The following is a 72,089-nucleotide window of genomic DNA, read 5'->3' on the forward strand; positions in this document are numbered from 1 at the left end:
GGTCGTGAAGATCTTTTTTGTACAGTTCTTCTGTGTATTCTTGCCATCTCTTCTTAATATCTTCTGCTTCTGTTAGGTCCATACAATTTCTGTCCTTTATCGAGCTCATCTTTGCATGAAATGTTCCTTTGGTATCTCTGATTTTCTTGAAGAGATCCCTAGATCTGCATACCTAGATCCCTAGGAATGCAGTTGTATACCTCATCTCAAAAAACCTTAACCTCAGGAATCATTTCAAATTTTTACAGTGGCCTTCCACAAGAACAGATGTTAGTTTAGCTGGATCCTCAGAAGTTTTTTTTGCTGTTTTTTAGTCTCTTTATGTCCAAGAGATTTCAAAAATAACTTTGTTACCAACTCAGATATTCTCTTACAGAACATTTGCTCACAAGACTATTCTTTTTTTTTTTTTTTTTTGAGCTCATATATATTTCCCTGTAATTTCTACACAAATGGAAGTCCTGAGACTTTCAAATGGACAAGCAATTAGGTCTACTTTGGTGATTCTTTATTTTTTTTTAATTGGAGGATAATTGTTTTACAGTGTTGTGGTAGTCTCTGCCATACATCAACTGGAATCAGTCATACTTTTATATATATATCTCTCTCCTCCCTCTTGAGCCTCCCTCCTCCTCCCATCCAGCCCCTCGAGGTCATCACAGAGTGTGAGGCTGAGCTCCCTGTGCTATATAGCAGCTTCCTGCTCCTTATCTATCTTACACTTGGTAGTGTATATATGTCAGTGGCACTCTCTCAATCCAGCCTGCCCTTGCCTTCCCCTGCCGTGCCCACAGGTCATTTCTCTATGTCTTTGCCTCCATTTCTTCTCTGTAAATAGGTGCATCAGTACTATTTTTCTAGATTCCATATATATGTGTTAATATATGATATTTGTTTTTCTCTTTCATACTTCACTCTGCATAACAGGCTCTAGGTCCATCCACCTCCAATGACTCAAATCCATTCCTTTTTATGGCTGAGCAATACTCCATTGTATATGCTGCAGCTGCTGCTGCTGAGTCGCTTCAGTTGTGTCTGACTGTGCGACCCCATAGACAGCAGTCCACCAGGCTCCCCCATCCCTGGGATTCTCCAGGCAAGAACACTGGAGCGGGTTGCCATTTCCTTCTCCAGTGCATGCAAGTGAAAAGTGAAAGTGAAGCCGCTCAGTCATTTCCGACTCTTCTCGACCCCATTGTATATATGTACCATAATTTCTTTATCCATTCATCTATTGATGGAGATCTAGGTTACTTCTACATCCTGGTTATTGTAACTAGTGCTGCAATCGACATTTGCATACATGTGTCTTTTTGAATTGTGGTTTTCTCAGAGTATATGCCCAGTAGTGAAATTGATTGGTCATATGGTAGTTTTGTTCCTAGTTTGTTAAGGAATATCCATACTGTTCTCCAAAGTGACTGTATCAATTTACGTTCCCTATACTGGTGGTTCTTAACTTCAGCTTTGTGGTGAAGACCAGAGTGATCTATAGATCTTTGTGCAAAACATGTTCACACATCCTCTTGGGAGGTTCTGATTCAGTCAACCTGAACATGCTGAGGCAACTGTTTTTTGCACTCTTAACAGATGATGTGGATGTTCAGTTGGGTTTGAGAAGCATGCCTACACCTTCTACCTGCCAGCCCTTCCCTTCCACACATGGGGACAGGGTCATCTGTGCACTGTCCTCTCCAAGCCACACAGCCCTGGTTTCTTCACCTGTTCTTGGGTAGGCCTTGGTTTGTACATTTCTCATCACTTAGATCATCGCCCTGAACTTAAGTTTCATAATGTGCTTTTTAAATGTGGCAACCAAGCATTGAACTCCAAGCTTAGATTTGGTCCCACTAGAGTGGAATTGACTTGTTCTCTCCCTTTGTTTAGATTCTGGGCTTCACTTGTTGCAGTCTAATGATAAGCTTGCTTGAGTCACATTATAATGTTGTCTAATACTGACATTATAGCCAGTTGTAAGACATAGGACTTTTTACCTGATTTTTCCTTCATTCCTTTCTGCCTCTTTGCCTACCAGCATTTCCTCTCTCTTTCATCAGTAATATTTGAGTGTTACTTGGGTTTCAGCCCTGAGGATTAAGAAAGAATCAAGACAGACACAGTTCCTGCCTTGCCAGAGTCAGGATTCAGACAAACAAAGCGTCATTTATGTCTTAGACTAGTTCTCACCTCTACTGTGCTGGTGAAACTGATTTATGAGCACCTCAAACTTGAGCCAGAAAGGATAAAGGGCTGTTGACAGAACTCTTGAGGGAGTCTGTCATCTTGCTCACATGGAGGGCCAGGATCTCTCTTGAGTGAGTCACGTAGGTTTTGGCATCTGTATTTAACAACACCTGGAAGGGCTCTTTAAGTCAAAACTTTATGGGCACAGCCAGAACATTTGACAAGAATGATGGGACTGGGATTGTGTAGTAAGAACTATAAACATTTTATCACATAGTCTTATATTCTCCAATCATGATTGCCAGGCTGGTAGGGGTAACCATCTCAGTTTTGGTTTCCCAGAATCCCCTTTTCTTTGTCCCCCGATGACCGTAATGAGGGGTCTGGACCATGATTGATTCAGGACATATCACTGTTCTCAGCCATAATTTTGCTTGCAGAATGTTTTTGCAGTACCTAGGCTTGTATTCCTCTCAGACTCTGGTTGCCTGTTTTGCCACGTGGTACGAAGGGCTGTGGGCTGCTGCTGCTCTTTGGTTTTCAGTCCTGAAGGCTCTGTGTGTGCTTTGTGTGCTCCTTTTGCTGACCCTCTCTGAGGGTCAACTGTTCTATGTGTTCCTGCGACTGAGGGAGCGTTTTCAATTCCCTTTGAATGCAAGAGCCTCTTGTTCATCAGTGACCCAAAGCCAGACCAACTCACTGTGCCCTCTTGGGCACCTCCTGAAACACTTCTTGGCAGCAGGAGCCCTGAAACCTTCTCTGCTCACACCCGGCAGCCGATGTTTAGTGTGTGATGCCTACACTGTCCCTGGAACATTTCCTCTTCTAGGTTGGGACTACAATTACAAGTCTGTCAAGATTATTTTGAATCTTGATTCTATCATCTATCTCAGTGTTCTGCTTCTGAAAATGTCATAGCCATGGCTCCTTCAGTGTTAGATAAATTTGGAACCAAACTGCTGGCAGTTTGGGATAGAGAACTGAGAACACAACCAGATACCTCTAAATGGATATCCATGTTCTATTTTGTTATGGCCATTCAGCCAGTTCTCACATTTTGGCTGGAGCTTTATGCTGTGAACATAATATATCATAAAATATAAAACACATGCTGAAAATTACTGCAAACAAAAACACACAGTTTAATGAGCTACCACAAAGTAAACTGTGTCATTTCTTCTCACATCAAGAATAGAAACTTTGCTCCCAGGCACTACCCAATCCTTATACTTTTCTCCTACTCTAGAGTGGTTACCACTGTCCTGATTTTTCTGACAGGCTACTACCACCAGGGCACCACATAGACAGAAGATTGATACACACTCCAGTCTTTCCGTGAAAAAGCCTACTTACTCGTCCTGGAGCTTCAGCCTGAGAGGCAGGTTTCAGGTCTGTCGTGTATCCAGAGGCTGCAGTACTGCTCTCAGGAAACGTAGGCTGGGGATCACCATCTTTATGCTCCTCTTCGGCCTCACTACTGAGGACCGAGAGAGCAGCTCTATGGTACTTTACAGAAAGGAGCTTATACACTCAGTTGGAGACCTGATTTTTACAATAGTTGCCCAGAGGATACCTCAAGATCATCTGGTCTAGAGGCCAGCAAGTATTATGATTGTGGTCCTATAGGACTGTATATATTTGCATACATTAAAAGCCGCTGCCTGAGGCTCAATGACCCACCTTGTGGAATAAAGGAAATAAAAATAAAAATAAACAAGCAGGACCTAATTAAACTTAAAAAGCTTTTGCACAGCAAAGGAAACTATAAACAAGGTGAAAAGACAACTCTCAGAATGGGATAAAATAATAGCAAATAAAACAACTGACAAAGGATTAATTTACAAAATATACAAGCAGCTCATACAACTTAATACCAGAAAAACAAACAACTCAGTCAAAAAGTGGGCAAAAGACCTTTCTCCAAAGAAGACATACAGATGGCTAGTAAACACATGAAAAGATGCTCAACATCACTCATTAGTAGAGAAATGCAAATCAAAACCACAATGAGATATCATCTCACTCTAGTCAGAAAGACCATCATCAAAAAATCCACAAACAAGTGCTGGAGAAGGTTGGAGAAAGGGAACACTTTTGTAATGCTGGTGAGAATGCAAGCTGATACAGCCACCATGGAAGACAGTATAGTATGAAGATTCCTTAAAAAACTAGGAATAAAGCCCCCATAGAACCCTGCAATACCACTTCTAGGCGTATACTCTGAGGAAACCAAAACTGAAAAAGACAAATACCCCAATGTTCACTGCAGCACAATTTACAATAGACAGGATATGGAAGCAACCTATATGCCCATCAACAGATAAATGCATAAAGAAGCTGTGGTACATATATACAATGGAACACTACTCAGCCATGAAAAGGAACACACTTTAATCAGTTCTAATGAGGTGGATGAACCTAGAGCCTATTATACAGAGTGAAGTGAGTCAGAAAGAGGGAAACAAATAATATATATTAATGCATATATGTGGAATCTAGAAAGATGGTACTGATGAACTGTTTGCAGGGCAGTAATGGAGACACAGACATAGAGAACAGACCTAGGGACAAGTGTGTGGGGAAGGAAGAAGAGGGTGAGATGAACAGAGAGAATAGTGTGGAAGCATATACACTACCATCTGTAAAACAGATAGCCGATAGAAATTTGCTGTATGACTCAGGAAACTCAAACTGGGACTCTATAACAACCTAGAGGGATGGGAAAGGGTGGGAGATGGGAGGGAGGTTCAAGAGGGAGGGGAGATATGTACACCTATGGCCAATTCATGTTGATTTATGACAGGTATCAAACCAATGCTATGCTATGCTAAGTCACTTCAGTCGTTTCCGACTCTGTGCGACCCCATAGACGGCAGCCCACCAGGCTCCCCTGTCCCTGGGATTCTCCAGGCAAGAACACTGGAGTGGGTTGCCATTTCCTTCTCCAGTGCATGAAAGTGAAAAGTGAATGTGAAGTCACTCAGTAGTGTCCGACTCTTAGCAACCCCATGGATTGCAGCCTAACAGGCTCCTCCGTCCATGGGATTTTCCAAGCAAGAGTACTGGAGTGGGGTGTCATTGCCTTCTCCGATCAAACCAATATTGTATAGCAGTTATCTTTCAATTAAAAATAAATACATTTTAAAAAGTCTACAGATAACATATGTTGGAGAGGGTGTGGAAAAAGTTACCCTTGTGCACTGTTGAGGGGAATGTGCATTGGTACAGCCACTGTGGAAAACAATATGGAGGTTTTTCAAAAAACTAAAAACAGAACTGCCACGGGATCCAGCAATTCGACTTCTGGGTATTTATAATTTTAATTTATTTATTTGCTTTTGGCTCTGCTGGGTCTTCGTTGCTGCATGGGCTTGTCTCAAGTTGTGGCAAGTAGGGCTACTCTCCAGTTGCACAGGCTTCTCACTGAGGTAGCTTTCCTTGTTGCAGAGCACAGGTTCTAGGGTGCATGGACTTCAGTAGCTGCAATACATGGGCTCCGTAGTTTCAGCTCCCAGGCGCTAGAGGCAGATTCTTTACCACTGAGCCACCAGAGAAGCCTGACTTCTGGGCATTTAACCAAAGAAAATGCAAACACTAATTTGAAAAGATAGGTGTACATTATTCATTAAGCATTATTTACAGTGGCCAAGATATGAAAACAACCTAACCATCCACTTATGGATAAATGGATAAAGAAGATGCAGTATATATATAATCAAATACTACGCAGCCATAACAGTGAATGAAATCTTGCCATTGGAGACATGAACGGACCTTGGGGATATTATGCTAAGTGAAATAAGTCAGACACAGAAAGACAAATATTGTAGGATTTCACTTATATGGGGAATCTAAAAAGCAAAACAAATGAACAGATGAAACAAACAAAATAAAACCTATAGAGAACAGAATGGGATTTCCAGGTGGGGCATGAGTGGTAAAGAACCCGCCTGCCAATGCAGGAGACGTTAAGAGATGCAGGTTCAATCCCTGGGTAGAGAAGATCCCCTGGAAGACGGCATGGCAACCCACTCCAGTACCCTTGCCTAGAGAATCCCTTGGATAGAGGAGGCTGGCAGGCTATAGTCATAGGGTCACAAAGAGTCCGAAACAACTAAAGCGACTTAGCTTGCACACACACACACACACACACACACACACACACAGAGAACAGAATGGGGTTTGCCAGAGGGGAGGGGAGTTGAAGGGTGTTCCACATGGGTGAAAGTGGTTATGTGGTGCAAACTTTCAATTATGAAGTGAACTTTTATAACTTTACAGTCTCTGTAAAAGTTCATTCATGTAGCTTGTGAGACACGCTAACATTTTTTGTATGGCAAACAAGTTTCAACCCATAGTGGAATGGCAGCCTCTCCCAGCTGTGTGTAGGACACAGACCTTCATGCAGCTTGGAGGATGGTATATATAGAATGCTGACTATATTTTATAATATTGTAGTGTATATTTGAGGCAATGGCACCCCACTCCAGTACTTTTGCCTAGAAAATCCCATGGATGGAGGAGCCTGGTAGGCTGCAGTTCATGGGGTCTCTAGAGCTGGACACAACTAAGCGACTTCACTTTGACTTTTCACTTTCATGCATTGGAGAAGGAAATGGCAACCCACTCCAGTGTTCTTGCCTGGAAAATCCTGGGGACGGCGGAGCCTGGTGGGCTGTCGTCTATGGGGTCTCACAGAGTCGGACACGACTAAAGTGACTTAGCAGCAGCAGCAGAGTATATTTGAAAGAAGCCAGGAGAGTTCATCTTAAAAATTCTTATCAAAAGAAAAAAACTGTAGTTTTCTGTGGTGACTGACATTGTTGTTTTTGTTTAGTCACTCAGTCATGTCCAACTCTTTGTGACCCCATGGACTGCAGCATGCCAGACTTCCCTGTCCTTCACCGTCTCCCAGAGTTTGCTCCAACTCATGTCCATTGAATCGATGATGCCATCCAACCATCTCATCCTCTGTCATCCCCTTCTCCTCCTGTCTTCAATCTTTCCCAGCATCAGGGTCTTTTCCAACCTGGGTCTCCTGCATTGCAGGCAGATTCTTTACCATCTGAGCCACTAGGGAAGCCCCTTGGAAAAGACTGACAGTAAACTAGACTTAGTGGGGATCATTTCCCAGGGTATATACATATCAAATCATTATGTTGGACAACTAAAATTTATATAAAGTCATATGCTAATTATACCTCAATTAAAAACTAACAAAAAATAAACAAGGAAGTAAACAAGTTCTTAAATGGCTTTAAAAAGGATTTTATTCCATGTCCTTCATGTATATAGCATTTCTATTGAGTGGTCAACTGTCAATCAAATTTTCTCTCTTTAAAAGTTTTGCTTTGGTTTTATTACTCTTATGACTTTTTCACTGCTTTTGATTTTTAGCAGACTTGTTTTGATATGTACATGTAGTTTTTTTTTTTTAATAGTTTATCTCACTTTGAAGTTTAACAGATTTCTTAATGTATCCCATCAATTTGGGGAAGTTACTATTCATTATTCTTCAATTGCTACTTCTATCCTATTTTCTCTCTTCTCTCTTATGGGACTTTAATACACATATATTACATCTTCTCACTATACCTCTATGTCTCATACTCACTACAGGTATCCCTGCTTTGAGAAAGCTTGCTTTATACACCTTTGCTTTGTGTATAGGACTTTGGGAAAGTCCTGTTTTAGCACCTGTTTTCATTAACCAAAAGAACTCTGAAGAGGATTTTCAGCTTTTACTAAAAAAGTGAATTGCTAAAAAAAAAAAAAGTGAATTGCTTCTTCATTTCACACCATTCTGGCATATGAAAGTTTTAGTAGGAACATTCTACTTTCAGATACCAGTAGACCTTATATTCTATTTTCCATCTTTTTAACACTATGTGCTTCAGTCTAGAATTTTTCTCTCACTCTAATTTCTGCTTCACTAGTTCTACAGCTGAGTCTAGTCTAATCTATTATTAACCCCATTTATTTAAACTTTTCTCATTATTATATTTTTCAGTGTTACAATTATAATCAGGTTTCTTTTATACCTTCCAATCTCTGTTGAAGTTTTAATTTGTCTTTTATATCTCTTAATATAGTAAGAATAATTGTTTTAGAGACTGTATCTGATGGCTTCATTATCTGAAGCCCCTGCGTTTCTGTGGTTCTGCTTCTTTTTGTTGTTTCCATTGGTGTCTACTCATGTTGACTTGTCTCCTTTTATGTCTGGTTACTTTGATATGTTCCCTTTAATTTTACTAGTAAAAATTGTTTGCAAAAATAATTTGAAGCCAGATGATATATTGCATCTTGCTAGGAATAAAATTTCAGGCTCTAGAGTGATTCAAAACTGTACTATGGTCCTCAATGCAATCTGTCTACTTGCAATTATCTTTATTCCTAGAGTCTCGCCATTCATGATTCTAACTATATGCAAAAGGTTTTCACCAAGGCTCCCAAATGTGAGAATTCTAATTCCTATCTCACTAGCTCAGTGAGATAGTCAAAAGCACCATTAATTCTTTTTTCCCCAACTTTGATATATAGTTGACATATTGTGCATGTTTAAGACATACAGTGATTACCATCATAGAATTAGTTACCATCTCCATCCAGTCACATAGTTGCCATTTCTTTTTTTGTGGTAAGAATATTCTAGATCTACTTTCTCAGCAACTTTCAAGTATATAATACAGTATTTATTGACTATAATCACCTTGTTGTACACTAGATTCTTAGAATTTATTCATCTTAAAACTGGCTGTTTATACCCCTGGCCAATGTCTCCTCTATTCCCCCATCTTCCAGTCCCTGGTAACCACCATTCTAGTCTCTGATTGTATTGAATTTCTTTTTTTTTTTTAGATTAAAATGTAAGTGATATCAAACAGTATTTGTCATTCTTTGTCTGATTCATTTCATTTAGCGTTACACCCTTAAGGTCCATCCACATTGTCACAAAGGATTCTCAGCTCCTCCTACTGAAATCACCAAGTGTGCCTAGGAGGAAAAACAACCCCAGAATTCTGGCTTCACTTCCATGGGCATCAGTTTCCTTCCAGATCTTATCCAGTAATTCTTTCCTATTTTGTTACTGCCCAATGTCATCAAAGAGATTTTAAAAATACTTTATTCAGCTTTGCAAGTAGTCTTTAGCCAGAGTGTTGGTTGAATTAGCTACTCTATTATTACCAGAAGTAGAAGCCTTCCAATTTACTTGGTTTTCCTTATCCATAACTATAGTCATCCATAGGTATTCTTGGAGACTGATTCCAGGACTTCCCATAGATACCAAAATCTGAATATGCTCAGATTTTATACTGAGCATAGGTACTGAGTACTGTACAAGAAGTTTATGAAAATGGAAGAGATACAGTAAGTGAAGGCACTTTGAACATTGCAAACCTGTGTACTACATAAGCCAATATTTTATAACAGTGCACAAAGATATAATAGAACTCTTTTAATTGGATATTTTCACTAATATTTAAATGTTACCAGAAGCTTCTGTGAAATGATTTAGTATTATTTCTTCACTTCTCAGGGTATATCTCTTTCTAAGTCTACTTCATTCCTATTCTAAAAGTAAAATACACAGAAATTCTTGTTATCCACATTCATCTCTTTAGGAAATACATTAAAGGTTACATATCACCCGTTTAGTATTTTATTTTATACTAAATAAAGAAAAAAATACAAAACAAACAAAATACTCTCAGTTCCACTCTATTTTCAGTTTTGTTTAATAGACTTGAAGTTAAATGACACCGATTCAATCATGATTAGCCATCCAAGATGAGACACAGGTCTTTGGCATTTTTATGTGATTGAATTTTAATCTTTTGTCATTTTAATTTAATATGTTGATTAAGAAATGATTTCATTTTCCCTACAGTATTTTAATGTTATATTTGTGAGTTTATTCATATGAACATTATTTTTTTTTAGTCTATTTGTATGAATATTATTTTCTCTGTACAGTTTTTGTTGCTAGGGAAATAACATTTAATGGAAAAATTTGACAAGAAAATAGGTATATGCAATTGAAGTTATATAACCAAAGTAAAAATGGAGAGAAAGCAAGTAAAACACATCAAAGTTTTGTTATTCTCTAAATTTTGAAGTAGGTATAAAGCTGCCACTAAAATACAAAAAAGTCACTACTGATTTTATACAACATACCACTTGCGTAGTCAATCAAAGGTGTGTGGGAAGTTTGGAAGTTCTTTAGAAGGAGACGTTCAGAAAACAGTCTCTCTTTCTCTCTCTTTTTTTTTTTTTTTGAGTTTGTTTAAAGAGGATCATCATAGTAGTTTTAGAATATCACCGTTTTTGCAAATAAAATTTCTATGTTTGCATTTATATTTATATTCATATATTTCTCCCAAATCTACTCATTGCAACAACCAAGGCTGTCATTTTGGTTCGAGTATTATTTTTTTCAGTGATTTCTTTGCCAGTTTTCCTCCTGAAAAATTTCCTTAAAAACAAAAAACAAACCCACAACAGATGTATTCTGAGTAATCAAATTTCCTACTTAATGTCTAGAGTAGCTTCTTATCATGGAACAGAATTATTCCAACATCTACAGTATTTGACAAAGTTTTGTCCCACACATTTAGGGAAACTTGCCCAATACTTGCAATTATAGTACTTTTTTATCTCTATTGAAACTCTTGGTTAACTTATCAAATAGAAGTGTGAATATGACTTTGGTTTAGTAGAAAAACAAACTCTTGTTAAAATTAATTCTAAAGAGCACTCCTGCTGAAGTAGTTTGTATTTGATCCCATATAAAAGTCCTTAACATGAGCAATCATTACAAAAGAGTCTGGCACTTAATGTAAAATTCAAGGGCTTCCCTTATGGCTAAGCTGGTAAAGAATCCGCCTGCAATGTGGGAGACCTGGGATCGATCCCTGGGTTGGGAAGATCCCCGGAGAAGGGAAAGGCTACCCACTCCAGTATTCTGGCCTGGAGAATTCCATGAACTGTATAGTCCATGGGGTTGCAAAGAGTAGGACATGACTGAGCAAGTTTCACTTTCAAGTGGTCATTAATAATTGTGGATATCACAAAGGAGAGGGAATCTATTTTACTATTTATTTTTAATAGTCAGAAATTGCATTGCATTTTTAAATTTATTATTTATTTGGTTGCACTGTTTCTTCACTGTGGCATGCAGGATCTTTAGTCCGGCATGTGGGATTTTTTTTTTTTTTTTTTTTAGTTGATGCATGTGAGATCTAGTTCCCTGATCCGGGATTGAACTGGGGCCCCCTGCATTGGCAGCTTGGAATCTTCACCACTGGACCACTTGGGAAGTCCCAATCTATCTTACTTTTTAAACATTACCTTTCTGATTGGAAAGGAACTCCATCAACATTAAGAGGTACATATTCACTGGGGAAAGATGAGATATGCAGCAAAACCATTGGAGATTCTGGTTTCCATTCTGTCATGTTCAAATTCTGTATTTTGGGACATACAATAACTCTTCAAACATTTATTTCCTCATCGACAAACCAAGAAGGTTAAAGTTGGTCAGATTTTAAGGTAGCTTAGTTATTTCTCAGTGGAAAAAGAGACGAGGTATTAGGAAAGGTATAGTGTTACTAGTGAGTGTTGGTCGCTCAGTGTCTGACTCTTTGCGACCCCATGGACTGTAATCTGCCAGGATCCTCTGTCCATGTAATTCTCCAGGCAAGAATACTGGAGTGGGCAAGCATTCCCTTCTCCAGGGGATCTTCTCAACCCAGGGCTAGAACCCAAGTCTTCTGCATTACAAGCAGATTCTTTACCATCTGAGTCACCAACGAAGCCCAGGAAAGGTATAAAGGCATATCAAAGCCTTTCCTCTCATTAGCGTTGAGCAGTTGACATACCAGCTCTCTGTTGGCTGTGTAAGCTAGCAATCTAAAAGGCTTTTGATGACAAAAATGGCTGTAAGCCACATGCTTGTGGAGCCAAATATGCCCTTAGAAGAAACATTTGACTTTGTTATTTAAGAGAAATGGTTAAGTTGAAAAGGAATATGCTAAACAAGAATTTTAAATGTTAAGCGTTGGCACAAGTTCAAAATATTTAAGAATTAGAGAGAAAGGCATTTCCTTTGAAATATTCTCTAGAGCCATTTATGTTTTAAACACACTATTGTGTAATATTGAGTAATATTTAAGCTTAACTGATGGTATAAGGAAATTCATTTTTGTAAAGGATCTTGTTTTACTTCTCTGCTTCCTTTTACCAGCCAAACTTCTTTTAAGTGCTGCTTATACGTATTGTTGCCATTTCCTCATCTCCTACACTTTGTCCCTTGCCATTGGATTTTATTACCACTACTTCACTGAGCCTGCAGTCACAGTATGATCTGATTTCTCTGCATTACTGAATGCTCTCTCCTTGAAATGCTCCCATATCTTAATTCCTGTCTTCTTCATCACCTCAGATTTTTCTTCCACTTTTCTGATCTGTCCTTTTCAGCCTCTTTTTTTTTTTAAGTAAAATAGTTTATTAATGTTTGTAGTGCACATCACCCTGGAGAAAACTGAGTAAGAAATAACTCAAAATGGTACTCAAAATTCCAGCTTTTATAGCCTGTTCAACAGAGGACAATGAAGTTGTAGAGAAATGACGGGACAAAGAAGATTGGTTCTAGGCTTCCAAGGTGGGCAAGTGATGAGACAGTAAATCTATGGGAGGAAATTAATAGAATAAGGTTTGTCTGCAGATTCCTCTGGTATCACCTCTGGACTAATAAGAATGTCTTCTTCTCTCCTGAACAGCGAGGGTACTTTTCACATGGGAGTTTATCTTCACTGGGGTCAACCTATTTCTGCAGACATACAGTCTGGCTTCCCAGTCTGGAACACTTTCTCTGTCCACCCTGTAAAAGTCTGGTCTCTGAATCACACTGTTAGGATGAACTCCATTTTTTTCCAAGGGTCTGTGCTGAAGATTGCCAGTTCTACAACTTTTCACAGATTTGCCTCCTGAATTCGAGATAGTCCTCTGGATATTTCCATTTGGATTTCCAACTAGTACGTGAAACACAACATTCCCACCATGGGATTCATCAACTTTCTCCCTGATCGGAGTCATCTTTCCATGAGCCAACCAGGAACTCGGGTTTCAGACCCACCACAGTCACTCTTCATCTAAGGAATAGATAATTCTGTACTATACACTTCTAAAAATCTTTTACTCCTTTTTGTTATCACTGCCATGATTGCCTCCATCAGCTCTCACTTTGACTGCTGTTAACTGTCTCCTAACTAACTCACCTACCACTGTTCTGCTCTCTCTATCCAAGGCATTGAAAAATGCTTAAAACACAAAAATAATATTGTCTTCTTTCCTAAAACTCTTCAGTACCTTCCCATTACTCTTAGAATAATGTCTGAATTCACTGAGTAATTTCCCAAATGATCTGCTTTGGACCCTGTCTTCCTCTCTAGCGTCATCACTCACCGTTTTTCCCTCCCTTGTGCTTATGTTCACCACACTGAATGACTCTCATTTCCTGGACTTCCCTGCTCCCTGTAGGCTCAGCACCTTTAAAAGAAGAATGATTTCTCTTCCTAGGACTGCCATTTCATCCCCCAGCCTCTCATGTTTGGCTATTACAGACTCTTTACGTCTCTAATCTTTATGTCTCTTATCAACTATACGTTGGCACGTATAGACTTAACTGCTGAGAGAGAAGGGTCATTCAGCCCAAGCAGGGGCCTAATCTGGGGTCATATAGAACATGGCAAGCTGGGCTTTTATATAATGATATTGTTGATGATGATAATGATGGCCATAGTAAAATAAATGTCCTCACAGCACCAAACCCTGGACACAAATTATTATTTCAAACTTAGCAATCAGCAACACTCAGAATACATGATTTTCAGAATGTAATACTCACACCATGAGACAGACTCATTATCCTAATCAAATAACAAATATTCAGAAGCATTTAAAAAATCAAGTTTGTGGATTCCTTTCAGCACATTCAGCTGCTGATTCCTCTCTGCGCTACTTATTTCAGTGGCCAGCAGCTATGAACAGAAATTAAAGAAAATGAAATTCATAACTTCTAACCTTGCTTAAGGCAGTTCTACTATTTTTAAAATGATTAAGTTGGGGGTGGGAAAGGATAACATGATCAATAAATGAGTTTTGGTGACATTCTGTAGAATTCAATTATGTTCTTCTTGGCCCCCATAAGGCTGACTAATCATAATTAAGTTATAAGTTAAATTTGCCTATGTGTGCAGGGAGCCCTGACTCACAAAACCAAATATAAATACACAATATGAGTGTTTTTCCCAAGAAATCTAGCATCCTCTCTGAAAAATAAAACATAAATTTTTGCTCTCTCTCACATTCTTATTTACAATGGAGATTTGTAAACTTGCAGGGCTTCCCTGGTGGCTCAGACAGTAAAGAATCTGCCTGCAATGCAGGACACCTGGGTTTAATCCCTGGGTCAAGAAGATCCCTTGGAGGAGGGCATGGCAACCCACTCCAGTACTGTTGCCTGGAGAACTGCATGGACAGAGGAGCCTGGTGGGCTAATAGTCCATGGGTCGCAAAGAGTGGGACACAACTAAGTGACTAACACTTTCACTTTTCAGCATTTTACATGAAGATTTTGCCATTATGAACACCAAATGGAACACTGTCTTGCTACGTGAAAGAAAACATATAGGCAAGTTCTTGGTATTTTTTAAAAAGGCAAGTCCATCCCAGAAAAGCATAATCTGGATCCTTAAGTATTCCTGTACAGGGAGTGGTCCAAATATTATATAATACTAGAATATTAGCACGTCACAAACAAAACTCTTTTGATTTACTATATGCATCAAAATCTTGATGAGAAAGGTGGGATCAAGTCCTTGCTTTTCCTTTTTTGCCTAAATTATATAATAGTACACAGATGCTTCAACAAAACTCATGGAAGAGGCAAACCATTGCAATATGAGCTGAATATTTCTTCCTGGGAAACTAGTGTTAAGATACTCACACACAACCTCTTAGAGAAGCCACTCGATGTGTACATCTCTCTTCCTCCATAGCATCCTTATCCTAACTTTAGAACAACATGAGCTAAAAGCTAAAAATAAATGCAGCCCTAAAAAAATGCTTTAGAACTTGGCTCTCAGTTTCTCATTTCTGCAACTTGGAGCTGAGTATGGCTAAGTCTTTGGATTATGAACTACCATAAGAGAATGATAATTACTTGTTATTTTAAAGCACCAGATTTATTGACTGAACAACAACACATTCTTATATATACAACTTTCAAAAGACCTCTGATTACATTCCTAATTGAGTTAACATACAAGACTGAAAATTGATTTCTGAGAGATAACATTAAATAAGAATTTCTTAGAATTAAACTGCAGTTTAATTCTCCTCCCCTATAATACTACCATGATTAACTTCAATTCATTATAATAACAAAAATGTGCATCATATGTGTTCTGGATAGAAAAGTCACCTCTCACTGTCTAAATGCACGACCATGCCTTTGTATTTTTATGTTAGAATTCTTGTTCTGTCAACCACTCTCAGATTTACTAGAATGCTAAGAAGATTCCAGGAAATCTGATATTTTGACACAACACTTAAATGAAAATGTGGCATTAATATTCATCTTCCTAGCTATTGGGAACAATTTATCTTACTAAGACATTTCAGGTCATTTATATATGTATTTTTTAAATATTCCTTGTAACAGAGAATGGTGTGTGCCTATCACAGATGGGGTAAGTACCTCAGGACAGAGTTAGGAGGAAGACTTTCTAGAGAACTTTTGTATGTCTGATATTTGAACAATGTGCCTATTATCAACATAAAAGAAATATTAAGTAGTTTTTAAAAATGCAACACAATTTCTTTGATACAAGTTACACATGTGTTCTTATGGCTCAAAACCACTTTCTGAAAGAGAAAGTCATTGCCAGTCAAAAGTTATTAGGAATTCAGATCTACTTCCCCTCTCCTATAAGACCTATAAAGACCATAAAAGTTGTTCATGTGGCATCAAAATTAAAGATGTTTGCTTCAGATTAAAACTTGTAGTTTGATTGGGACATGAAAATTACTCTATGACCTTGAACCTAGAATCCCAGGAAGTGGTGAGGATTACTGTGCATAATCCATGAGATAAAAGGATTTCAGTCCTCCTCCAGGACACATTCCAGTGTGCTTGCCCAACCCGCTGGCCTTTCACACGTGATCTGCATTATCACTCCAGGGCCTGGAAGCCATAGAGAAGAGTAATATATACAGGAAATGGTTGTAAAGAGATAAGAAAAAAGTGGCTTAACAAAGGAAAATTGAGGCTCCTGTTCATCATTATCATTTAGGGAAGGAAAGAAAAGAGAAACATAGAAAATATTAATAGAGTCTACAAGAGAGGTTTACCAACTCCTGATTGAAAATTCTTTTGTGTCTTTAGTGAACACTGCTAGAGAGGATGTTTGAGAATTTCTGGACCTCTCATTAGGTAATTAACCTATGCAAGTTTGTACTAAGTTGCTTCAGTCATATCCGACTCTGTGTGACACAATGGACAGTAGCCCACCAGGTTCCTCTGTCCATGGGGATTCTCCAGGCAAGAATACTGGAGTGGGTAGCCATGCACTTCTCGAGGGGATCATCCCCACAAAGGGATCGAACCTGCGTCTCTATGTCTTCTGCATTGGCAGGAGAGTTCTTTATCACTAGTGCCTCCTGGGAAGCCCATATGCAACTTTGGATGACCAACCCAAATATACATGACATTTCCATGTGGATTGTGCTTTTGGAGAAGAGATACAATGAGTTTTGTCTGACAAGCCTGGATTAAGGGTTTAAGAGCAAGTTCCCAGACCAAATTCAGTTCTACCATTTATTAGGTGTATGACCTTGGACACAGTAGATAACCTCCTAGAGCCTCAGCTTCCTCTTTTGGTAAAATGGTATAACAGTAGTATGTACCCAGAGAGTAGTGTGAATCTGATGCCTGTAATCCTTTGACTTGGCTGAAAATTCTCTTTAATGATCTCACTGAGCACTCCCAGGTTGAGAATGTGGTATATTTATATCCCTATGGTATATTTATATCCCTATGGTACATTTATATAAATTTCAGATTATAGGTGATCACACTAAGCCAAGAGAAAGGGGCACTACCTAAAGTTGGTTTTTATTCTGACTTAAAAAATAACTATCTCGGGAATTAAATTGCTTTCTTTGCTGGATTTTGAGCATTAATCCGACTTTTTATGACCCCATAGACAATACAGTCCATGGAATTCTCCAGGCCAGAATACTGGAGTGAGTAGCCATTTCCTTCTCCAGGGGATCTTCCCAACCCATGGATTAAACCCAGGTTTCCCACATTACAGCCAGATTCTTTACCAGCTAAGCCACAAGGGAAGCCCAAGAATACTGGAGTGGGTAGCCTATCCCTTCTGCAGCAGATCTTCCTGACCCAGGAATTGAACCAGGGTCTCCTGCATTCTAGGTGGATTCTTTACCAACTGAGCTATCAGGGAAGCCTATGAAATAAAATGATATTTGTAAAGTACTTTAGGAACAGTGACTGGCACATAGTAAGTGTTACATCAGTGTCTGTTAAAGGAAAATACATGTGAGTAAAACAGTAGAAGTTCGCTTTAGTAAATTTGACTCAGTTAATTAATGTCCAGTTGCCTCTGAAAGCATCAGTTGAAGCCTGAGGACTCAGAAATGTTCATGATTAATATGTACTCTGTTGTCTAACCCTGCTTCTACCAGTTGAATTCTTTGCTTATAAATACTTGATTGGGCTTATTCCCAGACCAAAGGAAAAAAGGAAGGATATACCCATATGGATGCAAATTTCCAAAGAATAGAAAGGAGAAACAAGAAAGCCTTCCTCAGTGATCACTGCAAAGAAACAGAGGAAAACAATAGAATGGGAAAGACTAGAGATCTCTTCAAGAAAATTAGAGATACCAAGGGAACATTTCATGCAAAGATGGGCTCAATAAAGGACAGAAATGGTATGGACCTAACAGAAGCAAAAGATATTAAGAAGAAGTGGCAAGAATACACAGAAGAACTATACAAAAAAAGATCTTCAGGACCTAGATAATCATGATGCTGTGATCACTCACCTGGAGCCAGACATCCTGGAATGTGAAGTCAAGTGGGCCTTGTGAAGCATCACTACGAACAAAGCTAGCGGAGGTGATGGAATTCCAGTTGAGCTATTTCAAATCCTAAAAGGTGATGCTATGAAAGTGCTGCCCTCAATATGCCAGCAAATTTGGAAAACTCAGCAGTGGCCACAGGACTGGAAAAGGTAAGTTTTCATTCCAATCCCAAAGAAAGGCAATGCCAATGAATGCTCAAACTACTGCACGATTGCACTCATCTCACACACTAGTAAAGTAATACTCAAAATTCTCCAACCAGGTTTCAACAATACATGAACTGTGAACTTCCACATGTTCAAACTGGTTTTAGAAAAGGCAGAGGAACCAGAGATCGAATTGCTAACATCCAGTGGATCATCAACATTCAGAAAACGAAGATCATGGCATCTGGTCCCATCACTTCATGGCAAATAGGTGGGGAAACAGTGGAAACAGTGTCAGACTTTATTTTTTTGGGCTCCAAAATCACTGCAGATGGTGACTGCAGCCATGAAATTAAAAGACACTTACTCCTTGGAAGAAAAGTTATGACCAACCTAGATAGCATATTCAAAAGCAGAGACATTACTTTGCCAACAAAGGTCCGTCTAGTCAAGGCTATGGTTTTTCCAGTGGTCATGTATGGATGTGAGAATTGGACTGTGAAGAAAGCTGAGCACTGAGGAATTGATGCTTTTGAACTGTGGTGTTGGAGAAGACTCTTGAGAGTCCCTTGGACTGCAAGGAGATCCAACCAGTCCATTCTGAAGGAGCTCAGCCCTGGGATTTCTTTGGAAGGAATGATGCTAAAGCTGAAACTCCAGTATTTTGGCCACCTCATGCGAAGAGTTGACTCATTGGAAAAGACTCTGATGCTGGGAGGGATTGGGGGCAGGAGGACAAGGGGACAACAGAGGATGAGATGGCTGGATGGCATCACTGACTCGATGGACATGAGTCTGAGTGAACTCTGGGAGTTGGTGATGGACAGGGAGGCCTGGCGTGCTGTGATTCATGGGGTCACAAAGAGTTGGACATGACTGAGTGACTGAACTGAACTGAACTGATTGGATCATTGAAAAAACAAGAGAGTTCCAGAGAGACAACTATTTGCTGTACTATGCCAAAGCCTTTGACTGTGTGGATCACCACAAACTGTGGAAAATCCTTAAAGAGCTGGGAATACCAGACCACCTGACCTGCCTCTTGAGCAATCTGTATGCAGGTCAGGAAGCAACAGTTAGAACTGGACATGGAACAACAGACTGGTTCCAAATAGGAAAAGGAGTGTGTCAAGGCTGTATACTGTCACCCTGCTTATTTAACTTATATACAGAGTACACCATAAGAAATGCTGGGCTGGATGAAGCACAAGCTGGAATCAAGATTGCTGGGAGAAATATCAATAACCTCAGATATGCAGATGACACCACCCTTATGGCAGAAAGTGAGGAAGAACTAAAGAGCCTCTTGATAAAAGTGAAAGAGGAGAGTGAAAAAGTTGGCTTAAAACTCAACATTCAGAATACTAAGACCATGGCATCCAGTCCCATCACTTCCTGGCAAATAGATGGAGAAACAGTGGAAACAGTGGCAGACTTCATTTTTGGGGGGCTGCAAAATCACTGCAGATGGTGACTACAGCCATGAAATTAAAAGATGTTTACTTCTTGGAAGAAAAGTTATGACCAACCCAGACAGCATATTAAAAAGCAGAGACATTACTTTGCCAACAAAGGTCCATCTAGTCAAAGCTATGGTTTTTCCAGTAGTCATGTATGGATATGAGAGATGGACTATAAAGAAAGCTGAGCGCTGAAGAATTGGTGCTTTTTAACTGTGGTGCTGGAGAAGACTCTTGAGAGTCCCTTGGACTGCAAGGAGATCCAACAAGTCCATCCTAAAGGAAATCAGTCCTGAATATTCATTGGAAGGACTGATGTTGAAGCTGAAACTCCAATTCTTTGGCCACCTGATGTGAAGAAATGACTCATTTGAAAAGACCCTGATTCTGGGAAAGATTAAAGGCGGGAGGAGAAGGGGATGACAGAGGATGAGATGGTTGGATGCCATCACTGACTCAATGGACATGAGTTTGAGTAAACTCCGGGAGTTGGTGACAGACAGGGAGGCCGGGGGTGCTGCAGTCCATGGGGTCACAAAGAGTCAGGCACGACTGAGTGACTGCACTGATACTGATTCCCAGAGCAATTTATGACAGTAATTTTTATTTTTTTAATTAAACAATTGAATTTTTGAGTAAACATGCTAAATATGCAAAAAAGGGTGTTGTATGAAAATTAGGTTGAAGACTTTGGAGAAATTTAATAAAGAGATGTTGTTTTAGAAAATGCTCTTGGACTTGGTGTTTTTTAAGCAACTGAACAGACAGAAAAAATCATAGAAATCTGGAATGAGTTTATATTGAAAATTGTTTTTCACATGTCCTTAAATTCTGAGTCCATTTAATAGAAACTGAAAGTGGAAACTGTAGACAATGTACTGTGGATGTGGTTTGTACAAGAAAGACAACTTAGGATTCCCAAGGGAAGGGTCGAGACGCAATAGGAAAGCTTCTTTCCAGCCGAAAATTAAAGAAAAAATGAATTCATGTGAGTTTATATATTTTAAGCTAACAGAAAGCATATTTTGTTATTATGGATCATTGTTTGACAATTCTCTGAATAAATCGAATTTTCAATGCCAGGTAAGGATTTCTACCACAAGTAAGTCTATTAATTTTAGAAACCTGGCCTAGGTTTGAATCCAGTTTCTGCCCCTTAATAGCTTTGGAAAATGGGGACATATTTTGTTTACCTTCTTTAGAAGTCAGTTTCCCCATCTCTTAACATTGAAGGATCAACAGTGTCCTTAAGGTTTGGCACATAAAATTAAAAGACGCTTTCTCCTTGGAAGAAAAGCTATGACAAACATAGACAGCATATTAAAAAACAGAGACATCACTTTGCTGACAAAGGTCTATGTAGTCAAAGCTATGCTTTTTCCAATATCATGTATGGATGTGAGAGTTGGACCATAAAGAAAGTGGAATGCCAAAGAACTAATGCTTCGAATTGTAGTGCTGGAGAAGAATCTTGAGAGTCCTTTGGACAGCAAGAAGAGCAAAACAGTCAATCCTAAAGGAAATCAACCCTAAATATTCATTGGAAGAACTGGTGCTGAAGCTCCAATACTTTGGCCACTTGATACGAAGAGCCGACTCTTTGGGGAAGCCCCTGATGCTGGGAAAAATTGAAGACAAAAAGATAAAGTGGTAGTGGAGGATGAGATGGTTAGATAGCATCCCTGAATCAGTGGACATGAATTTGAGCAAACCCCAGGAGATGGTGAAGGACGGAGAAGCCCGGCATGCTGCAGTCCATGAGGTCACAAAGAGTTGGACACAACTGAGCAACTGAACAGCAACAACATGAGGTTTGAAGGAGGACCCAGTGCAGTGCTACATGGAAAGGAGGTACCCAGCACAGTGCCCAGCCTGTGGTTAAGCTATGTGCACAACTGATACGCTTTCCTGAACTCTATTTATCACCTAACTTAGTTCCTACACGCAGTTTTCACAGGATAAAAGTTTATTATCTCTTTAAGTCATGATGATGATTAAACAATTCAACAAATAATTATTGAACATACTATTTATGAGACACTAAAATAAGAAGCTGAGAACACAGGTCTGAATTAAGATTTAGCTCTCTGCCTCCTATGAGAAGATGTCTTATTAGCCAGAAGTTGCCTTAGAAATTGCAATGAACCTAACTATTATTGATTTTGTCTTGTGGCCAAACACTAAATAGAAAAAGAAAATTTTGATAGTGATAATGATGGTAAGGACTAGCTATTAATATTTTGGGAAATATTCATTTATTTATCAGGGCATATCTGAGAGGAGGAAAACAAGTCATGTTGGGTGATAAAAACATAAAATGTAATATAAAAATGAAATACACTTTTAGGAGAGCACAGAGAAGGAACAGAAATGAGAGCAAATCCATGTAAAGATGTGTCATGCTTCTAAATGCTTCTAGCTACTTTGCCCATACATAAATCTAAAGAGCCTGCCTGTAAAAAAATCAGACATGTCGAGTAGGATAAGCTCCTAAGACTGATGAAGATATGTGCTGTGGGTATGAGCATGGATTTCCAGTAAGACCAAATTGGAATCCTAATTCTGCCACTTTTTAGCTGTTGGACACTGGGAACTAAACCTATTTATTAAATTTAATTACTAAACCTAATTAATATCAATTTGACTATGTAAATTTTCTCATCTGTAAGATAGAGTTAAGACTAACTACCTACGTGTGTTGTTGAGAAGATTCCAAGAGAAAATATGTCAAAGTTGTCTAGAGTGACTTGCACAGGATCACTTCAGAAGGCAGCTGTTATTATGACATGCAGGAATCAACCCTGTCCTCAGGATGCATGGCAGACTGCCCCAAAAGGTCCCTTAGACCATATGCAGGGCACATGCTTCTTGAAAACCCCTGACATAGACTTTCATGGTGTTTATTGCATAGCTCGGTGAATGCGCCAACATTCACCCACTGAATCAGCCTCCTACAGGGCAGCTGCTTTTTTTTTTCCCCCTACCTGTTCTATGTTTTAGTCAGAGCATGTATGTACAGTATTCAAGAGCTGAACTTGTTCAAAGTCATCCACCCTGTATTTCTAAAGAAAGTCTTTTGATATATTTGTGTGTTTCTTGGGTTTGTTTTATTTGCGGGATGCAGTGGGACTCCTGGTGCTTGACTGCAAGTTTCTTTAGACTTTATGTTTACTGCTCTCCAAAACAAACCCAATTTTACACAGACCTTTTCATAACACAGTCTGCTTCTCTGAATATCTCCTCAATAATTAAATACAATTTATAAATATTAAAAATTTTTGACTTTAAATTCTTTCTCTGTGGATTAGTAATCTATCTAAATCTCAACTCTAGATACCTTGTTCTACCAACAAAGTTGATGTCCAATAGGTATTTGTTGATGGATTGATTTTGCTGAGCGACTGAACTCCCAGGCCTCTTACAGTGTCTTATGCACAGCTGTGTAAACTCTGTTGAATGAAACTGAAGCTCGTCACATTCCAGCAGTAATAAGGAATGAGTTAGCCAAGTATCTCTTCTCTGACATGTCGTCCATCAAACAGCCTTAATATCTCGCTGGCCTAAAAGGAGCTTCAGGAGAATAAGAACACTAAGGCAAAAACCAAAATCACTTACTCAAAGGGTTAAACAATGAAAGTACCCAATGTATGTGTCTATTGATAAGGGGAAGAGAGAGAGAGGAGATCACTTTCAAACTGCAAGTGAAAACTAGACACAGTTTTGTGAAGTTCCCATGGTTTCAGTTTCATCAGTGTATAATTCCAAATCAACAATGCTAGGAGGCTGATGGCCTTACATTAGATCCTCGATACGCTCCCGAGTTTAACAAGCAACCTTACACGGCTAGACAGACATGCTGGGAGAAGGAGGAATGGCTCCACAGCAGCTAGTGCAGGGCAACTTGAACTGACTTTGCTCCAATTGATGACAGCAGATCCATCTTGGGAGAAAAGCTGAACATTAAGAATTTCATCCTGTTAATCTTTGTTTGTCATGGTCCAAAAAATAATTTTTAAGAAATTAGCTTGCATTTTAGGGTTCTCAGAAAATCCATTGCTTTTCATTTCTGATTTGGAGATGATTGCATAATAAATTGATTGATTGACTTTCCCTACCTTTCCCTATTCTAAACACTTTGCAATTTAGGTTGAAACAACTCATTCCTTGTAGCTACCTCAGACAGAAAGAAACAGAATTGACATTATACATACACTCTCTTGCCAATATCCAAATAAGATGAAGTAACAGAGGAAGATACACACAAATTCATTGTGAGCTTGCTGAAGTGCTATTTCCTGCAGAGATATTTGTGTATGTGTCAGGGGGCAGGGGGACGGTTCCCCAAAGGCTCTTATGTTCTCTGTCCAATTTTCTAACTTTCCCACTGTTTCCTTCAATTTGTGTCCAGCCAAATCCTTCAAACTCCTCTGTCGCTTATCTAAAGGGAGAAATTAATTTGCAAAGGAAAGGAAAGAGGTTAGAGACAGAAAAGAGAAAGAAGCTATGTCCTACAGCTTCCAAATGCCACATTTTCACAGAAGTTGTCCAGGACCAAGAAAAGGTCCTACTGACATCAATGAAGAGGGGAACTCCATTCCTTGTGATTGTCAAAGACCTAAGGCCTTGCTTTATGGAAATTATACCCGGGATAATTTTGTATGGCTTGGAATGTAACGTGGAGGAGGAACATACCTTTGAGGTTAGAAAGCACTGCTCTTCCTACCCTCTCAAGCTCAACTCAGCACAAAGGAAGAAGGTGACATTTTGGACTTCAATTCACACTCTGGTGTCTGTGTTCCCCACATCTTACAAGTACGTACTTAATTCACAGTGAACTCTACCCCCCATGACCTTCAGGGAAGCACAGAGTTATTTCCAGTTTATCCATTTCTATATCCCTGTCCTGCAGTCCATGGGGGAACAGATCTGAGGACCAGGTATCTTGGCTGAGTAATCCAAAGACTTGACTGGGAAAATATTTCAGCTGTAAAACTAAGGTTTAAAGATTTGTATTTCTCTTTAGTGGATGGTAACTGAAGTAAGTACACAACAGAAGTGAAGGAGATTTCTTCTTTCAAACAAACACACACACCCCCAATGAAGCGGAGCATCTAGACTTTTTCCTTATTCCCCTCTGAATTTCCAACTTTCTTACATGCTTACCTTATTAACCATGCATTACTTTCACAGACTCTTATTTGAGTTTGTTTGATGAGCTAGACATTCTAACAACATTCAGCTGACAGCTCCTACATGCTGTAGCTAAAGAGACTATTGTCATGAAAATAAGATAAAACCATGTTAAGGTCTCACTGTTTTGTATGGAAATTCCCTTACATGTCTTTAATATTTTGAAGATAATTAATTATTACAGGATAATGTAAACGATAGAAAAAGTTCTGATTTCAGATGTATTAATCTTATTATACCCTTAAATATTGTCATATGCTTTACAGCATGTGTCTTGATTTGGGGTTAGGAAATTGTTTGCCATGCTCCGAGCTTCCATTTCATATATTGATACAAGGAACATTAAGACATATTGTTTACAAACTTAAATTCTTATAAATTAAACGTGTTTTTATGGGCAACCAGAAGCAGTCAGGAACAAGATGGATGCTGACTGGTATCCAGGACTCACTCTGCATTTGACAGTCCTCCACTCAGAGTCCACATTTGTCTCCATCTCAAGTTGCAAACACTTTTCCTCCAGCCAATTCAAGAACTACCTAAACTAACAACAAATAAGGCACTAATTTTGAAATATGCCTTTAAGGCGTAGCTCTGCTATAACAGGTTGGGTGATACTGAATCACCACTTAACCTTTCTGGTCCTCAGTTATTACATCTGCAAAATGAAGGTGCTGTAATATGTAATTTTTCAGGAAATGTCCAAGCTCTACCATTCTGTTTGTCATATTGGTGCTTCAGCTACTTAGGATTGTCTGTTCCCATTACCTTTTTACAAGAATTTTATACTTTGCAAAGAATAAATTTTACATAGGCCTGACTAATCATAACTGGGAAAGAGTTCTCTAAAAACATGGCTATAGACTAAGCATATTATTTTTCAAATAAGAGTTTTGCCTAACAAATTCAGACTTCCATTATAAGAACTATTACACTGATCTTAGAGAAAACTCAGCAAGGACCAGATACCCTCACTGCATTGATCCAGATACATATTGAACTTCAGTGTCCCTGCTTCAATTTTAAAACGATACAGAAACACACCTGGCAAATGCATCATTACTTTACATGGTGCTTACACTGATTCCTTTTTTCTAATTTTTTTTTTAACTAATACTACCAAAGTAACAAAGTTTGCAGGTCAGGAAGCAATAGTTAGAACTGGACATGGAACAACAGACTGGTTCCAAATAGGTAAAGGAGTACGTCAAGTCTGTATATTGTCACCCTGCTTCTTTAACTTATATGTGAAGTACATCATGAGAAATGCTGGGCTGGAAGAAGCACAAACTGGAATCAAGATTGCCAGGAGAAATATCAATAACCTCAGATATGCAGATGACACCACCCTTATGGCAGAAAATGAAGAGGAACTAAAAAGCCTCTTGATGAAAGTGAAAGAGGAGAGTGAAAAAGTTGGCTTAAAGCTCAATGCTCAGAAAACGAAGATCATGGCATCCGGTCCCATCACTTCATGGCAAATAGATGGGGAACAGTGGAAATAGTGTCAGACTTTATTTTTTTGGGCTCCAAAATCACTGCAGATGGTGATTGCAGCCATGAAATTAAAAGACGCTTGTTCCTTGGAAGGAAAGTTAAGACCAACCTAGATAGCATATTGAAAAGCAGAGACATTACTTTGCCAACAAAGGTTCATCTAGTCAAGGCTATGGTCTTTCAAGTGGTCATGTATGGATGTGAGAGTTGGATGGTGAAGAAAGCTGAGCACCGAAGAACTGATGCTTTTGAACTGTGGTGTTGGAGAAGACTCTTGAGAGTCTCTTGGACTGCAAGGAGACCCAGCCAGTCCATCCTAAAGGAGATCAGTCCTGGGTGTTCACTGGAAGGACTGATGCTAAAGCTGAAACTCCAGTACTTTGGCCACCTCATGCGAAGAGCTGACTCATTGGAAAAGACTCTGATTCTGGAAGGGATTGGGGGCAGGAGGAGAAGGGGATGACAGAGGATGAGATGGCTGGATGGCATCACTGACTCGATGGACGTGAGTCTGAGTGAACTCCAGGAGTTGGTGATGCACAGGGAGGCCTGGTGTGCTGCGATTCATGGGGTCGCAAAGAGTCAGACACGACTGAGCAACTGAACTAAACTGAACTGAACAAAGTTTGCTTTTAGAATTCTTCCCATTTCTAACACCAATAATTCTATGGTTCTGCAAAGGGTAATTGAAACTTCAAAACTACAGTCACACTGAAACTTAATCTCTTGCTAAATTATTTTGTCAAAACAAAAACCATCAGGACATGCACTGGGGCACAATTGATGCCCGAGACTGTATTAAATTCATGCTGTTGGCAATAGAAAACTACTCTTGTTGGTGAGTGGCTGTTGCTTGCAGACTTGTAATGCAAACACATCATCAGTGCTTTATTTCTGGTCTCAGAAGAAGGACTTTTACTTTTTTCCTAAGTCAAACAGTAAGACATACAGTGCCATATTAAAATTTAAAAAGAGTGGTAGCTGGTGGAATTTTATTTAGACTATGTATTTGGAAGTAAAAGATCTTGATGCTCCAAGGTCAGTCCCAAGAGCAGTCCTTAGGGCTTAGCATTCTTTTCAAAGTATAGCAGTAGATGTTCACTCCACATTTCTAATTACTTAGCTTAGGCTCCCTGAGTCCTCTGAGGGAAAGATTGTCAAGGAGCAGAGAAACAGCAAAGGCAACGAGGCATGCATTAAAAAATCATCACTTCCTTGAGCTGAGCTCAGTTTCTCTTAGGTCTGAGTGATGTGGCTGTGTATAGAAGGAAACAGATGCAGGTACAGGTATACAAATGTCTCAAGTGTGTTATTCTTTTTCACATTTATAAGAGCTCTTTACTTAACAGCAACTTTGTTGGCACATTACAGTCCAAAGGGAATGTGGCTGTGTATAAAATCTGTCACATTAAATCCTGGGAACTAGAAGATACGCTTATTAATTTCCTGGAGTGACTTTTCCAAAAACCTTCCCAAGAAATTAAACTTCCCAAAGCTGACCCTCTTCCTCCCATGTCAGTGAGAGGATAGCTGATTAGGAAATGTCATCCTAACACAATGTGAAGAAAGTCTCAGGCTGACTACCTGAAATCTACAAGCAGGTGAAACCTTGCTTGTTAATTTCATCACGTGCAGTGGTGCTATCATGTGATGATATGAAGAGGTTCCCTCTTCTCCTTTCCCTTAATTTTTTATTTGAATCCATAAACATTGGATAGAAATATAAACCATGCTATTCAAAAATACTTGTGACTAAAAACTGTTAGAATAACCAGAACTTCCACTGCCTGAATTGTTAGTAATGGAGAGCTCTGCTGAATTCCGGACTGTTTTAATCAAAGTCCAACTATCTTTTCTTTTTTTTGTCCCCTTTGACCACACCTCACAGCATGTGGAACTTCCCTGACCAGGCATCAAACCCTGCCCCCTGCAGTGGAAGCGCAGGGTCTTAACCACTGGACCACCAGGGAAGCCCCCAACCACCTTTTCAAAATCCAAGAATATAAAGTGATGAGACCTGCTTCTCATTTGATTTTGGAAATTTATGTACTAAGGGGACTGCCAGCTATTCATATGCCAAGTCAACTTGCTAGGATTTTTATCAAGCATCAGTATGATTTTCTCAGATGAAAGAGAGGTCTCTAATTTGGACATCAGCTTGTACTGCACAATTTGGGTCAAGTAAACATACCTGGACTTCCCTGGTGGCTCAGATGGTAAAGTGTCTGCCTACAATGCAGGAGACCCAGGTTCAATCCCTGGGTCGGGAAGATGCTCTGGAGAAGGAAATGGCAACCCACTCCAGTATTCTTGCCTGGAAAATCCCATGGACGGAAGAGTCTGGTAGGCTACATTCCATGGGGTCACAAAGAGTCGGACATAACTGAATGACTTTCTTTCTTTCTTTAAACATACCTTATCCTGTGTTATCATCTATAAGATAAGGACAATAATATTTACTTGTAAGTTATTGTGAGTAGAAACAGTACACATTAAATAAAAGTTAGTGACCTTCCCTTACACTAAATCATTCCTTTGAGCTGATGCTGTCACTTAAAGATATATCGCATCATCTCAAAGCGGAAATGTAATGTTACTAAGAGGAAATGTAATGTTACTAATGTACTAATGTTAGTATATCAGTCATGGTCCAGTCAGGAAAGCATAAGTGCTCTGAAAATTTCAAACAAAGGTGAATTAAATTAAAAAAAAAAATCGTTGCAAAAATTTTGGTTGAGTAGTAGAGTGGAGGGGAGAACGGGGGCACTTCACAGAGTCTAGAAATAGTGCATTTACTGCTGAGGCTGCCACCAACACGCTGGAGCCCGTGGTCATCTGTCCTCCCCACTACTGTCTCCTGCTGGTCCCAGATCCACCAAGGCTGCTGGAGGTCATGGTGACCCACAGTTCACCTGGACTTTTTGACCGCAGCTCCTCCTGGAATCAGAAGCAGAAAGACTACCCTCTGGGCTGTCCTTGCACTCTCACTGAAATGCTTTCTACTGGCATAACTTAAAAGAATCCTGTCAGAAAAAGAGTTTGGGGAGCACATTTTCTAGGCATCCAGACCCTGAAATGCAGCGGAGAGCACAAAAAGGAAGAACAGACCGAACATGAGCAGACATTATCCAGGAGAACAAATATTCATGCTAGTTACCATTCTAGCACCAGGAAGCAAGCAGTGATTCTGGTTCAAAAAGATGGACTGTGTTTATCTCTCCCCCTAAATCTCAAAAAATGTCACAAAAGACATAAAGGAACTGAAGACGAGGAAGGGATCTGTGATGTGAACTTTATGTGTCAACTTGACTGGGCCAAAAGGTGCCCAGATATTTAGTTCAACATTATTCTGGGTGTGTCTGTGAGTACGTTTTGGGGTGAGATTAACATGTGAATTGGTATATCATGTAAAGAAGATCGATTATCCTTCCTGATAAGAGGTAGCCCCTCTTCCAAGTCACTGAGCATCAGCAGAACAAAAGTCTAAGAGAGAATTCTCTCTTTGCCTGTTTCTAAGCTGAGTCACTGGTCTTCTCTTGCCTTTGGACTTGCATTGGCACTTACACCATTGGTTCTCCTGGTTTTCTTGGACCTTTGGGTCCAAGCCAGAGCTTACATCATTGGTTCTTCTGGGTCTCCAGATTGCTGACTGTAGATCTTAGGACTTCTCAACCTCCAAAATCCAGTGAGCCAGTTCCTCATAATAAATGAAGAGCGGGGTATAGGACTTCCCTGGTGGCTCAGACAGTAAAGAATACGCCTGCAATGTAGGAGACCCAGGTTTGATCCCTAGGTCAGGAAGACCCCCTGGAGGAGGGCAAGGCAACCCACTCCAGTATTCTTGACTGGAGAATCTCATGGACAGAGGAGCCTGACGGGCTACAATCCATGGGGTCGCAAAGAGTTAGACACGACTGAGCGACTAACACTTTCACTTCTCACTTTTAGAGAAGTATGGGTTAGAGCTATCTTATTGGTTCTGTTTCTCTGGAGAATCTAGACTAATATAAGATTCACCAATAGAATAGAAATGTTGATAAGCTTCTAGAAGAAAGTAGATAGAATCATACTGATGAATAGACCCCAAGAGAGAATACTGTCTTCTGAAGATGCACAGGAGTTGGTGGCACTGGGAGGGACAGCTACCTTCCTGGCAGGTGCCCAGCAGGTCCAGCTGGTGCTGAAGCCAGAAAGGAGGAAGGGCTGTAATCAAGGCACTTGCTAATGAGCATCTGTGGACTAGGTCAGGTAAATTGTTCTTCCTCATCTCTTGTATGAAAAAAACAGAAATGTGTGCAAGAAAAGTATGGCCTAAATATGAAGTTAAATAAAATGTAACATGACTTTTGTGCCAATTATAGAGTACAGAGAAAGAAACTCCATTTGACTTTGAAATGGCAAACATCAAGAACTTAATAATATAGAATTATATTTCTTTCTCTGTTAGCATAATCATACTACTTGGTTCTGGGAAATGCGAATATATTGTAAATATTGCTTATTGCTTTTTAATCAATTTAAAGTAGAAAACATCATTACAGTTACAGAGAAAAATGCAAGAAATAAATTTTGGCATTGGGAAATCAAAGGTACAGCCATTCAAGGTTGGGAGGGATAAATGGAGGAGGAGAAGTAGAAGACACTCATGCATTTATTCCTCATCTAAGACAATGTGAAGTCAATGGATTCTAAGGGGATGGATCAAGAAACATTTATATGTATTGCTTAAAAGTTGTAGTCAACCCCTAGAAGACAGGGAAAAAAATTAGCAACAAATCAAGGACGAAAGAGATGGAAAAAGGACTTTATTCTTCATATTTCATATTTGGGAGTAAATAGATAATTATCTAAAATTGACAAATTAACAAATCAAGTTTCAAATATATAATTTAGTGTTGTGATTATAACCATTAAAAACAAGATCAGAAAGTAAAAAATGTTGCCTCTTATGAGTAAGGCTATGGTTAGTGGAAGGAGATGTTTTTTATGTCTTCACTTTAATATTTTTGAACTATTTAATTTTCATTCTGTACATGTATTATAACTTTATAATAAATCAATATAGGAGAAATGTTCCTGTTGGTGAAGTGGGTACAGTGAGAAGCAGGCATATACAAGCCTCAGTTCCAAGCTTAGTTACAGTGATTTTATGAATGTCAAACAGCTACAAATGTAAATTGAAGAGACAGATAAATGCTACTGTCTGATCAAACAGAATCAACAGTATATATGTTATGAGGGGCACCATATCTTAGCCATCATGTGAGTGAAACCTTTCTTAAGAGTCAGCTGTCAAAGCAGCAAAGAGTTTGCAGGCTGGTTTAACCCTTTTTCCTTTTCTCCCCAACTTTAATTATAACATATAAACTCAAAGAGAATTATTGGCAAAGCAAACATGAAACTTTCTCAACAGGACGTACTCAGTTCCCTGTAGAAAAAATTATCATAAGAAAAAAATAAACAAAACACGATGCCTGACATGGTCATATGGTTAAGAAACAAGTCACTTTGGTTTTGCATTAAGGAATAAATCAAGTTGGCAGCACTTTTCTCACTTCTGGTTGAGTGTACATAATTTGGAGGAAGTTTCCTTATATTTTGTATGCATGTGTGTGCTCAGTGGCTCAGTCGTGTTCAACTCTTTGTGACCCCATGGACTGTAGCCCACCAGGCCCCTCTGTGCATGGAATTTTCCAGGAAAGAATACTGGAGTGGGTTGCCATTTCCTTCTCCAGGGGATCTTCCCAATGCGGGGATTGAACCTTCATGTCCTGGGTCTCCTGCACTGGCAGGTGGATTCTTTACTGTGCCACCTGAGAAGCCCTATATTTTGTATAAGTCTCCATTAAAGAAGGGTTTTGAAATGAAGTTGGAACTTCTGCTGCATCATGAGAAGTCAGCTCTGAGTGCACACTAAAGATTTCTGGCCTTTGGACCATGCTTCTGTCACGCCGTAGAATCTTACAGCCGTGGTTCACGTTCTTAAAGCAAAATAGTGTCATTTGCATCCATTTGTCAAACAACTCACAGAAAAGTGTGAGCAATATCATGTGGTCCAGAATTGCCATGAGGCCCAAAAGTCAGTAGCAGAATATCTGGGCTAAAATAAGAAGTTAAATTATCTTTTTGGATATCTTTCTATTCCCATAGTCTTCATTTCCTTTAGTTAAATTTTAGCAAATTTTTGACAGTTTAGTTTGTCTAGATTGTTCACAATCCTCATTTGTAAAAATATTCCCCAGTCTTTTCTTTAAAATAAGAGCCCATTATTTCCAAACAATCTCACCAAGTTACATCTCACTGGATGCATGAGGACTGTAGTGTGCGGCTTCCCAACTAAGACTCAGAGCCCAGAGCTCTTATTTGGAGTGGGTCCTACGGGTTGCAAGTTCTCACACAAGTTTCCAACCCCATCAGGAGAACTAACATGGTCAGAAAATCCTTGGAAATTCATACATCCTTTTGAAAAACAAAGTCTCTCTGTTTAAAAATGAAACAAGCCTAAACAGCCTATGCTAGCCCATAAGCAAAATAATTTCAGTGCCTGTGTGGAGAATTTCCAACTTCTAAACTACTTGGTGTTCCCACACGGTCAAGATTAATGTCATTCCATGCTGAGGCTCTTCCTGTCCCCGCGGGTGGAAGTAGATTCAGAAACATGGTTGGATGGAGAAATTTCCCAGCATATCACAGTTACCAGGCCAGCTGTGCAAGGTCATTTTTACACAGATAGAGCTGAATCTTATAGATTTCTGACAGGCTTAATTATTGTACCTATCTTGTGAGCTCTGGGATCTGGGCCCAATTAGGAAAATATGGGAAGTTTTCTAGACAGTGGGTAAGGATGCTCTTGTGTACCATAAAGAACAGCGGTTGGGGACTTAACAGTTTCAGTTCCACATCAGCACAAACAGAGGCCTTGGGCCTTTGTTGTTTATCAAAACATACACAGCAACAACAATTAACCACAATGCTTAGAGAATTGGGGGTTTGGGTTTCCATTTAATTTAATTTTCTGGTTGACTTGGGATTAAACAAACTTTTTTTTTTTTTCTATTTAAGCCTTTGGAATGGGGAAGGAAGGAAATAACATTTTATTGACTATTGTGTCAAATATAATACTAACTTTTAAAAAGTATGTTATTTATCTTCACTATAAGCCTATAAAGTATGTATTATTATTTAAAAAAAAAAAAACTAATTTGAGGTAAAAGTCTCAGAAAGATTAAGTTGCTCAAATCACAAAACTAGTGCTCAAAAATAAAAAATTAAAACATAAGTTGGTTTGCTTCCAAAAGACCATGTCTGCCTCATCTTTTGACAAGATGAAATTCTATTTCTTAGTATGTGTAGATTTAACATAATTAGTTTATTTCAATATTTCTTATATCAATATTTTTTGTCTTCTATTAAATACTAATCTCTGGGCTTGCTATTAAAGATAGTTAAGGTGAATTCTATGTAGTAATGCTTTCAAGACACCTTCAAGCATAGGCATTACTTAGTAATAAATATTTAGAATACAGAATGTTTATTTCTGTGAAACAGTCATTTTCACATCATTACAGGGAAAAGAGAGCAGGAGCTACCTCTGAGAGCTAGAGGTGGAAGGATGGCATCAAAAAGCTTCCGAGGGAAGGCAATTTGGGCTTATTGGTAAGAAAGTTGCACGAAGTGGGGAACAGCACGTGCAGTGGTAAAGAGCCAAGAAAGCACACGTGTGAGGCTCTGCACCTGGCTTAGCACAGTTAGACAATCAGGGAACCCTGGTGAAAAGTGAGCCTGGAAAGGCAAGGGTGGAGCCACAGCACATATGTAATAGTATGTGGCCTGAGTTCTACTGTGTGGGTGATAGAAACTGAAAGAAAGCAGAATGACATCAGATTTACATTTTAAATAAAATGTTGGCTTCCCTGATGGCTCAGATGGTAAGAATCTGCCCGCAATGCAGGAGACCAAGGTTCAATCCCTGGGTCAGGAAGATCCCCTGGAGAAGGGAATGGCTACCCATTCCAGTATTCTTGCCTGGAGAATCCCACGGACAGAGGAGCGTGGTGGGCAACAGTCCATGGGGCCACAAAGAGTTGGACATGACTGAGCAACTACAGAACAGAAGGCCATCATTTAAAGTCATTTAGAAGATCCCCAAAACTTGGTGAAGGATTACTGGTTGAAGAGAGGAAAGGCTTCCTGTTTAAATGAGGACTCGCACAGAATCATCCGCAGGAGCCCAGGTGCCTCTGGGAATACCACAGGTGTACAAGACAGTACCAGATGAATCTCACTGCCTCGCAGGCATACTCGAGAAGTTAAATTTTAAAAATCTATCTGTTATCAAGTCATGGACTTGGTATTTGATTTTCTAATAAAGAGATGAATGGAAATACTGTTTGAGTGTTTCATTAACAAAGGTTTAATGCAGATCTCAAAAGATCATTTGCTGCTGTTTCTCCTGATGCTGCCATCCAAATCCCCTACAAGAGAGGACCCTAGTTTTGATCTGCAAAGAGATCCTAACAGGAGGAGGGTGAGTGGCCATACCAGGGGCTCTGGGGAGAAGGCTATAGAAGCTTGCCACAAGCTTTATATTTCTTTGAAGACATTTTTATTTAGGTCATGTGCAACATATATTCTGATCCATAATATGTTCATTTTGAAAAATTTAAAGTACTATTGTAAATGTTTTTTCACTTTTGTCCAAAGTTCTGGAATAAATCATAAATGCCAGGAAAACATACTAAATTTATGAGGTAAATTCTTATTTCTTGCCTGGCATAGCCCACTGTACTTGGAGACTCAGGCACTACCCTCTTTTTTTAGCCAAAGGCAGTTATTCATTAATTTAGGAAATTAACAAATGGATCCTCATTTCTTATACTTTAATAGGAAGTGGATACCATTTCCCAAACTTTCTTCACAAGAATCATCTCAGCTGTTAAAAAGAAAAGTCAGATTCCCAGGATTCATCCATGGAGACTGTTTTAATTTAATGTGTGCATAGAACTAACATTAAAAAATGAACAGAAGTGATTCTGTTGGTGTTTTGCAGTCCCCACACTGAGATGCTCAGTCTTTGTGAAACTCGACACTATGGGCAGCACCACATGGATTACAGTCCCTATTATTTTCCACTGCATTGTCTAGCACACTAAGCCACAGCTGTCTAGGCTCCATATCTCTATAACACGAGATACAACAAAAATAGACCCCCAGGTAAAGGAACCAGCATTTTCTCAACCTACAGGCTGTAGGTATTAATGAATTCAGGGCCACTGGACAACGAAACTATAGTATATTATGAAAGCAAAATTTCCTATATGAAGGAATATTTTAAAGCATATAAAAATATAAGTACATTATCAAATAGCACTGAAGCAAAAAAAAAAAAAACAGGCAAAGACAATAAAAAAGAAAGGCAATCTAAAAATAAGTGGTTATGGGAAATCTTCCAAAATTTGTTAAGCTGAGCCTTCCATGATTGTTTCAATCATGTCAGGAATGGGAAGGAAACTAACCACTATTGAACACCCACTGTCTATCAGATAGAACCAGTAATAAGGTATGAATACTTTCCCATTCTTTCCAAAGAGAAGACAAAGCCTTATTGAGCTAAGTTAAATGGTAAAGTTCAACAAAAGCATATTGGAATGAGTCCAAACTTATTCTATATTAGGTGTTCTCTGGAAGCACTGATACCTGTTCGTATTACAGAACGTGGGCGAGATTTATTTTCTTAGGGGCTGTCCGTTCTCATCCCTTTGCTGCAGCTTGGGACTCTAAAGATGAAGTCACCTCACCCACAGAGGACAAAGGTGAGATGACAGACACCTGAGGGAAGTCATTTGTCACTGGAGATGCCAACAAGACCTCAAAAAAGAGGAACATGATGCTACTTGCCCAGTTTGGTTGCATTAACTAAACTAGCCCAGGCACCATCCTGCACCATCTCACCCCTAGGCTCAGTGTCAGCACTCTTCTAAGAGCCAGAGATGCCAACACATCCCTCCAGCCCAAGCACGCCAGGGAAGTGTCTCTGGTTCTAGGGGAAGATCATGGACTGAAGAGTTATCAGGACCCCAGCCAGCTTTCAAAATGGAATAAAAGAATCAATGGAGCATGTTTTTTCATTCCAGATTCTCAATCCCATTAGAATGAGCTGAAATGAAACTGGAAGAAAAGACCTAAATTCCGCCTTGTCTACAACAACAAACTTGGACACAGAAGGTCTTCAAGAGAGCATTTAGCCCAGTGCCACCCTGGTTTTCTGGGCACCACGCTAAGTCCTGTGGAGAGAAAAATCCCAAGACCAGCAGGCAGAGGGTGCATCTTCCAAAGAACTTGCAATTTCAGGGGTTTTATTCTGAGCAAACTTCTCAGCCCCAAAGGGCTTTACTAAAATGGCAAGATGGGACATGTCCTGGTAATACCTAATTGGTGACACCCAAATGCCTTCACTTCTTGTGTTGGAAATGCTGTTACATGACTAAGAAGCCTTGCAGCTCAGGGACACACCTGGGGTCCAAGTCATGCAAACTATGTGCCATATAATAAAACTAACAAGCAGAACTGCAGTGTCGCAGGCTTCCTTTTCAGGCGCTCTTGCTGCTGGCAGGGTACTCTTTGATGTTAAAGTCATTCTCGTTTCTTCTACCCCAGAAAAGCAATGTGGTGGCCATCCTTTAAGCAGCTGGTCTCAGTCCCCTCATTTTATAACACCAGCTGCCTGTCATTTGGGTAGGAAACGTCTTCAGGGAAATGGGGAACTGGCTCTTTCACACTAGCACTTTATGGTTCTTCAAAATCAATTACAGACTGAACCCCAAAATATAGTTTTCTCTATTTCTGATATGCTTTGCTGGATTCTGCTGAGCTAAGTGGAAACATTTCAGTACTGGAATTTCAGAGGAATGAGGAAACATGAAACCTACCAGTCGTTCACTCTAACATAAGGAGGAACTTTCAGAAACTACAATGAGGTTTCATGCACCTCTAAACCCAGGGACCTTTAGAAACTCAGCAGTAATTTGATACAAACAGGAAACAGGGGCCCCAGGTTCTACTTCTAGCAACATGACCATGGACAAGCCAGTGTCCACCCTTCTGAAATAAAGATGAGGAATAAGCTACTTCAAATATATTTTTTGATAAAATTTCCAAGATTCTGGAGAAACATTGTGTGTTGCAGGGGAAAAAAAGGAGGATCAAGAATAGGGAGCAAATAACAATATCTTTTATGGAAGCACACTGCTGCACTGAAGCCTCTCAAGAGCTATGTGAGGCAGATTTCAGTGTCCCCATTTTATAGATGAAGAAACAGAGACTTGGAACATTGAGGAGGCGGCCCAAGGCCACATTTATTAGTAGCAGAGCAGAGGTTCAAACCCATGTCCGTTTGAGTATAACACAATTGTAAGACATAGGGTGTTTAAAAGTTTTTAAGAGAGAGAAGTATACAAATACCCATAATACAGATAATAATAGAATAACATATTGTAGCAATTCAAAAGAAATCATGATCACATCCGAATCAGATCTTCTGATTAGAAGGCTCAGAATGCTTTATGGAAAAAGTATCAATTGAGATACAGTTATATGATGGGCAAGATTTGAGAGGCAGAAATGATAGAAAGCTTCAGCTGGGGTAAATGGCATAAGTAAAGGCCTGTACTAAGGAAACTTGGTGAGGTATTATTTGCCTGGAAAACAGGAAACACAATGGGAAGAGTAGGCAAATATCTGGACAGGTAGTTTGGGATGTTGTTACAAAGTATATACAAATAGTTATCAACTTAATTAGGTAGATGATAGAATTCCATAGAAGGAAACAATACAATCATGAGGAGATGTGGTCCAGCAGCAATGTGTATGGTGGGTCTGTGTGGGAAAGAAACTGTAAACAGAAAAATTAATAATCTACTAAAAGAAGTCATAATGTCTTGAATCAGATAGTCTCAGTGTTAGCAGGAAGGAAGTGTATATAACTAGAAAGACAGTGCAGTTAGAAGCTGGATACCCATACATCTGACTGGATTTGAACCCAGAGAGAAGAGGACTTCAAAAAGGGAAAAACTTTCAGTTCCATCAAAGGAAATAAGGACAAGAATGAGAGTGGTTGCAGGGAAAATGCATTTGGACTTGATAAATTAAATATGCCAACACATCTAGGCTCAGATGGCTACTGGGTAGGCCACTGAGTATCACAAAATCCCAGAATTTTCATCTAGGAGAGTTCTTAGAAATCATTCTGTAAGCTCTCACATTTTCTGGGCAAGAAGACTGAGGTATAGAGTGATTTGCCCCAAAGGACAAAGCTTATAATCTAGGAAATCTGTTGCTGGAGACTTATGGAGTGAACATTCAAGGTTGATGGATCAGATAAATTTCCAGACTGAGCAAGAACCGCAAAATGAAGCTATATGACAACTCTGCCTTTGCCAGTCAGTGTGGAAGTGTGTAAACGCTGGTCATTGGCAACATGGCGCGCCTGCTGTGTGCTAAGTACCCCACTAAATACTGTGCAACGCTTCAAAAGCCAGGAACAATACAGGCACCATGTGCCTGGGGAAGCTCAGGGCTCTAATTGGGAGGGCAGGCCAACTTTGAGAGAGAGCAGCCCTCACTGAGGGACTCCAACCCAGTGTGCAAACAGAGACTGGAAGCTCTTGGGATTAATCAAGGAAGAATTGCTCTGAGTATTTTTAATCCAAAACTCAGACAAAAGGAGAGAATTTATTATGTCCTAAGAACAAAACAGAGATTTACAATCGTGTAAATTCTACCAAGGATCTCACTGTCACAAGCTGAAAGTGTTTAGGTTCTGTTTACTGAATTTACATTCAGGAAAGTTGGTGGTATTAAATATGCTCTGGGAATACCTACAGATTTTCAAACTAAAAAACAGGAATCAGTACAATAAATATCATATATTATCTTTGATCCTCAGGTTTTAAGGGCTACTAAATGATTTTAATAAGGAATTGCATTTTTTAAATAGAAAACGGTGTGTTAATAATAATTGCATTTTATTAATATCGATACTATGTATATGTTATTTTAAAATACATTTTAAATGTATTACATTGGGAGATTTGTCTGTGATACATGGTTGGCTGAAATATATATTTATTATTGAAAAGTCTTAAATCACAAATGAAAACTATTATGAGTAACATAGTAGTAGAGGCACCCTGGGAAGATTTGGGACAATTCCTAGAATAATATTCAACTTTTCCATCTAGTCTCCTCCGACCCACATCATATTCTAAAGGACTAAAGAAGACAAGATAGATTAAAAAAAATTCTCAGCTCTGGCCTTGTAGGCACTCTTTCTGCCTGTTGGTGATTATTTTGACCTATTTATATGCAAACGAAGAAGGGCCCTGTCCACTTTAATTTGGAAATCATGCTTTGACAGCTGGGATTTTGCCTTCTTTATCAGGCATTAAATTCTTATTCCCAAGATTTCAGCAAGTAGATGGAACTCGCCTCCTCCCCGAGGCAGCCCCTTAGAGGTCCACACGGAAGGCACGAGGGAAAGCGCCTCATGCAGCATCACTGCTGTTGGGCACTGTGTGGGAAGCCAAGTTTCCTCTCAGGGACAAAGCTTTTCAAGGCGCCCGCATTTTTAAGAGATACACAGATGGTGCTACTTAAGACCTGAATAGGGCATTCTTTGCATTCCACAATGCATTTCTTTCAGAAGCAGCCCTTCCAATCCTGCAGGTTATCAGAATGTCAAATGTGTTTGGGCCAGAAACACCTACACAAACTTCACACAAAAAGAAGAACACACACAGCACAGTTTTTTGATTAAATACATTTTAAGGCACTTTCCTTTTTTTCTGATACTAATGACATTTTCTGAATGGGAGAAGGAAAAAAACCAACCTCACAAAGGTTAGTGTCAAAATATCAAGGTAGGCCTGCCCATTAGTGGATCTCCACCATGAAACACCTTTATCCTTTTGCAGAAATATTCGTGGCTACAGAATAACATGCAACATCTCCAAGGTCATCCAGAGGAAAAACTAAGAGAATGAATTTTTTTTTCTACAGGCATAAGAGAAATCACATTGACATATGCCCCCAAAGCAATCAATTCAGTTTGTGGAGAGGTAACAAAGAATGCAGCGGTTGGAGTTTGGCTGTAGAACACGGATATTGTTCCCCCTACGTTCAGCATATTGACGAGTAGCTCACAAATTTGAAAATATTGATAAAATAAAAACATGTTTTTAAAACACTGTGTATTATTTTTTTTTTCTTTTTTTGGAAAATGGTTTTGAAGCCAGTAAACTGGAATTTAAATTCTGGCTTAGACATGTACCTGATAACAGGATAATATACATGTGAACATCAGATCCCTCACTGAAGTATTCATATCTACAGGACTTGTCAAATAACATATGCCATATTCAGAAACTGGGGGTCAGAAACTGATCTAATGGAAAGAAGGTAGCTCTCAGAATCAGCCAAGGGTATAGGGGTCACATGTTTGGAAAAGAAAGCAAGGGAGACTGAGTGCATGAGGACACTCAGGGAGCCAGGGGATTGTCTGGTTAGAACCCTATCGGGGTAGAACCCTGAGCACAGGACTCTAGATGACTGTCCACCTGTCCTTGTTTCTCTGAAGATGCTTGCTATACAAGCCAAATTCCTGCCAGAGGCCTCTGATTGGTTGCACATTAGACATATACCTCAGGCCAGCTTCTGGGGTTCTGCGAGAAGAAACGTCTGATCCTCTTGGCTACCTCCAGCCTTCCAATGAGAATCACAAAAGGAGAATTTCTGAAACACCAACACAATATATCCTTTCTGTAGAATTGTGTAAAGGACAAGATTACAAAATACATCTAAATTTCACATTACAATTGCTGAGCCCAACCTGTTTTAATAGGAAGGGAAGAAAAAATGTATTGATTGAGTTCTGGCTATGTTGTAAGAAAAAATACTTAGAAGACCAGTTGAAGGCAATGATATATACATATACAATTATACATAATTTATTTGCACATAAAATATACTTACATATGTATCATGATATAAATCTGGAGTCTGCTGGTTGGATGGCATTAATGTTTTTTCTACTTCATTGGCAAAAAAGTGGTCAACATAATACTAGCTGTCATGGAGAGAGATTAGGATGCTCAAGTGCAGAAAAGACATGAACAGAAGTTGAGAAGGAGAGCTAAGTGTGGAACACAATAGGAAGCTGAAAAAGCTTGAGGTACCATGAACTGGAAAGGGAGTGGGGTAAGTTCCTTGCAGGATATGGAATCTGTAAGTGCTTCCTTAGGTGCACAGATTTCAAATGCAGAAGGGGAATGGTGGGGCACAAGGGAGGAACAGAGTCCTGGCCTCATGAGGACCCTGGGCACTTAAGAAGGGATCACTGGAAGGTGCTGACAAGCTCATGAACTGGAGGCCTGGGTGTGTTTGTGGGCAGGGGGAAACTACAGTAATTTAGTAAGGCCAAAGACCAGCAAAAGTCAAAGAACAAGACAGGAGATTCTCAAAAGGACATCTTATAGTGAGGGTCAAAACCAGAGAAGGCGATCGGAAAGTGCCCACTTAGAAGCGTATCAGGGAACGTTCACTCATCCGAAGTTTGGTTGAGATGATTCAGAGCACCGTGCTGCCTGAGACTCAGATGTGAGGACCAGGGGCCATGAGGCGTATTTGGGAATCAGATAAGCTCCTATACATTTGCAAGGATTATTGGTATTTCTTAAATTTATGCCTGCTTCATTTTATGGAAAAAAAAAATCAGAAAAATATGGGACACATTTTTAACTTTTTATTTTGAAATAATATCAGTTATGAAGAGTTGAAAGAATAATTTAAAGAATTCTTGTATAACTTCACTTGAATTCATCAATTGTTACTATTTCATTGCATTTATTTCACTTCTCTCTCTTTTCCTGAACCATTTCAGAACAAGTTGTATCTATCATAAAGATTTCTAAACAGTATTTCAACAAATATTTCCTTTTACCTGAAAGCTTCTTAATCTTTTTTTTTTTCTTTTATAATACTTTTAGAATTTTGATGACATCAGATCTTCTCAATTTGGCTTTCTCAAATGATACTCATGTTTAGACTCACTTTGTGCATTTTTGGCAGGAACATGATGTAAGTGCTGTTTTGTCTTCAGAAAATCAAACCAGGAGGCACATGTTGGACCTGTCCCATTATTGGTGATATGAACTTTGATTGCTTGGTTGAGTTAGTGTCTTTCATAATGAAGTTATTTACTTTTTCTCTTATCAGTAGGTGTTTTGTATGGAGACACTGTGGGATTATGTTAATATTCTGTTTCCTGTCAAATTTTCACCTACTAGTTTTAGCACACATTAATGAGTCTTGCTGGTTTTAGAAAAGGCAGAGGAACCAGAGATCAAATTGCCAACATCTGCTGGATCATCAAAAAAGCAAGAGAGTTCCAGAAAAACATCTACTTCTGCTTTATTGACTATGCAAAAGCCTTTGACTGTGTGGATCACAATAAACTGTGGAAAATTCTGAAAGAGATGGGATTAGCAGACCACCTGACCTGCCTCTTGAGAAACCTGTATGCAGGTCAGGAAGCAACAGTTAGAACTGGACATGGAACAACAGACTGACTCCAAATAGGAAAAGGAGTACGTCAAGGCTGTATATTGTCACCCTGCTTATTTAACTTATATGCAGAGTACATCATGAGAAACACTGGGCTGGAATAAGCACAAGCTGGAATCAAGATTGCTGGGAGAAATATCAATAACCTCAGATATGAAGATGACACCACCCTTATGGCAGAAAGTGAAGAGGAACTAAAGAGCCTCTTGATGAGAGTGAAAGAGGAGAGTGAAAAAGTTGGCTTAAAGCTCAATATTCAGAAAACTAAGATCATGGCATCCGGTCCCATCAGATCAGATCAGATCAGATCAGTCAATCAGTCGTGTCCGACTCTTTGCAACCCCATGAATCGCAGCACGCCTGGCCTCCCTGTCCATCACCAACTCCCGGAGTTCACTCAGACTCATGTCCATCGAGTCAGTGATGCCATCCAGCCATCTCATCCTCTGTCGTCCCCTTCTCCTCTTGCCCCAATCCCTCCCAGCATCAGAGTCTTTTCCAATGAGTCAACTCTTCGCATGAGGTGGCCAAAATACTGGAGTTTCAGCTTTAGCATCATTCCTTCCAAAGAAATTCCAGAGCTGATCTCCTTCAGAATGGACTGGTTGGATCTCCTTGCAGTCCAAGGGACTCATAAGAGTCTTCTCCAACACCACAGTTCAAAAGCATCAATTCTTTGGCGCTCAGCCTTCTTTACAGTCCAACTCTCACATCCATACATGCCCACTGGAAAAACCATAGCCTTGACTAGACGAACCTTTGTTGGCAAAGTAATGTCTCTGCTTTTGAATATGCTATCTAGGTTGGTCATAACTTTCCTTCCAAGGAGTAAGCGTCTTTTAATTTCATGGCTGCAGTCACCATCTGTAGTGATTTTGGAGCCCAGAAAAATAAAGTCTGACACTGTTTCCACTGTTTCCCCATCTATTTCCCATGAAGTGATGGGACCAGATGCCGTGATCTTTGTTTTCTGAATGTTGAGCTTTAAGCCAACTTTTTCACTCTTCACTTTCACTTCATGACAAATAGATGGGGAAAGAGTAGAAACTGTGGTGGACTATATTTTTGGGCTCCAAAATCACTGTAGATGGTGATTGCAGCCATGAAATTAAAAGATGCTTACTCCTTGGAAGGAAAGTTATGACCAACCTAGATAGCATATTGAAAAGCAGAGACATTACTTTGTCAACAAAGGTCTATCTAGTCAAGGCTATGATTTTTCCGGTCGTCATGTATAGATGTGAGAGTTGGACTATATAGAAAGCTGAGCACTGAAGAATTGAGGCTTTTGAACTGTGGTGTTGGAGAAGACTCTTGAGAGCCCCTTGGACTGCAAGGAGATCCAACCAGTTCATCCTAAAGGAGATCAGTCCAGGGTGTTCATTGGAAGGACTGATGTTGAAGCTGAAACTCCAATACTTTGGCCACCTGATGCAAAGGACTGACTCATTAAAAGACTCTGATGCTGGGAAAGATTCAGGGCAGGAGGACAAGGGGACAACAGAGGATGAGATGATTGGATGGCATCACGGACTCAAAGGACATGGGTTTGGGTAAACTCCGGGAGTTGGTAATGGACAGGCAGGCCTGGTGTGCTGCAGTTCATGGGTCGCAAAGAGTAGAACACGAGTGAGCGACTGAAGTGAACTGAACTGAACTGAATGAGTCTTCACTGAATCATTACTACAATGTGTGTGAAATATTGATTTCCTACCTCCATTATTCCTTTTTCATTTATTATAATTAATGCCTATCGAAATGAAGAACTTTCCTTTGCTATTCATTTATGTATATATGTGTATTATCTTTGTACATGTTATATGAAAATATAATGTTTCTTTGAAGGATAACTAGATTAATTATGGAAACTTGCCATGTTTTAAATTAACTGAGTAAAACAAGACAGATCTGGGGTGTAATCAGGGGATAATAAATGACTGGTAAGACTGAAGCAAGGAGCACTAAAAGTATCCATCTGCCTGCATCCTTTTCCCAGGGAAAAGGAGCCTCTGTGTTTGGTTGCCATATGGTGGCCACGCATAGAGCTCTAAGCAGAATTTCAATGTGGGTCACACCATACCTAATGGTTTCAGGTGCAGCACAGAGAAGCCCAAGCACAGAAATCCAGACACAGTAGTATATGTACATCATTAGAGGAGAAAGCAACATACTCCTATAGCCGAGGGTCTTCAGCTCCTGGATGTACCACAGTCAGCACCTGGTGGTCAGCCATGAGGCAGATCTAGGGCATTCTTGATTGCCAGAGAAATGACTGAAAACAGAAAGAGGACAGTTTAAAGAAAAGAAAAACTGAGGTAAAACAGAGGAAAAACAGCATCTTGACAATGTCAAAGGTAAAAACAAATGGAAGCAAATGAATAATTCATTTTAAAAAATTAACAAGTAGAGAAGAGAAAAAAAATGAAGCACAAAGTAAGCAATCTTGAAACAAATGCTAACAAAGACCAAGGAGTGAATTCAAAATAACCACTGGAGCAATCAGAGTCCATAGGCAATTTCCTCCTATCAGGAGTCTTATCAGGAAATAACTGAGGAGCCAGCATCAGTAGGAAGGCAAGAAGAGAGTGACATGACCTGCCAATGAGTGTCAGATGCTTCCAAAATGAATGGTAATCAGGACATACTTGAAGATTTTTTTTAATGTATTCCAATATAATATACATACAAGAAAGTGTCCACATCATAAATTCACTGCACAACTGAGCACACCTGTACAACCAGCCCTAAAACCAAGAAACGGAGTATTACCTGCAGCCTAACGGCCCTTCCTGGGAGCCTTCAATTACTACCTCCTTTCTTGCTAACAGTAACACCCTGCAGTGTGAGTGAGTTTGCCTTTGTATGCACTTTATATAAATAGAATCGTCCAGTATGCACTCCTGTGTTTCACTTCTTTTGCTCAACATTAAGTGTGTGAGATTCATCCACACAGTTTGTGTCAATGTAATTTCTTATTCTCAGTTCTGTGTAATATTCTGTTGTGTGAACATACCATAATTTATTTGCCCATTCTAACACTGATGGCCAATTGGGTAATTTCCAGCTTGAAGTAGTGTTAAGTCTACTATGAACATTACAATACATGTCTTTTGGTGATTGTGTGTACATTTCTGCATACTCTCCATCTAAAAGTGGAATTATTAGGCCATAGCTATGCTATAGTAGATAGCGACAAATAGGAAATACAAATTTCTATTCCTACCAGGCCCATGAATTTTTAAAACATAGAGGTTAAAGATAATGGTTATGAATTAAGCTGCTTTCTTGGAAATGAAGAAAAATGGCATTAGAGAGTAGCATTAATTTATGTGGATTTTTTAATTTGTATGTATTTATACCTCTATACAAAGTCTGGTAGAAAAAAAAAAATAGGTCCAGGAAATGTTTGCTGTTTGTAAAATGCTTTTCAAAAAAATCTTGTGATTTTATAGCATATCACTTAAATTTCTTAATTAATACACACATACACACAGAGATTGAAAAAGAGAAAAGCTGAGGTTTAACAAAGTTAAACTTGGCCATGATTAAAAGAAGTGAAAAACTGGTAGTCAAATCTATTAGGACTCCTCATCAAAACCCTACAGGTCAGTAATGACACAGACTTAGCACACTGTCTTCTAGAAGAATCATTATTGAATTATGATCAAATGACTTTCTTCCATTTGTATCACATGATATCAAAGTAGCAGTTAATTCTAGGAAATCAGGAAAATCGTACAAGAAACATCTGGAGATTTTCTCTTCCAGCTGCGTGGTGTGAAACAGCGGCTGTCAGCAAGTTCTATTCGCTGACCACCTACTCTGTGCCCTAAATCATAACTGAATGCTCTGAATAACAGGATGAGGTCTTAAGGCACTTTCCAAACCAGAAACAATAACATGGTAACCAACTCTTTTACAACTTAGCTATGAAAATAAACCATAACCACCAGAAAGGCCAAATGAAAGTGCAAGGGTGGAAAATAAACAAATTATCAAACAAAATGAGAATGTAGAGAATTCCACATGAGACAGAGAGCAAATTCCTTGAGGTTCCAGGAAGGTGAGACCTCTGTGGGTGGCATGCCTGGGAAAGGACTTACAAAGGACATAAAACTGGAATTGGGGCTTGATGGGAGGCTGGGGAGTGGGTGAGTCTGTAGCAGATCGGGAGGACCTTTCAGCTGCAGTGACACTGTGGCCGACAGCGGGGAGGCAGAGACACATGCAGCTGTTCAAAGGACCTTGAGTAAGACGGGCTTGGCTTGAGTGAAGGCCAGCCTTCAGCAACGATCGCATAATCCAAAGCCAGGCAAAGATGACAGGCCCTGGAATGTGTGGCATTGTCCTGACTGTCAGGGTTGATGGCCCAGGCAAGCCCAAGTTTCTATGAGCATTAGAACTAGGGCACATGGCTGGCTCAACCACACCTTCCACTTTTGAAAACTACAGCTTCAAATGTGAAAGTTCATCCTAGCTGCTGGAAGGCTGCCATCAGGGCTGGTGACCCCGATCTGTCAAGTGGCAGACATGCAGTCAGCCTGCTGATCACATGCAGTCTGGGAGCCAGGCATGTCACTGAGGGCAGAGTGTGCACTCATCTGTCACAAGCATGAGTTCTAGATGTACAAATGGAAAGAGAGATTCATCTGGAAAGATACTCCATACGGTAGACCAGGGCAAAGATGGTACACTAACCTTTAAGTGGATTAAGAGGTGTCATGAAGATGTGGAGGAAGAACCATTCCAAGTAGGTGGGGTGGGGAGGCTGAGCTGGAGGGGAAAAGCAGGGGATACACAAAACATCTGGGAGCAGAGACCTAACCACGTGGGCAAAGCCTAATTATTCACTTTAGAAACAAAGTCTCTTGAGCATTTAACAGAAGGTCCATTTCAAAGTTTAACCTTACAAAAAGACTATTCTATTTTCAATTAAAAGGAAAAAACCCAATGCCCTTTATTTGCACAAACTTCTTAGAGTGAATGTTGTTCTCAATTGCTAAAGTTGGGTAACTTTATGTTCTTGCATTGGTTAAACAAGACAATATTTCTCCATATTTTAATAGATTTCTCGCATACAGACAGAGGTTACTTTTAAAACAAAGTCTTTTGGGGGAGGAAAAAAGGACTTAAAATGTAAATAAGGAGGGGAACTTTAACCACAGGATATTTGCTATACTGAACAAACACATGAGAACAGACAAAACATACCTCTCTGAGACTGATCACATGAAGATATTAAGTTTTAGTTTTGTGGGTTTTTTGGTGGTTCCTTAATAACAGTATATGAATCATAACTTGCAGAAAGTTAAAGTTTCTCCTTTATTTGGGAAAAGTGCTTTAAAATTCCTATGGGGAATTTAAATCTTAATATTGCCAAGTATGAGCTTCCCTTGTGCTTCAGCTGGTAAAGAATCCATCTGCAATGCAGAAGCCCTTGGTTCAGTCTCTGGGTTGGGAAGATCCCCTGGAGCAGAGAAAGGCTACCCACTCCAGTATTCTGGCCTGAATTGCATGTATAGTCCATATGGTCGCAAAGAGTCAGACACAAGTGACTTTCATTTTCACTTTCATTGCCACATATAACCCAAACTTCTCAGACTTCTACAGCCTACGGCTAAAAGCAGGGTCCCACTTATCACCCCACGTGAATAACTGGAGCTGGTCTTAGAGCCTACTTCTCCCAATCTCTTCATGCTCTGTCCCCAGGGTATCTCCCACATGAACACAGGGAAAAATCCACACACTGTAGATGCTTGCTACCTCAAGCTTTCTTGAGCAGCCACTTCAAACATGCCAACATCTACATGAAAAAAACCTTTCCTGCCTGCATGCCTTCTCCCTGGGCCCCTGAGGCCTAAAAAACCATCAGGATGCCAAATTGTACTGGCTTCCCTTGAACTTTCATAGTGCTCAAGGTGAAATGAAAGAACGCCATTCTCCCCAGCCCTGGACCTCTAGTGTGTAATGTTTGAAATCCAAATTTCATAAAGTCTTTGATGGAAAAAGTTCTTCTGTGCCTCTGTCTGTAGAAAGCACAAATATTAGTTTTGCCGATTCAAGCAGGAGAGGAATACAAAGTTCTCCATTTCCTGCAAGTACCCCAGGGACCTGCACTCAAAACTTACTCCCAACAGCACCACCTCCTCACTGAGTACACCAATTCATGCTGGAGGTTTGCAGATCATCAGTTTTGCATTCACAGACAGACTTTCTTTCCCAGTTTAGGTTTAGCCAAAATATCTCTGCTACTTGAGAATGCATGTATCTTAGTATCTAAGGCTTAACTATTTTCAAAGAATGCCAGAAGCCGTCCAGGGACCTGGTGACAGAAACTTCACAAGGTCTAGGACAGCAGTTGGGGAGCTCTGTCCTCTGAACAGCCTTGACAATGACTCAGGAAACCTGGCTCTCACATCCAATCACTGATCCTTTTGTATCTTGGGCAATGTGCCTAAAGAGTCGATCTTTTAAATGTTGGTGGACTAGGTATTTTCAGGTTGCTCCCAGTACTAGCATTCTTTCATTCTGTTAGTCTAGAAGCTTTTTATAAGGCTCTGCCAATGGCACCCCACTCCAGTACTCTTGCCTGGAAAATCCCGTGGACAGAGGAACCTGGTGGTCTGCACTCCATGAGGTCACTAAGAGTTGGACACAACTGAGCGACTTCACTTTCACTTTTCACTTTCATGCATTGGAGAAGGAAATGGCAACCTACTCCAGTGTTCTTGCCTGGAGAATCCCAGGGACGGGGGAGCCTGGTGGGCTGCCATCTATGGGGTCGCACAGAGTCGGACACGACAGAAGCTACTTAGCAGCAGCAGCAGCCCATTCTTTAACACTTTTCCGCAGGGGATCAAAATGCTTTCATGATAAAGAGTTAAAAACAGAGTGGCACAAAGATAAAGCATCCATAAACAGAAAGCTTGCCAAGCATAAAGCTAGTGAAATGGTTGGTATCTAAGGGACAATCACTTCTTTAAACATGAATAACAAGGTCCTGCCAGAAATTCAGCATCCACATTTTTGTGGTCTCCTTGCTCATAGATTATTATCTTTGGATGCTCCTTGGGTGGGTGGTCCCTTGTGCTTAATGGACACTGTTGATTCTGCAGTAGGGCTTGACTTAAAATAACCACAGGTTTGGTATTTTCTAGCACTTATTGCAGATTTCCTTTCCTAAACACCTCCCTGTTTTACTTAAGCTCCAAAAGGAAGCTTGGAGTCCTACTGGTAAATCTCCTCCCTTTTTACCAGGAAATTGTTGGTTAGCCATTTAGAGAGAATTAAAGCAAAATAGCAAATGGCTTTAAAGGCACCAGGGTACTTACCTTATGCTTTGTTCTCTTAGTTGCAAAGAGCAGACAAGTTCTGAACTTTCTCTTGGCCACAAGAGGGATTTTAGATACCGATCTGAGTGAACTAAGACCAGTTTCCAGTCTCCTAAATGTTAAAGCAGACCAAGCTTGGCTGCAGAACAAAATCACCATAAACTTCTTTTCATCTTACATATATTCTTAAGGTATCAGATAACTGAACTATGTATAAGAGGTGGTTGCCTCTGTCTAAAACAGGGGTTTGCAAACTGCAGCCCAAACTGGCCCAGACTGAGGCTGCCATCCGTTTTTGTAAAGTTTTATTGGAATACAGCTATGCTCATTTGTCTGGAAATTGTCTACAGCTAATTTCACACTCGACCAGAATTGAATAGTCTTGATAGAGGCTATATGTCACGCAAATGACTGGGCTTCCCTGGTGACTCAGCAGTAAAGTTCTGCCCACAAGGCAGAACACACAGGTTTGATCCTTGGGTCAGGAAGATCCCCTGGAGAAGGAAATGGCAACCCTCTCCAGTATCCCTGCCTAGGAAATCCCATGGACAGAGGAGCCTGGAGACCTGAACTGGAGGGCTACAGTTCACTGAGTCACAAAGAGTCAGACTCAACTTAACAACTAAACAACAACAACATTTTTCACACGAAGTCTAAAATACTTACTACAAGTTCCTTTATAGAAAAGGTTTGCAGACCCCTGTTTAAAACAATTCCATTTGTTGTTTAGTTTTGGGGTTACCGAAACCTCAAAGGCTACAGTTTTGAGAACTCTAACCTCACAACAGCAGTTAGTTATGTTTACTGTGTTTAGAACACTGTCACTCAAGTTGAGTTTCCTGAAATACCTGCTAGACATACAGAATGTTATTAGATATAACAAAAGAAAAGGAGAGCTGTGTCCAAAAAAAAAGGCAAATGTGAGAATAAGTCAAGTGAAACAGATTTCTTTTTAGTAGCTCTTTTAAGGTCATTTAATATGCTAATATATATGGCCAGTCTAAAAAACTAGATTAGATGATACAAGATTTCTAAAGTCACTTGGCCTTAGCAAACCTTCTTTTCCATGGGGCATCACATAGAATTAATGTTCAAGAACATAGTGTGGGAAAAATAACTTGTTCAGAGCTGTTGACTCTGATAATACCGTATCAGATCATACACCACTTGTGTGTCTTCAAGAATGCTTAACTTTAAGAAGAATGAGTAGGCTGACAGAAGAAACATACATACCACAGATTATACAAATTACTCTGGGTTCCCATAAAATTTAACTCTTTCAGTAGCAGTGAGCTCCTCACTTAGGATGCAGTAGAGACAATATTCTGTTGATGACATCATTATGGTGACACAGTAGGAAAGAACTCCCTGCAAAAAATTTTCACTCAATGCAGCAAAATTCTCAGGCCCTTGCTTCACCTCTAAAATCTTAGAAAAGCAAAAAGTCTATGGAACAAGCGTTCACATCTTAGTCCCCAGTGAATTCTGGCCAGCTTACTTCTGAGCAGCCAGCACTTAGCATATGGGAAGGTTCTGTGGGCGTCAAGAGGTCTCGGGAAGCCGTATGTGTCCTTTGGGGGACATTGCAAGAAACAATGGAAAAGTTCCTGAATATCGGGAAATGTTTTCTCAAGATCAAGAGATGTATTGGTATGTGGGAGAGATTCCAAAGGAGCTCTGTTGCCTGAAACATTTCAGATTTGACTGCTAGCTACCAGTGCCAATTTTGCAGAATGGTAATTTCAGTACAGCGGCACTCAATGTCCTAGGCCGCCTAAGCAATGCAGGACCAGGGAAACTGTGGCTTTGTTTTCAAAAGCAGGATCCTTTTTCCTTTTTTAAAAAAACCAACAAACAGACTTTAAAAATTTCTACTGCCCTTGTCACCTATAAGCCTAACTAAGGATGTTCTTGATCATAAGCCAGGTATTTGTTCATGGCAGTCAAGTGGGACTTGGAAATCAAAACAGTCACTCTGCAGTCCAAGGATTTGGCAGCTGTCGAGTGACCTCCACTTCAGAGAGTGCGAGAAACCTGCCTGCTGGTTTTCAGGAAGAGAGTTTTCATCTGGCTGATGGATCTGCAGTCCTCTCGGTCAAGAAAGAAAGCCAGCCTTATTCAGCACAGAGTGAGAAGCAGAGCAGTGACATGGCAAGGCAGATCACAGCTGATCTGGAATTATAAGATTTCCCAGCTCCACACTTGTCAACATCCAAAAACATGCACAGTAAAAACAGGCCCCACTCAGAGATCCTTGGCCTAAAGTCTTCATCATGGTGCTTATTGTACAATAGTCTCCGGCAGGATGCTACAGGGAGTCTTCCCAACACCATAAGCCTTTCCAGAATCAATAAATGCTGTAACTCAGGGCTTCAAAAACCAACAAAACGGATTGTTTGGGAAGAACCAAAATGGTGACATCAATAAGTGATTCTTAGCCAGATCCACAATTGATATTTCTGATGACCTCTAATTTTTGAGTTTGAAGTAGACCACACTATTGATAGCACACTTGTTCACTCCCTAATCCTAATCGTAACCTACAAAGGAAGGGTGATGAAACTTATTTTACGCAAGAGGAAACAGAGGCTCAGAGACTGGTAGTTCTGCTTTAGGACATGTGATATTCAAATAAATTTGTCTGCTCTGAGACCTAAAATCTGTCACCTGTGTTTCATGTACTGCATCTCACTTAGGTACAAGCTCCTCCCCACTAAGGACACCCTACTGTTCAGAAGCTCACAATCAAATACTTCAATAGAACAGTCATTTAGCAAATATTTACCAAGGCCTTTTCTATGTCAGGCGATGTGCCTGGTGTTGGGGATACAGCATTGAACAGAGTGCCAAATATCCCTGGAGCCTTTGACAGTGGGGACAGACAGATGCTTAAAAATAAGTTATCATTACATTGTATTATATTATATTATATTATATTATGGACATGGAACAACAGACTGGCTCCAAATTGGGAAAGGAGTACATCAAGACTGTATGTTGTCACCTTGCTTACTTAACTTATATACAGAGTACATCATGTGAAATGCTGGGCTGGATGAAACACAAGCTGGAAACGAGATTGCCGTGAGAAATATCAATAACCTCAGAAATGCAGATGACACCACCCTTATGGCAGAAAGCAGAGAAGAACTAAAGAGTCTCTTGATGAAAGTGAAAGAGGAGAGTGAAAAAGCTGGCTTAAAACTCAACATTCAAAAAACTAAGATCATGGCATGTGGTCCCATCATTTCATGGCAAATAGATGGAGAAACAGTGGAAACAGAGAAAGACTTTAATTTTGGGGGATCCAAAATCACTGCAGATGGTGACTGCAGCCATGAAATTAAAAGATGCTTACTCCTTGGAAGAAAATTTATGACCAACCTAGTCAGCATATTAAAAAGCAGAGACATTACTTTGCTGACAAAGGTCCAGCTAGTCAAAGCTGTGGTTTTTCCAGTAGTCATGTATGGATGTGAGAGTTGGACTATAAAGTTGAGCACCAAAGAATTGATGCTTTTGAACTGTGGAATTGGAGAAGACTCTTGAGAGTCCCTTGGACTGCAAGGAGCTCTAACAAGTCAATCCTGAAGGAAATGAGTCCTGAATATTCACTTGAAGGACTGCTGCTGAAGCTGAATGGTTGGATGGCATCACCAACTCAATGGACATGAGTTTCAGCAAGCTCCGGGAGTTGGTGAAGGACAGGGAAACCTGGCACGCTGCAGTCCATGGGGTCGCAAAGAGTCAGACACAACTGAGTGGCTGAACTGAACTAAATGTTACACTGCACTATATATTATATTATATTATATTATATTATATCATATGTTAGAAGGTACAAAGCGCTGTGGAGGAAATAAGCCAGGGATGAGGGACAGGGGATGTTAAAAGGATGTAGTATCAATAAAATAATCAACAAAGGCCTGGAGAAGCTATCATTTGGGCAAAGATCTATAGGTGACAAGGAAACCAGCACTGGGACTATCCAGGGGAAGTGGGAACGGCAAGAGCAAAAGCGCTGAGATAGTTCAGTTCAGTTCAGTGGCTCAGTCGTGTCCAACTGTTTGTGCCTCATGGACTGAAGCACACCAGGCCTTCCTGTCCATCACCAACTCCTGGAGTTTACTCAAACTCATGCGCATTGAGTCAGTGATGCCATCCAACCATCTCATCCTCTGTCATCCCCTTCTCCTCCCTACCCCAATCTTTCCCAGCATCAGGGTCTTTTCAAATGCATCAGCTCGTCACATTAGGTGGCCAAAGTATTCGAGTTTCAGCTTCAAACATCAGTCCTTCCAATGAATATTCGAGACTGATTTCCTTTAGGATGGACTGGTTGGATCTCCTTGCAGTCCAAGGGACTCTCAAGAGTCTTCTCCAACACCACAGTTCAAAAGCATCAATACTTCAGTGCTCAGCTTTCTTTATAGTCCAACTCTCACATCCATACATGACTACCGGAAAAACCATAGCCTTGACTACATGGACCTTTGTTGGCAAAATAATGTCTCTGCTTTTGAATATGCTATCTAGGTTGGTCATAACTTTCCTTCCAAGGAGTAAGCATCTTTTAATTTCATGGCTGCAATCACCATCTGCAGTGATTCTGGAGCCCAAAAAAATAAAGTCCGACACTGTTTCCACTGTTTCCCCATCTATTTCCCATGAAGTGATGGGACTCGATGCCATGATCTTCATTTTCTGAATATTGAGTTTTAAGCCAGCTTTTTCACTCTCCTCTTTCACTTTCATTAAGAGGCTCTTTAGTTCTTCTTCGCTTTCTGCCGTAAGGGTGGTATCATCTGCATATCTGAGGTTATTGATATTTCTCCTGGCAAACTTGATTCCAGCTCATTCTTCATCCAGTCCAGCATTTCTCATGATTTACTGTGCATATAAGTTAAATAATCAGGGTGACAATATGCAGCCTTGACATATTCCTTTCCCTATTTGAAATCAGTCTGCTGTTCCATGTTGCTAACTGTTGCTTCCTAACCTGCATACAGATTTCTCAAGAGGCAGGTCAGGTGGTCTAGTATTTCCATCTCTTTAAGAAGTTTTCACAGTTTATGGTGATCCACACATTCAAAGGCTTTGGCATAGTCAATAAAGCAAAATAGATGTTTTTCTGGAACTCTCTTTCTTTTTCAATAACCCAACGGATGTTGACAATTTAATCTCTGAGATAGGAGCAGGTTAACATATTTGATACAGAACAAGGATGGCCAAGTGGCTGGAGATGAGAAAGAGTTGGGGCCAAAGTGATAAGCAAGGTAGTCCATTTTCCTTTCAGCTGCCCTGGATCTGTTCTTGACTCCATTCTCTTTGGTTACTTCTCTCATCAACAAAGGTAAGTAAATATCCATTCTTCTAAGTTATCCTGTCTATCCACTAGCAATACAGTTAATATTTTACCCTGTCTCATGTAATTTTTCTTTTAATTTTGTTTTTCTGCCCCAGTCCCACTAGTCAGTGGACATCTTGAGCTGTGTATCTGGTGTTATGACAGCCCACATACAAAAAATTCCAAGAATTTTATCATTGATCTCTCTTTCTCATCTCTTTCTGGTAACTCCTAGGACTCAATCATCTGACTTCTTCTATCTGTGTAAGGCATTCGGTATCCAAATTTTGTAGCAAGTCCTTGCCTTTTTCAAGAAGAGATTAATTTTTCCTGGTTTTCCTTTGGTGACAGCCCTTCTCCTCCATACATATCAGTGCTTTCTTTTCTCCTTTTTATCTTTAGAAAGCAGTGAGATGTAGGAAGAGGGGCTCTATAAAACAAGAAAACTAGTCTCTTGACTAAAGCATGGGACTTCTCCAGAATTTAAGTACCCAATACTTCTGCTTAACCTTACCTACCTCAAAATCACACACTTTCTTTTTTATTTAAACTTCTAAATTTCAGCTGATTACTACTTTCATAGTTATGATCTGACAGTCAAGCACAAGCTTCTGAAATTAGCACATGAAAAAAATAATCATTTCTTTTGGTAGCAGAAGTTGTCCTTGACCTGCCCATCCCCTCCAGAACATCCAGCTTACTTCCAACTGCCATATCTGCATCTCTGTGCCTGAGGGCATCCTCTCCTGGAAATGCAGAAGCATCACTCACAGGCAGGCAGGAGTTGCCAGGGAATTCACGACCTCAAAGGTAGCCCCTACCCAGGACTCTGAGCAGCTGGTGTATAAACACTTCAGCTCCATTCCCCCTCAGTAGAGATGAATTGAAGTATGGCTTTTGCTAGCATTTCCCTGCAGGATTAAACTCCATTCACTTGCTCTGGTAGATGGGCTGGTTAATACCTCACCCTTTATTGGCCTCTTCCTTTCCAGACATCAATTCCTCACTCCCTTATGGCATTTCCCATACCTTCCAAATTACTTGTACTTGATTTTTTTTTTTTTTTGCTGATAAGTGAACATTTTTAAAATCTTTATATTTTAAACTGGAGCATAGTTGACTAAAATATTGTGTTAATTTCAGGTGTACAGAAAAATGATTCAGTTATACAAGCAGTGTTATTTATTGTTTTTCAAATTCTTTTCCCATTTAAGCTCTTACAGAGTATTGAGCAGAGTTCCCTGTGCTATACAGTAGGTTCTTATTGGTTACCTATTTTAATACAGCAGTGTGTATATGTCCATCTCAAATTCCCAGTCTTTCCCCACCTCACCCTTCCCCTCTGATAACCTTAAGTACATTCTTGAAGTCTGACTTGCACTTGAATTCTCATGTCAGGTTTTGCTATGAAGAAATAAAAACTAAGCCATCTTCCTATTAATATTTAGATTATACAAAGTCATATATTTCTTGAATGAAGACACTTACCATTTGTTGGAGGAGGTAACTCCTTCTTTTCATTGTCTAAGATATTTGTGCCCTAAATTAGTAACTGAAGTGAAAAAAAGCTGAAGTTAGTCGCTCAGTCGTGTCCAACTCTTTGCCCAAATAAGTAGCTGAAATTACAATAAAACAATGACGCTTGAATCTAGGTATGCCACATACTTAGGACATGCTGGTCAGAATTTACGTATTTAGAATGTGCGCTCTTAAATAGATTTAAAAATAGAGCATTTTTTTTTTTTAAGTTGAATGATCACAGCAGGAAGACAAAGGTTTTGTGAGAGAGAATGATTTGGAACAGATGAACCTGGATGTCTTTCCTGGATCCACAACTTTTCAGATCAGTCATTCTGGGCGAATTATCTAATTTTCTGAGCAACTTGGAAAAAACTACATTTTCTTATTCAACGATTAATTCAGAAAATATAAGACAAGTACTTAACATAGGCCTTGTATAGTAAGTGCTCAATAAACTTGGATTTCCTGAAAAGTCAGGCAGGTATCACCCAGGCAGGCAAAAATTTCCAAGTCATTTCCATACCACAACCACAACCGCAGCTTTCCTGGTGTCACACAAGTAGCCAGTGATGCTTACTGTGGTTACCCTGGCACTGGATGTGCTGGAAGTAATTCACATTCCTTATGACAGTACAGTACTGAATATTCATTGGGAGGACTGATGCTGAACCTGAAGCTCCAACACGGGTACCTGATGTGAAGAGCTGACTCATTGGAAAAGACCCTGACACTGGAAAAGACTAAAGGCAATAGAAGAGGGCAGCAGAAGATGAGATGGTTAAATAGCATCAGTGACTCAATGGACATGAATTTGAGCAAACTCCAGGAGATGGTGAAAGACAGGGAAGCCTGGCATGCTACAGTCCATGGGGTGGCAAAGAGTCAAACACGACTTAGTGACTGAACAATAATGGCAATACAGAAGTGCCTTAGCTAAGGCAAAACATTTTATTTTTCAAAACGTAATTTACAGCTATGTTTCTCTGGTTACATCACTCATTCCCTGCCTTGAATTCAACCAAGATCTTTGAAACAGGCCAACATTTGTAGGTATTTTGTCTTGGCCTGGAAGACATGGCCTCAATTGGAAATGGACTGAGATAAATTAGCAAGTAGTCTTTAATGCCTACATTCTACAGAAGTTGGCTGGATCCTGTTATGTAGTCCTCCTTCATGGGGGACTTTAATCTTTCTACCCACAGTCTCATTTCTGAGTAATTTGTTCCCTTTTTAATTTATTTCCATAGACGATTCTAGTATTTGGAAGCAAAAAAATTCAAAAGGGATTGATACACTTAAAATCAACCAGGATTATGTGATGACTGAGGTCATTTAGTACAATGAAAATTTTGATCTGGCTTTAGTTTTGAGCTTGAAAATGCCAGATATCAAAACTATAAGATGCTTAGGAACAGACTGGATGAGAAAACATGCTACTTATTTCTCAGATGCTTTCTGTGAGTATTAAACCTTAGACATTGAACTTATGTGGAGCCTTCATGTTGGAAATTACACTTAGAAAGTATCATGATAAGGGGCCTTGGCTGAGTTATTTATACACTTGTGTTTTTTGGAAGTAACCATTATTGGTTCTGGCATTCTTTGGGGAGGGGACTGGGCTTAACTTTCTTTTCCTGTGGCTATCATAAGCATGAGGGGGCATGCCCAGAGCACAAGGGTCTGCGTGCTGGGGTGCCTCTGGCTGCATCTCCCACCCTAACAAGGAATCACTTCCTTTATCCTTCAAGAGGGTCCAGGGTAACAAGACATGCTTGCTTCTTCTCACTTGTACTGTCTTGAAAACCCTCTTCTAAAATACATTTTATTCTTAGACATTTACAACTAAATACATTCAGCCCTCTGACCCTCAGCTAGAATTCTTCCTAAGGACCCTCAACGTTCTGTGAATATATTAGTTTGCTAGGGTTGTCATAACAAAATACCACAGATTGGGGGATTTAAATAATAGAAATTTATATTCTCATGGTTCTGGAGGTTGGAAAGCTAAGATCAAGGTGTCAGAAGGCTGGTTTCATTCTGAGCCCTCTCTCCTTGGCTTGTAGATGGCAGCCTTCTCACTATGTCCTTACATGGTCTTTATTATTTAATTAAAAAAAAATTATGTGTGTGCATGTGCCCTGGTTTCTCTTTATATGTCCTAACCTCTTCCTATAAGGACACTAATCAGAGAGGATTAGGGCCAACCCTCATGGCCTCGTTTTAACTTCATTAGCCCTTTGAAAAGGCCCTATTACTAAATGCAGTTCTGAGATACTGGGGTAAGGACTTCATATGGATTTTAAGGGGACACAGTTCAGCCCATAATAAAAACATTTTTATATAATTGGCTCTATTAGTTGCTGCTGCAACTCAAAAGCTACATTTCTCTGAAAATTAGTGGCAAAAACAAAAAGAAGAAAAAATTAGTAGTTGTTACTTATATATTTATACTTATTCATTATTTTTAAAAAATTTAACATGGCTTTCACTTAGAAAGCCCTGCTTTTTATGAACGCTGCAGCACATGTAGAGCAGGGTGTACTGCAATCAGTGTGCAGGTCCTACCTGAAGTCATTTGAATTCTCGCACTTATCTCAACTACTTCCAGAACTCAGTAAGGGCTGCTGGTTGCAACTGGAAGGATTTTAAGATGCTTGTTCTATTTTAGTGTTTACTTCTAATGGAAATGCTGAGGGTTTTTTTTAAGAGAAGCTCATTAACTCCTTTGGAGGCCAAACCTCTGATCTTTGGCTGGTTTCTCTTAGAACTGGCCTCAGTAGAAGAGTCAGCACAGGAAACTGAGATGAAATGTGTTGCACTCTTCTGAAAAAAGGAAATCGATGAATCCTTGTACATTTATTTAAGCTTCGTTAAAAATACATGAACAAGTCAGATGACTGATTGACATGGTTGAAAATTTTCTTAATGGGTTACATTCTATTATGTTTGGTAAAGAGATTTCCCAACTTCTCAAATCTATTTTCTTACAAAGTAAGAATTCCTTGTACAGCTATTGAAGTGAAGTCGCTCAGTCGTGTCCAACTCTTTGGGACCCTGTGGACTGTAGCCCACCAGGCTCCTCCGTCCATGGGATTCTCCAGGCAAGAATACTGGAGTGGGTTGCCATTTCCTTCTCCAGGGGATCTTCCCAACCCAGGGATCGAACCCAGGTCTCCTGCATTGCAAGCAGACTCTAACCTCTGAGCCACCAGGGAAGCCCTGTACAGCTATTAGGTCAAGTTTATCTATGCCCATCTGTAGGTTGAGTCATTCATCCAACAACCTTAGGCTGCTTTCCAAACTCTAAAAATGATGGGTCTAATTCCTAGGTGGTGCAGTGGTAAAGAATCTGTCTGACAGTGCAGGAGACCCAGGAGATGCAGGTTCGAGCCTTGGGTTGAGAAGATTCCCTGGAGTGGGAAATAGCAGCCCACTCCAGTATTCTTGCTTGGAAAATTCCATGGATAGAGGAACCTGTCATACTCCTGCTACAGTCCGTTGGGTCTCAAAGAGTTGGACACAACTGAACGACTGAGCTCACACACACACAGCTGTTGGAAGGAGTTTCTGGAAAAAAGTAGAAGAGTCTCAGATGCTAGAAAGGTGCTATAAGTTTTAAGGATATTGTCCATATATCATTTTAACATAAATTTTATTAAAATTCATAATTTGAATTCTAAGCAAAATTGAACTTAATTTGTAAATGTAAAAGTGAATTATTTTGCTTGAAATAACCTCAATTTATAATTTTCAGATCACAGGAAGAGAACTTTCTAATTTTAGAAGTTAAGTCAATATAAATTTAAGCCAATGTTCACTTAAGCCAATGTAAAGCATTTAAATCTTTTTATAAAAAGATAATATATTATTGTTGAATGGAAACACTACAGAAAGGTATAAAGTAATAAATAACTAGTCTTTTTTTCTTGTTGCTTTCTTCACCACAATTCCAACTTAAATCCTCTCAATTTCCTGCTCCAGAGGAAATCACTGGTAATGATTTCTATTAGGCTCCAACAAATATGTCCTATGCATATATATTTGTTAGGCAAATGGAATCCTACTCTGCATAGAGTGCTATGACTTGCTTTATAAGCACACATAAATATATTTATACATGCTTGCAACTCTATACTGCACAAATCCCTGGATGTGTCAAATGATAGTCACATTTAAAATTTTTGGAACCAGCACTAAATTGTCCTCTATAAAGCATTACACACCTATTAGAATGGCTAAAATCCAAAAACTCCTGGCTGGTGAGAATGCAGAGCCACAGGAATTCTAATTCATTTCTGGAGGGAATGCAAAATGGTACAGCCACTTTGGAAAATAATTCGGCAGTTTCTTACAAAACAAAATATGGTCTTACCATGTGATATGATTACCTTCCTAGACATTTAACCAAAGTAATCTGAAAACTTACAAATTCATGGTCACACAAAAGCCTGCAGGTGAATGTTTATAGCATCTTTGAGTTTTCATTGACCAAAACCAGAAGCAACCAAGACATCTTTTAATAGATGAATGGATAAACTGTGGTGCAAAAGATAAAAGTAAATGAGTTAACAAGACCAGAAAGACATGGATAAATCTTCAATGCATATTTCTAAGTAAAAGAAGCCAATCTGAAATCATACATATAATCTGAAATGATTCCAACTATATGACATTCTGGAAAAGATAAAACTTTGAAAACATGTAAAAGTACAAAGAGTACAGAAGAATTACAAATCATTTATATCAAGGACTGCTAAGTCGCTTCAGTCATGTCTGACTGTGTGACCCCATAGACGGCAGCCCACCAGGCTCCGCCGTCCCTGGGATTCTCCAGGCAAGAACACTGCAGTGTGTTGCCATTTCCTTCTCCAGTGCATGAAAGTGAAAAGTGAAAGTGAAGTCGCTCAGTCGTGTCCGACTCTTAGCGACCCCATGGACTGCAGCCTACCAGGCTCCTTCATCCATGGGATTTTCCAGGCAAGAGTACTGGAGTGGGGTGCCAGGAACATAAAAACAACATTTTAAGTGTGAGCTACCCAAAGTGACTTTTTTCCAAAAAGGACAGTACGGGAATGGAGTGAAAAAGAGTGACTTTACAGTGGAGTAATGTTGACAGGTCAACATTGATAGTGACAAGCTTTGTTTCTAGCATTGTACATACCCTTGATATGATGTGTTGAAATGGCACTTTACCTCTGTGGTCTTCCTCCTAACACCAGTGTGATCATAAGAGAAACATCAGACAAATTCCCTTTGAAGAACGTTTTACAAACTATCTGACTAGTACTCTTCAAAATTCTTAAAGCCACCAGAAGCAAGGAAAGCCTGAGAAACTGTCACAGCCAAGAGAAGCCTAAAAGAGACATGGTGACTAAATGTAATATGATGTCCTGGGTGGGATGCTGAACAGAAAAATGACACGAGGTAAAAACTAAGGCTATCTGAAGTTTGGCCCGTAAGTATTAATACTAGCTCATTACCTGCAACATATGTACCATGATATCTTTAGTTGTTACTAATAGGGGAAACTGGGTGTGGTGGGTATAGGAACTCTGAAGTATCATCACAAATTCTCTGTAAATCTAAATGTTAGCTGCTCAGTTGTGTTTGACTCTTTGCGATACCACGAACTATAGCCCACCAGGTTCCTCTGTCCATAGCCTCTGTCCAGGCTCCTGTGTAAATCTAAAACTGTTCTGAAATAAAAAGCATATTTTAAATGTTCATACGTTTATATTGCTGCCTAAATTATAAACATTTAGGAAAGTTTCTATTTCCCCAGATCTTTTACAACACTGACTGCCACGATCTTTTTTTTTTTATCTCTGCCAACCTTATAGGGTAAAAAATTTTATCTCATTGACTTACTTTTTAAGCCTTTAAATCCAAAATAAATTGAGCAACATGTAATTTTTTGGTCATTTTTAGTTATTTAAAAAAAGTTTTTGCACAATGGAGTATTATTCAGCCATTAAAAAGAATACATTTGAATCAGTTCTAATGAGGTGGATGAAACTGGAGCCTATTATACAGAGTGAAGTAAGCCAGAAAGAAAAACACCAATACAGTATACTAACGCATATATATGGAATTTAGAAAGATGGTAACAATAACCCTGTGTACGAGACAGCAAAAGAGACACTGATGTATAGAACAGTCTTATGGACTCTGTGAGAGAGGGAGAGGGTGGGAAGATTTGGGAGAATGGTATTGAAACATGTAAAATATCATGTATGAAATGAGTTGCCAATCCAGGTTCGATGCAAGATACTGGATGCTTGGGGCTGGTGCACTGGGACGACCCAGAGGGATGGAATGGGGAGGGAGGAGGGAGGAGGGTTCAGGATGGGGAACACATGTATACCTGTGGCGGATTCATTTTGATATTTGGCAAAACTAATACAGTTATGTAAAGTTTAAAAATAAAATAAAATTTTTAAAAAAATGAAAAAGCAAAAAAAAATAAAAAAAGTTTTTGGATAAACTGCTTATTCATTTTCTTAGCCCTTTTCTCTATCTTGTTGATATATTTTTTTCTTTCTTCTTAGTTTGTGGATACTAAGTTGCATATCAAGGAGATTATTCTATGTGTTATATATAGTAAAAAAAACAACTATTTTCCTTCATGTAACATTTGTCTTCTGACAATACCATAATGATTTATGAGGACTTGACTTACACCACTTTTCCTTCTCTCTCCTACCCTACCAACCCTCCCAATTGACTTTTACCACTATTAGTTCAAAATTCATTAGCTTTATGACTTAAAATAATTTACTAGTTCCTTTATTCTTTGCCTTATCAATATGGACAGTAGATTTTTACTTTGCAAGATAAAAATTACATTATCCACATTATTTCTTTCAGCTCACCTACTGTTTCAATTCCAAAATTATATTATATGTATTTATCCATTTACCTCCTATAATCATGGCTAAATTTTAAATTTACAAATCTGTTTACATTTTTATGACTATATAAAATGTTGTTTTCTGAGGAGCTATGAATCACTATGATTTCACTGTCTTTCTTATATCGTGAGTTTCTAATTGATGGACTTCCTATAGTGATTTTCCATTTTGCTTTCCCTTCTTTCGTGTGTTTGCTTTTTCTTTTGCATAAATTCACAAAAAGTGTATCTTTAAATTCAACCAAATTTCTGAGAGGAAGGAGTTGAGCAGCTGGACTAAAAGCATTTCCTCCCTTTCCAGTGGGATATGCCTACTCTAAAGAAAGAAAGCCAATGATCTGGCCGGAGGCCTTTCCACTGGACCTATATGCAAGTAGGCTAGTGAGATTTGCTAAGAGGAAAATACCTAACCTATAAGATGTCCATTTGTAAGATATCTCTGGCCAAGGTATTACCTGTAGCAAATAAACACAGGATCTAAAAATTTTGAAAGATGGATCCTTGGAGAACTCCACATAAATGAATCAACTCTCTGGAGTATAGAATGAAGATATTTCATAACCTCAACATTCTTTGCTATGTGAATAAGCCCACAAAACTCATTTAGAGTCTCCATCTATTATTCTGGGCCAGATGTATGTGTGTAATGTCACATGAAAGGACCCAGGAAACCTTGTGGGATATTTCATTCTTCTATTTCATTCAGAGTTGCATGATTACCCATATCCTTGAAATTTTTAGTAAAACTTGATACTAGCTAAAATCTCTGATTTGTGTGAGTTTGATTGAAAATCTAATCTCTGTGTTAGCTCAACATTCATCCATTTAAATCTTCCAAATATTCTTTGTCTATAAATCCCCTCCCCTTCATTCATCACTGCCTCGTCGTGGTAAAGGGGCTTGCATAACTCAATGGGGCCATGAGCCATGCCATGCAGAGCCACCTAAAATGGATGGGTCACGGTGGAGAGTTCTGAAAAAACAAAATTTTCTGGATAAGGGAATGGCAAACCACCCCAGTATACTTGCTGTGAGAAACCCATGAGCTGTATAAAAAGGAAAAAAGATATGACACTGAAAGATGAGTCCCCCAGGTCAGAAGGTGTCCAATATGCTACTGGGGAAGAGCAGAGAACAACTACTAATAGTTTCAGAAGGAATGACGTGGCTGGGTCAAGGCAGATACAACGCTCAGTTGTGAATGTGTCTGGTGATGAAAGCAAAATCCAACACTGCAAATCCAATGCTGCAAAATCCGAACAGTATTGAATAGGAACCCGGAATGTTAGGTCCATGAATCAAGGTAAACTGGACATGGTCAATCAGGAGATGGCAAGAGTAAATATTGACATGTTAGGAATCAGTGAACTAAAATGGATGGGAATGGGTTAATTTAACTCAGATGATCATTATATCTACTACTGTGGGCAAGAATCCCATAGAAGAAATGGAGTAGCCCTCATAATCAACAAAAGAGTCCAAAATGCTGTACTTGGGGTGCAACCTCAAAAATGACAATATGATCTTGGTTCATTTCCAGGCAGACGATTCAACATCACAATAATTTAAGTATATGCCCCAACCACTGATTCCGAAGAAACTGATCAGTTCTATGAGACCTGGAAGACCTCTTAGAACTAATATCAAAAAAAAAAAAAAAAAGATGATTCCAATCCTATTCACCATAGGGATTGGAATACAAAAGCAGGAAGTCAAGAGATGCCTGGAATAAAGGCAAGTTTGGCCTTGGAGTACAAAATGAAGCAGGGCAAAGGCTAACAGAATTCTGCCAAGAGAATGCACTGGTTATAGCAAACACCCTTTTTCAACAACTCAAGAGATGACTTTGCATATGGACATCACCAAATGGTCAATACTGAAATCACATTGATGACATTCTTTGTAGCCAAAGATGGAGAAGCTGTATACAGTCAGCAAAAACAAGCCTGGAACTGACTGTGGCTCAGATCATCAGCTTCTCATAGCAAAATTCAAGCTTAAACTTAAGAAAGCAGGGAAAACCACTAGGCTAGCCAGGTACAACTCAAGTAAAATCCTCTATGAATATACAGTGGAAGTGATGAATAGATTCAAGGGATTAGATCTAGTAAACAGAGGGCTTGAAGAACTATGGATAGAAGTCCATGATATTGTACAGGAGGCAGTGAACAAAATCATTCCAAAGGAAAAAAAAAGCAAGAAGGCAAAGTGGTTGTCTGAGGAGGCTTTACAAATAGCTGAAGAAAGAAGGCAAGGTAAAAGCAAGGGAGAAAGGAAAAGGTACACCCAACTAAATGCAAATTTCCAGAGAATAGCAAGGAGACACAAGAAGGCTGTCTTCAATGAACAATTCAAAGAGATAAAGGAAAACAACAGAAGGGAAAAGACTAAAGGTCTCTTCAAGAAAATTGGAGATAACAAAGGAACATTTCATCCAAAGATGGGCACAATAAAGGACAGAAATGGTAAAGACCTAATAGAAGCAGAAGAGATCAAGAAGAGATGGAAAGAATACACAGAAGAACTGTACAAAAAAGATCTTAATGACCCATATAACCACGATGGTGTGTCACTCACCCAGAGCCAGACAGTCTGGGGTGTGAAGTCAAGAGGGCCTTGATCAAACCAGTCAATCTTAAAGGAAATCAACCCTGAATATTCACTGAAAGGATTGATGCGGAAGTTAAAGCTCCAATACTTTGGCCACCTGATGTGAACTACCAACTCACTGGAAAAGAGCCTGATTCTGGGAAGGATTGAAGGCAGAAGGAAAAGAGGGCAACAGAGGATGAGATGGTTGGATGGTATCACCAATGCAATGGACATGAACTTGGGCAAACTCAAGGAGATGGTGGTAAACAGGGATTCTTGGCATGCTGCAGTCCATGGGGTCACAAATAGTTGGACACAACTTGGCAACTGAACAACAATGTAAATCCCCTCACCCATACATTAATTTCCTTTCCAGATGTTTCTGTCCTACTATAAAACATAACAAACTTATTCCTTTCCTGCCATAAACAAGCAGGCTAATTAACCAAAAGATGAATCTCTGTAGCATTAATTTAGTAAGTAACCAGATTTTTCAAGTTTACCAATATCTAATTCATCTTATTTTCAAAAGCATTTCAAAATATTATTTTCATTGACTGTACTGAATAAATATAAGTTCACCTCTTGAATATTCAAGAATAATCTTTATAATTTAAAGTATATTTATTATGAAAAAGAATATACCAGAATTCAAGAGAGGATTAAAGCACATAATGTTGATTAATTTTCAATAAGTCGAATATTACTTAATGCTATAATATTCATATATATCTTTTTGCCTATCTTTTTGCCTTTTGATACTGTTTATGGGGTTCCCAAGGCAAGAATACTGAAGTGGTTTTCCATTCCCTTCTCCAGTGGACCACATTCGGTCAGACCTCTCCACCATGACCCGTCCGTCATGGGTGGCCCCTCACGGCATGACTTAGTTTCATTGAGTTAGACAAGCTGTGGTCCGTGTGATCAGATTGGCTAGTTGTCTGTGATTATGGTTTCAGTCTGTTATTGGAAGGACTGATGTTGAAACTGAAACTCCAATACTTTGGCCACCTGATGCAAAGAGCTGACTCATTTGAAAATACCCTGATGCTGGGAAAGATTGAGGGCAGGAGAAGGGGATGTCAGAGGATGAGATGGTTGAATGGCATCACCGACTCAATGGACATGAGTTTGGGTAAACTCTGGGAGTTGGTGATGGACAGGGAGGCCTGGGGTGCTGTGGTTCATAGGGTCGCAAAGAGTCAGACATGACTGAGCAACTGAACTGAACTGAATTCATATATGTAATCATACAGAGAAAATATTAATATTTATTAAAATAAGTTATTAAGAAATTGGAATATTTGGTCAATTCAGTGAATTTTAAAGATTAATCCCTCAGTGAAGTAGTTTTTAAGAAATTGATACTTAGCAAAAAAGCCTCTAGGTATATTGATTGGCTACAATTCTGGACATTTGCTTTGCCCTGAGTTTAATAATAATATTGTGAAGCCTCATGGTGAAATGCCATTTCCTATTAATGAGCTTGTATTTGCACTTGGGAATTCTAGAAATAAATGCAACTAAACAGAAAGAGACTTGCAGACTTAGAGAACAAACTTACAGCTGCCAAGGGGAAAGATGGGGGGAAAGGATAGTTAGGGATGGACATGTACACATCACTATATTTTAAATGGATAATCAACAAGGACCTACTGTATAGCACAGGGAACTCTGATCAATGTTATGCATCAGCCTGGATGGGAGGGGAGTTTGGGGGAGAATGGATAATGTATATGTATGGCTGAGTCCCCTTGTTGATCTGAAACTATCACAACATTTTTAATCAGCTATCAGATCAGATCAGATCAGTCACTCAGTCGTGTCCGACTCTTTGTGATCCCATGAATTGCAGCATGCCAGGCCTCCCTGTCCATCACCAACTCCCGGCGTTCACTCAGACTCACGTCCATCGAGTCAGTGATGCCATCCAGCCATCTCATCCTCTGTCGTCCCCTTCTCCTCCTGCCCCCAATCCCTCCCAGCATCAGAGTCTTTTCCAATGAGTCAACTCTTCACATGAGGTGGCCAAAGTACTGGAGTTTCAGCTTTAGCATCATTCCTTTCAAAGAAATCCCAGGGCTGAACTCCTTCAGAATGGACTGGTTGGATCTCCTTGCAGTCCAAGGGACTCTCAAGAGTCTTCTCCAACACCACAGTTTCAAAGCATCAATTCTTCGGCACTCAGCCTTCTTCACAGTCCAACTCTCACATCCATACATGACCATAGGAAAAACCATAGCCTTGACTAGACGAACCTTTGTTGGCAAAGTAATGTCCCTGCTTTCGAATATGCTATCTAGGTTGGTCATAACTTTCCTTCCAAGGAGTAAGCGTCTTCCAATTTCATGGCTGCAGTCACCATCTGTAGTGATTTTGGAGCCTAGAAAAAGAAAGTCTGACACTGTTTCCACTGTTTCCCCATCTATTTCCCATGAAGTGGTGGGACTGAATGCCATGGTCTTCGTTTTCTGAATGTTGAGCTTTAAGCCAACTTTTTCACTCTCCACTTTCACTTTCATCAAGAGGCTTTTGAGTTCCTCTTCACTTTCTGCCATAAGGGTGGTATCATCTGCATATACTCCAACACAAAATAAAAAATTTAAAATCAGAAAAAAATAAAAATAATACAAAGTTGAACTACAAAAAAAGAAAGAAAGAAAGAAAGAAACCCAACAGGGACTTGGTTTCATCCAAAACAAACAAAAAAGCAACTGCTAAAAGTTCCTATCACATAGTGATTTATAAAGCTTTATCCAGAAGTTTGCAAATAATTATCATTTCCAATATTATAGAATTTAACTATATAATTCATATTCCACAACTTAAAGCTTATGTATTCAAAAAAATTTTAATTCTAAATTCAAACTATTCATGGGTGCATTACATTCAACAGCTCATTTGAACCTGCAACAATTCTACCATAAAGCAATAGCTATGAATTATTCTTAGGTTAAAATGAGAAAATTGATATTAGTAAATCTGGGTGATTTGCCCTAAGCTCTTATAGTCAGTGACTGCAGCAGTTGATATCAACCTGGGTCTGCTACATCTATGTCTAGTTTTCTGGAGAATTTCTCATGATTCATGTGCCATGAATCATTATTATTTATTCTAAATAACACTATTACACTAAGACATTTGCTGTAATTTATTTTAATCAAAAATTTTTAATTTTTATCATTGTGGAAATACTATGCATATACAAATGCTCTAAAACTTATATGTATAAATAATAATAAACTCATGTCTTCACAACAGAACTTTAGAAAAATATTATATATACTCTTCTACTGCATTCCCTTCATTTCCCCTAATCAATACTCTGAATTTGCATTAAGAATTCTTATTTTTTAATTATATTTTACCATTTATTTAGTATGACTATTTTCCAAGTTTATATGAAAATATTCACGCTGTGAGTATTCTATGGTGGTGGTGGTTTAGTTGCTAAGTCTTGTCTGACTCTTTTGCGACCTCATGGACTATAGTCTGCCAGGCTCCTAGTCCATGAGATTTCCCAGCTAAGAATACTGGAATGGGTTGCCATTTCCTTCTCCAATTCTTCTATGATCTGCTTTTTATGTAAGTACCAGCTTTTGAGATTTACCCATGTTAATAATTGTGGCTTATTCCTTTTCAATACCAGTTTTCTTTGAAATATCTTATTTTGTGTTTATATCTTTTTACTGTAACTCAGTTGTTTCCACTTTGGAATTTTAAAATAATTATCTGTTTGTTTTTCTACTATGAACTGTGAAGATTCCTATCCATTTGGTGGGGAGCACATGGTTAAGAGTTTCTCTAAAACGTCTAGAGTGACATTTGAAGAATGTGCTTAGAGTTCTTATAAAGACCATAGAAAATAACAATAGCATTTATGAACATAACTAAATTAATCCTTACATTAGGTATATATGAACAGAAACTGGATGAGAAGAAGCATTGGTGTTTAAACAACTGTTTCATTTGACTTTTCTGTACTGCTGCTGCTGCTGCTGCTAAGTCGCTTCAGTCGTGTCCGACTCTGTGCAACCCCATAGACGGCAGCCCACCAGGCTCCCCCGTCCCTGGGATTCTCCAGGCAAGAACACTGGAGTGGGTTGTCATTTCCTTCTCCAATGCATGAAAGTGAAAAGTCAAAGTGAAGTTGGTCAGTCATGTCCGACTCTTAGCGACCCCATGGACTGCAGCCTACCAGGATTCTCCATCCATGGGATTTCTGTACTAATCAATAATAATTGATGATAACAAGAATGAATATGACATTTATAGAGAGATAGTGTATATATGTTAATGAAAGCGTGCAAGTCCTTTTTTATGAGTATTTATGCTTCTTCATCTTTTCTTCATGAAGATTTTTCTGTGATTTCTTGCAATTTTTCTAATATCCTAAAATCATTGAAAAGAAAACCTACATTCCAAATTTTACTTTTAATAACAAAAATGTGAGCAAAAACTTTTCTACTAACAAATGTATATTTTTGGCTAATTTCTATAAAGTAGAATGATAGGAAATTGTTTTTTCAAGGTCATTAAAAATTTAAGCTTGTGGCTATTTCTGCAATGGAAAAGTAATGACCAGTATTAATACATCCCACTTGAGAAAAAGAATAATTTTCAAATTTCATTTTACTTCTGATATAATCTCTGGTCCATCAATTATATACATACATGTTTCTTGGTTTAAATAATTTATATAATTGAAAGAAAAAGATCCAAATATATATTTTGTTTGCAGAACTGTCTTTCACCATGGTGAGTTTTGGTACTGTAATATTCTAGTACCAATAGTCCTTTTCAATCGATTAGTGTGTGATATAAATCTGAAGTACACATACAATTGTTCCAAACAAAATAATGCAGCAAACTCATGACAACTGGCACTCTGGATGTTATCAAAAACCCACACGTATGCTATGAGATGTTGAAGGGCAGGTAAATCCCATGAAGAAGCATAAATACTCATAACAAAGGACCTGCATACATGCATTAATATATACACACTAGCTCTCTAGAAAAATTATGACTTACTAAATATATATGTGATCCGTAATACTTCTTTGGTGGCTTCCCTGTTGTCTCAGAAGTTAAGAACCTGCCTGCAGTGTAGGAGATGTGGGTT

At 39.3% G+C, this 72,089-nt stretch overlaps 1 non-coding gene across 1 annotated transcript; it reads left to right on the forward strand.

Moving 5' to 3' along the window:
- The first annotated feature begins 28,844 nt into the window (after positions 1 to 28,844).
- TRNAC-ACA (transfer RNA cysteine (anticodon ACA)) lies at positions 28,845 to 28,916 on the forward strand. The gene has a single exon. It is a non-coding gene; the product is annotated as a tRNA-Cys (tRNA).
- Positions 28,917 to 72,089: the final 43,173 nt, after the last annotated feature.

The sequence above is a fragment of the Bubalus kerabau genome, chromosome 3, assembly GCF_029407905.1.
Source record: "Bubalus kerabau isolate K-KA32 ecotype Philippines breed swamp buffalo chromosome 3, PCC_UOA_SB_1v2, whole genome shotgun sequence".
NCBI lineage: Eukaryota > Metazoa > Chordata > Mammalia > Artiodactyla > Bovidae > Bubalus > Bubalus kerabau.